The 72,089-nt window shown below is 36.4% G+C and overlaps 3 protein-coding genes across 3 annotated transcripts; all 3 read right to left on the bottom strand.

The window, feature by feature from the left end:
• Nucleotides 1-6,283: 6,283 nt before the first annotated feature.
• Nucleotides 6,284-8,501, bottom strand: LOC127839921 (uncharacterized). The gene has a single exon (XM_052368312.1). It carries the CDS (start codon nucleotides 8,499-8,501, stop codon nucleotides 6,531-6,533), a length of 1,971 nt encoding a protein of 656 aa, XP_052224272.1. The 3' UTR covers nucleotides 6,284-6,530.
• Nucleotides 8,502-28,213: 19,712 nt separating this feature from the next.
• On the bottom strand, nucleotides 28,214-52,346 carry LOC127839920 (eukaryotic translation initiation factor 2D-like). Its single transcript, XM_052368311.1, has 10 exons — nucleotides 51,911-52,346; nucleotides 50,968-51,085; nucleotides 47,835-47,880; nucleotides 41,804-41,907; nucleotides 38,237-38,377; nucleotides 37,776-37,865; nucleotides 37,111-37,203; nucleotides 33,943-34,063; nucleotides 32,822-32,996; nucleotides 28,214-28,339 (listed from the first exon to the last, which is right to left on the bottom strand). The coding sequence occupies exons 1-10, from the start codon at nucleotides 52,344-52,346 to the stop codon at nucleotides 28,278-28,280; spliced, it is 1,386 nt and encodes a 461-aa protein (XP_052224271.1). The 3' UTR covers nucleotides 28,214-28,277.
• A 3,641-nt stretch (nucleotides 52,347-55,987) lies between these two features.
• Nucleotides 55,988-60,902, bottom strand: LOC127839919 (eukaryotic translation initiation factor 2D-like). The gene is made up of 4 exons (XM_052368310.1): nucleotides 60,801-60,902; nucleotides 58,516-58,712; nucleotides 57,518-57,601; nucleotides 55,988-56,109 (listed from the first exon to the last, which is right to left on the bottom strand). Exons 1-4 carry the CDS (start codon nucleotides 60,854-60,856, stop codon nucleotides 55,988-55,990), a joined length of 459 nt encoding a protein of 152 aa, XP_052224270.1. The 5' UTR covers nucleotides 60,857-60,902.
• Between the last annotated feature and the right edge of the window lie 11,187 nt (nucleotides 60,903-72,089).

Here is a 72,089-nt window from a genome sequence, read left to right as displayed (position 1 = left end):
TGTGTCTGTGTACCGAGAATCACAATTAAGAAATAATTGAACACGAAAGACCAAAAGATCAGATAAATAGGGCAGTGTACCTTCTAATTATACTTAATTAATTGATACATGTTTCTGTATGATGCCAGATGTCCAGTACATGCAGCTCGGCCTATATAATACTTACCCCAAGACATGATACTGGACTAGTGTTAGGAAGTAGGATAAGTTTTTCTATGTTATATTATAAGTCTTTTGAAATTATTAATTATTATAATTTTGGATGGAAATTAGTAGAACTTATATTAAATAAAATTAGCATTGTGAATTGACATAGTTGTGTTTTAACGTACTTAAAAAGTTATGGTATAGAACTTTGTGACGTTACATGTGGAACACGGGAAGTCGGATGTTCCTTTGATCAGTATCTTGTATTCAAATTGGAGAAAACCGGGCCATCCACTAGTTTGACTACTAGTGTTCTAGCCCCGCAAGTGCAAGACGAGAAAATGGAAGGTTGCTACTGTGCAAAAATCCCGAAACTAGAAAGGACAATTACCGAAAATACAAATAGATTAGAAACAATTATTAATGAGAAAAATGATGAAGTTTTGGATGCCATGACCAAAACGCTACATTACCAAAAGAACTTTTTAGCACCTATCTAAACATGTAGAAAGCAGGTCAAACCTTGAAAAACTTTCTGATTAAGATCTCAGAAACCACCCTGGAAAAATTTCAAACAAGAGGGCATGATGGCCCTGTACCGCTCCACTGTTTTTTTATGCAAAAAAAGCGTGCAATGCGCATGGGTTGAAATGTACTCAAGCATGTGACTTTCTTTTCTATCCCTCGTCCCACTGGGCCCTTAAAATTGGAAGGGTGAGCATTTTTATCTATAAAATTGGCCCCAAGGGCATAATTTCCAAAAAATTGGTAGAAAACTATAAGATGTCACTACATTCCAAATTTGGGAGCCCTAGGCCCAATGGTTATGGACAGGAAGATTTTTAAAATTTGCACAAAAGAGGCTTTATATAAGCATATGTTCAGTTTTGTGACCCCTAAGGCAGGGTCAAATTTGAGCCCAGAGGAATAATTTGAACAAATTTGGTACAGGACTATTAGATGTCACTACATACCAAATTTAGTAGCCCAAGACTCTATAATTATGGACAAGAAGCTTTTTAAAGTTTGCAATAAATAGGCCTTGTTTAAGCATATGTTCATTTTTGTGACCCCTGGGACAGGGTCAAATTTGACCCCAGGGGCATAATTTGAAAAAAATTTGTAGAGAACTTTAAGATTTTAATTCATACCGAATTTGGTAGAAATGGGCCCAATGGTTATGGACAAGAGAATTTTTAAAGTTTGCGCAAAATAGGCCAATATTAGCATATGTTCAATTTTGTGACCCCTGGTGAACAGTCAAATTTGATCCCAGGGGCTTAATTTGAACAAACTTGGTAGAGGACCATTAGATGTCACTACATACCAAATTTGGTAGCCCTATGCCATACGGTTATGGACAAAAAGATTTTAAAGTTTGCACAAAATAGGCCTTATTTAAGCGTATGTTCATTTTTCTGACCCCCGCGGCAGGGTCAAATTTGACCCCAGGGGCATAATTTGAACAAACTAAGTAGAAAACTATTTGATGTCACTACATACTGAATTTGGTAGCCCTAGGCCCTACGGTTATGGACAAGTAGATTGTTAAAGTTTGCACAAAATAGGCCTTATTTAAGCTATGTTCATTTTTCTGACCCCCGCGGCAGGGTCAAATTTGACCCGAGGGGCATAATTTGAACAAACTAAGTAGAGAACTATTTGATGTCACTTATAACATACCGAATTTGGTAGCCCTAGGCCCTACATTTATGGACAAGTAGATTTTTAAAGTTTGCACAAAATAGGCTTTATATAAGCATATGTTCATTTTTGTGACCCCCAGGGTAGGGTCAAATTTGACCCCAGGGGCATAATTTGAACAAATTTGGTAATTTGTTATGGACAAGTAGATTTTTAAAGTTTGCACAAAATAGGCTTTATATAGGCATATGTTCAATTTATTGACACCCGGGGCGGGTCAAATTTGACCCCAGGGGCATAATTTGAACAAATTTGAAAGAGGTTCACCCCAGGATCATTTGTGAGAAGTTTTATCAGAATTGGACTTGTAATTTAGGAGAAGATGTTTTTAAAAAAAAGTTACCGCACGGACACACACACGACGGACACAGGACCGTGACATAAGCCCCTCTGGCCTCTGGCCAGTGGAGCTAAAAATGAAGCATTCAGAAATAATTTATAAATAATTTCGCCTGCGTATCAGGCACGCCTCTGCCGCCCCAGACGAGGCAGTCGCGGGTAAGAAGCCACATTGTTGACCATGAGTGAGTAGGCATGATGTATGGTATGATGTCTGTGTGGAGGGAAACGACTAGACCAATGATGAACAATTTAATTTCATTTAATAAAGATTTTTTTATAAACTAATGTACATAAATATTTTATTTGTGTGTGTGACTGTACATAATATTCCCTGCAAATTGGATTTGTGTTTGTGACGGAATTTAATTTTCTTAAAAAAAAAATAGCTCATTTGATTCATTCACAAGATATAACAAGAGCACCGCCTTGCGGGTGCAGACCGCTAATCTATTTTCTTTTTAAAGGTGAAGGGACTCTCATTTTCAATCACAAAGGAGGGAGGGGTGGAGTGAAGAGGGGTGTATAGTGTGGGGGTGTGGACATTTATTACATTATCTTCCAAAAAAAGCGAAAAAAATGCAAAAAAAATAAAAAATTGGGGGGGGGGGGGGGAGGGGGGGTGGATTCTTTGGTGCGATGGTTGGACGGTATTTCAAACATAAAATAACAAAAATAAATATTTGTTTTTTAAACCGTTTCAAAAAAAAATAAATTTTGGGGGGTGAGGTGGGGGGGGCTTTAGTGTGAGGGTGTGGTGGTAATTTGTGAGATGATCTTAAAAAAAAAAAAAAAAAAAAAAAAAAAAAAATGGTGGGGGGGGGGGGAGTTTAGTGTGAGGGTGTGGTGGTAATTTGTGAGATGATCTTAAAAAAAAATAAAAAATAAATTAGGGGGGGGGGGGATTCGGGGAGGGGGGGGTGGGGGGATTCTTGGGTGCGATGGTTGGAGGGTATTTCAAACATAAAATAATAAAAATAAATAGTTTTGTTTTTTAACCGTATAAAAGGGGGTGGGGGTGGGGGGGTATAGTGTGAGGGTGTGGTGGTCATTTGTGAGATGATCTTTAAAAAAAAAAAAAAAAAAAAAAAATAGGGGGGGATTCGGGGGGGGGGGGAGGGAGGCACGGGGGATGGTTTGGGTGGAGTCTATTGTGGTATGTCAGGTAAGAGTAGTTTTGTCAAAGTATCAATCAAATCTAATCATAAATAAAGAAGTTATGGCAATTTTAGCAAATTTAATAATTTGACCTTGAGAGTCAAGGTCATTCAAAGGTCAAGGTAAAATTCAACTTGCAAGGTACAGTAACCTTATGATAGCATGAAAGTATTTGAAGTTTGAAAGCAATAGCCTTGATACTTAAGAAGTAAAGTGGATCGAAACACAAAATTAAACCATATATTCAAAGTTACTAAGTCAAAAAAGGGCCATAATTCCATAAAAATGACATCCAGAGTTATGCAACTTGTCCTTTTACTGTACCCTTATGATAGTTTGCGAGTGTTCCAAGTATGAAAGCAATATCTATGATAATTTAGGGGTAAAGTGGACCAAAACACAAAACTTAACCAAATTTTCAATTTTCTAAGTATAAAGGGCCCATAATTCCGTCCAAATGCCAGTCAGAGTTACATAACTTTGCCTGCACAGTCCCCTTATGATAGTTAATAAGTGTTGCAAGTATGAAAGCAATAGCTTTGATTCTTAAGGAATAAAATGGACCTAAACACAAAACTTAACCAAATTTTCAATTTTCTAAGTATAAAAAGGGCACATAATTCAGTCAAAATGCACGCCAGAGTTATCTAACTTTGCCTGCCCAGTCCCCTCATGATAGTAAGTAAGTGTACCAAGTTTGAATGCAATAGCATTGATACTTTCTGAGAAAAGTGGACCTAAACGCAATATATATGAGAGAGAGTGAGAGTGAGAGTGAGAGAGAGAGAGAGAGAGAGAGAGAGAGAGAGAGAGAGAGAGAGAGAGAGAGAGTGAGAGACAGAGAGAGAGAGAGAGAGAGAGAGAGAGAGAGAGAGAGAGAGAGAGAGAGAGAGAGAGAGAGAGAGAGAGAGAGAGAGAGAGAGAGAGAGAGAGAGAGAGAGAGAGGCTTTTTTCATTATTATTAATGGGTTTTTTCTCTTTAAGTTCAAGGGGAATGTCATTTATTTGACACCACGGGTGTAAAGCTGAGGGGGAGTAAGTGTTACAGTTTTTAAAAATCATACATTTGCTATTTTATTAGTGATTCTATTACTATTTTGCATCTTAAATGATTTTATAGCAATAATGATTATCTTCACTTTTTGAGGTATTATTAATTAATTTGAGGTCTATACTGGTATCAATATTTTACTACATAAAACACGTGCAGGTATCTAAGGTAATAGTTCCTTCAGGTACATGTAGATTACAATCATGAATGTATTATGTAAATTGTGTTCAGGTTCACTATATTTTACAACTCTCATTATCAGGTCAGTTCATGATTTTGCTTATCAATGGGGATCTGAAACTTCTGTGTATTGAATGGTCAGGTCCATGATTTAGTAGAATTTCAGGTACTCTTTAAGTTTAAGAATTGTGACATAACTGTTCATCAGGTTAACCTTAAGGTTCAGGTTTAGTATATGAACCTGATGTTATATTGAAGAAGGAAGTTTTGGAATTATTTGAAATTAGAGAAATAAAACTAAGAAATAGGACATTTTACTCAACATATTTCTAATGTGATGTCTGAATTCTAAATGTCTAATGTTTGACATTTGTTGGAAATGCGGGAATAAAGAGTGTATATAATGTAAATAAACTGTAGTAGTAGAAACAAATGCCTTTATTTAAATCTTACTAGCTTTGCTAGTTAAATCAGTTACAAGAGACTTTGTCCAATTTATAGACTGGTGGCAGCATATAAACTTGACTGAATTATAAATTCTAGTTAAGATGTTTGTGCAAGACTAAGCTTTGAGTTACTACCATCAAAGTTCTAATTTTGTGACAAAATCCATCAGCACATGGCTAAAATAATTTTAATTTTTTGTAACAGTTGGCAAAATGCAAACGCTGAAAGATGAAGTCCGACATTCACCGTTGAAGCATTGAAATGTGTGTTTTACCCGACATTTTGTCTTAAAATGGTTTACATTTATGCTATGTTATTTTAAAATCCATTAATAAATTATTCTATCAAAGTCAATCTGAGAAAGAAAATGTCAAGCTATGTGACAGCAAAATGTGATTGTTCACATCTAAATGCGACTTTGACTTTTTACATAGAGAAGCAGTTTTAACATGACTTTATGATGATTTACAATGTACATTTGTGCCATTTATTTTAAAATCCATCAATAAAAGTTTAGGCTGAGACAGGTGAACTAACACTAAGACACTCAGTAGACATACAGACGGCCAGTGCACCTGCTAGCAGCCTTCTTCAAACTGGGAGTGGGAGGATAAAATGTTCCTTGTCAAGAATACTATTGAATTAGTTTTTTACCTTAAAATGGGATAAAATGTTCCTTGTCAAGAATACTATTGAATTAGTTTTTTACCTTAAAAAGGCAAAACATTACGAAAAATAGTAAATATCAGTGCTGTCCAAGTGTTGCCACACCTATTGGTTGAAAACGCATCATTTGTTTGCCCTACAGGTTTTAAGAAATGTTAAAAACACCAATGAATTAATGTACTGAAAAACACAACAGTCATATTATCAGTGCTCCAGCTAGGCCCCACCCTACCCTTCAAAGGCTCTGACCTGCCTTTTTATTTATATAAAAAATCATTTTTTAGACATATTATAATTTATTAATCTGTTATTACATTCATTATTGTAATTAATTTGTTCCTAGTTGAATACATTTTATTTGCATGGTTTAATAATAATGGTAATAATATATTCTAACAATTATTAATAACATAAAAATTAATATGCAACAGGGACACTTCCAGATAAGACAAAGCACTCGAAAGTGCCCTTTGACAAAATACTGCGTGTCGAAAGTGCCCTTTTGACAAAATACTGCGCATCGAAAGTGCACTTTTGAATTCATAGCCCCCCCCCCTCGCCCTTTTCAAATCCTAGCTAAAGCACTGTATTATAGTCAATATATATGGAATAATCCATATGGTGTATTACTACTCTTACAGGTATATTAACAATTAACACTAACCTTTTGCAGCCGAGTTAACAGTGTTCCCAAAATGATTGGTTGAGCATGTGATACCGTATGTATGATAAAATATAAGCCAGTGAAAGCCTAAATTTGCTTTAGTTTTTTATACGCCAGTTTGATGTGTTTATTTTAGTATGAGAAGGGTCCTGTTTAAAAAAACAATGTTAAAATTTACTTAATGGAATCCTTGCATTGGCAGTACTTCTTCAATTTGAAGACCTCAATACAGTCCGACTGATGGCCGTAGATGTTTATTCTACTAACATCGCCAACAACCTTAAAACTGTTGTACATCGTGCTGAATCGCACAGTTGCTTCAAACAGGGCATTTCCAGGAACAGTTTCTATCACAACCTGGATATCTTCCAGTGTTTTTGTTTTACTACCAAAAATGTGTCTCTGATCTGTTGTGCTGGTTTTTGTAGCTAAAAACCTCAAAACTTCATCTGATTCTACCAAACGAGTCGCTTCTATAACTTTGTACAATGTCAGCGTTTCACAAATATCAAAGTAGGGTTCGATTTCTTTCAAAATCTCTGACAGCAAAACAACACTTGCTTTCAGGACAACTTCGTCTGTTGTTTGAAGTTTCTCGTGATGCAGACATGTGCACCAATGGGGAAGAATCCCTGCCCCGTCACATGATCTTTGAATTGGAACTTCCCTAAACCAGCTAATGCCACGAGTTTCACTCTCTGAATTGGGTTTCTTGCCATTGAATTGCAAAATATCCAACAACGTCTCATACACGTCAAACGGTGTTGTCAATCTATGCTGATTTATCTGTAGATTACTTTTAATAAATGGATAACTTTCAGTTAACCACTTGGGCACTACAACGTACATGAAGGGAAGCCTTTCTTCCAGCTTACCTATGTAAGTTTCGCGAATTTTTCCAAACCGCATTCCATGGTCACTATAAAAGAAAATAACCGTGTTTCTTATAAGATCTCTCTCATGCAATATTTTGAAGAACTTGTAATAAGGTTCATCTGCTGCCCCAGCGCTGTTGACATCGTCATGTGAGAGTCTTGTAATGAACGTGAAAGCAAAATGAGGCTCGTGCTGGTAGGTTTCTACAAAGTCAAGGAGGTACTGCAGTACGATATCGGTCTCTAGCCTATCTTGAAAACAGTGATGGTTATTTGTCCAGAGATCTTGCTTCAGCTCCATGGCAATACTCATAGGTCTGTTAAAATGGTCCGATGGGGGAGTCTTGAAGCCGGCTTTTAGGAAATCAAAGATTGATATTTCAGGCGCATCTTCCGCATAAAATGTTCGATACCCACTTTCAGAGAAATTATTCCAAATAAACTTAAAATCGTCAAACGGAACTGCCGATTTGCTTTCATCCCATGGCATTTCACTGACAAACTTGCCCATCGTCATTGGAACTATGTTGATAAATGTGTTGTCAGCAACTTTATTGTAACCAGACATATCAAAAGCGCCCATGGTTTCATCTAAGAATTTCTTGGTTTCTACCATCTGTCTGATAAAGCTCAGTCTTGATACAGAGTCCATGCCTATCATCATTATGTTGAGCTTCTCTGTGATCTTGTCTCGTATCACATGCTTCAGAAACCGTTCCTTGTATACAGAATCCATTGACGCATTTCTCTGAATAAACGCATGGAAGTTGTTGTAAATATTTTTCTCATTTCCGTCGTAGCAAGTAGTCTTTACAAACTCCTCATTAACTGTAACTGAACTATGGAATGGAGCACTTTCTGCCAGGAACCTTAAGTAATTGTTATGGGTCGGTGTATAGTTTGGTCTATACAGTGGCGTAAAAGTACAATACTTCACACCACCTATTACATTCATAGATCTAGCTATGGTCCAGTTGATACTGATCTCTTTCCCCGTTTGATACGTCAAGCCTTTCTCCACAGGGCAGATCCATTTATCAGTCTTGCGAACAAGGTATTTCAATGTTATATCAAACGGATCAATGTAGGGTATTTTACACAGCGGCGTATCTACCAAGAAGCGAGGATTTGTTACCTTGTTGCTGCTATTGTTGAAAGAGGACTCGCTGAAGTAGGACGATGTTTCATGAAGAGCGTAGATTGCAATAAGGAGGGCCACAAGGAAAATAACTGTGCGACGGATCTTCTTTGGGAGGACTGGTAGAGCCATCTTATCTGAAAAATATATAACAAATCAGGGTAGTTTACAACTTTTAGTTTGTTTTTATGATAGCAATAAAATCCTAATCATAATTGAGGATTTGAGATACTCTCAATTCTGTTTCCTGCTTTGATAAATACAAGCATATATAAAACGTACCGGTAATTATTACCGCAATAGCAACAAAACCCTAGGGCGCATACCTGAGCAAATGAGGAAATGAGCTGTTCTAAGCATGCGCACTTCACTTAAAAGTTCTTAATAAGTTACAATAGTTTGGGGCATGTGTTCATATGGTTTTGCTTCAGACATTTATGTAAATCTGATCCACATATTGCCAATATGATTTTGACCAGACTTAAACCATTTGCCACCAAAAAAATTAGAAAGAATATTTGAATTTAGTTTGTGTTTTATGAGCAAAACAAATGTTTCTTCAAGAGTGTCAACAAGAATTGCTCTTCTATTACACCTACTAATTAATCTAGTTTTGGCACATGCTGATGTTTCAAACTTTGCTGAGGTTATAATAAAGACATGCTTCATAAATGAGGCCTCTATCTAGAGTTTTTAAATGTGAACGCTGAAAATGCAAAATGAAAGAAAAACATAAAAGTTTATCACCAATTATTCTTATGTGATCATCAGGTTTCTTAATGCCAAATAGTGGTGATATTTAATAGTGGTGATAGTTGTTGTAATGATATGTTACTGAAAATTATTACAATTTAATTTAGTATAAACCAATTTATGTCAGCTTGATTGCATCAAATCGAAGGCTTATTGAAACGCTCAAGAGAGTCTGTTTTCTGGGTATAACCAGTATTTGGAATCTTTGGAGAATCTTTGGAGAATCTCAAGAACGCTCCTACAGTGGGGTTTCAACAACTGACCTCCCAATTGCTGGGGGTACACAATATCCACTAGACCATGCAAAACTGAAAATCAAGATATTCTTTTAAATGTATAAGTGTGCTATGACAGCTATTAAAGGGCCAGTAATACTTCATCCATACAACACTAATATATGTTTAACTATATCAGTCAGGCATTTTAAGTGAATAACGAAAGACAAATTACCTTACATTTATTTCACTATTTTGTCTAAACTTTTCGAGTCGAATAAGATAATTACCGGTAATTACGATAATTAATTACGTAGGAGTGCTGTGACACACTCTGGGTACACTTATAATGCAGCTTCAGCCTCTGACATACCTCATAGGCTTCCAAATAAACACAGACTCAAAAGGATGGACATAGCAGGAAGGACCAGACACAGTTAAATTGACCAACACATGTATACCGGGTATATTATACCTATAACACTCTATCCACAAATTGACAAACTGAGTTTAATCAAACCAGCTTAGGAACTGTCTAAGTTGTTACAGGAACCATTCATTTACAATTGTAACCATAATTGTTGACTGACAACAAATCTGAAAATAAAGTGCATAATCCCCAAACCTCTATATACATGTGTATTTATATACCGAATTTTCCCTCGTATAGCGCGCCCCCATGTAAAGCGCGCAGGCTGTTTTATTAATGCAAAAATGGAGACAAAATGATTTAAAGATAATAAAACCACCAAATCGGACCGAAAATGGCGGCCATTTTACTATTGTGAAATCCAATAATCTGGAGCATTGGAAAGCTTAATTACCTGTAAGCATTCAAAATAGGAAGCGTCATTATGATTAGGAGCATGGGTTGTATAGCACTATACTTTTCTGACATTTTTTAATTTTCTAGCAACAGATCAACAGTCCACGTGCATTTCGTGTAAAACGTGAGAAAATAAGAATTCATGTACATCAAGTCATTCTTCCTCAGGGAAAGCATGGCTTTAAATTTGAATGCTGTATAACACTTTGTGGTGCATGGGAGCCAGTTGTTGAGATATGTCAGTATTGACGTAAAACTGTTCATCTATTATGTTGGACAAGTTGGGTTATTGTTTGTCACGCTACATAGCTGTGAATGTGAGGAACAATGAATGCGCCAAAAACCTGGACCAAACTGGAAAACACTTAAGAAGTCCCTGTTCACACCTACGGTTACCTGCAAAAAAACCCAAATATCTTTACCAGTCCAACGCAAGCTGCCAATAGAAGTGCACAAACACAGACAAATAAATATTCGCATACTTTATTCAAACATTTTATTTTATTGAAAATAACTTATGCTACCCCGATCATATCTGCCGTTACAGATTTTTTGTTGTTTCGACAACGGCCCCTTCAGTCTGTAAGATTATAGGGTGTAGTTTTCTGGAATACAAAAATGGCGGCTATTATGATTATTTACGATTATGAAATGAATTATTCGCAATTTAACAGCAAAGAAACCGTTGTATCAATGTATTACCCGCACCTACTTTTTAATTTGAAATTTGGAGGTAAAAAACTGCGCGTTATACAAAGGAATGTACGGTAATGAGTTTTATCAATGAAGCTTAAGTACTTTTTGAGTTATTTCAGGCTCCACACTTTTAGGACGCACAGCCGGACAGACAAACACAACAAACATAACATGCATATTTCCCATATGGCCCTCTAGACTTATACTTAGTTTCACAAACCTACATGTAACTTTAATACTTTTTGAGCTATTGCAGGATCCAGATTTTTTGGATGGACGGACAAACAAAAACTGAAATTACTTGCATATTGCCCATCTGGCCCTCTATTCATACCCCAAGTTTCATTAACTAGTTGTACATTGTATACACCTTTTGATCCACCGTACACATATTTAAACCTCCATTCATTTTTATTTTTCACAGGATCCAGTATAACGCTGTTTAATTATTTGTGTACCATAGCATCTGTAACCATAGCAATAATTTCTGTCCAACAAAATACTGAAATCAGCTGCTCATTTCCCATAGGACTCTCTATGCACATACCAATTGTCATCTATCTTCCTACTTTACAGTTATCAGAGAAGCCTACATGTAATTTCACTGAAACACTGACAAACCAGAGTGATAAACTTAAAGAACCCTCCCGCACTCCTGTAATAACATCCAGGGACTAAAATAGGAAAAGAAATAGCAATTTTGATCTACTACAAGATCTAAATGTAACACAAACCTTTTGATTTCAATCTCAAATTACGTCTTGTCCAGATGTCATCTTGTATAAGAATCATGCCAATGTCTTCTAAACATCATCAGAAGAGAGAAAAGATTACCTGAAAGAAAAAAATTAATTATAATTTAAAACAAGACAAACATGCAGACACCACATTCAAGCCAGATGTGTATGTTGCCAATAAGGGTGTACATGTCTAGGTAAGAGAAGAAGTATGGAAGTTTGATGTTCAGTCTGGACTTAAGGGATGAACATTTGAAGTTTTGAAACTAAATTTCTATTTGGTCAGAACTAAGGCAAGTAGTCTTGATTAAATACAAATACATGTACTGGCATAACTTTATTGCTTTGATGTAAACATTTTTGAAACTGTGCATCAATTAACAAGAAATATCTGTAAAAAAGATATACGGCGTTGATTGTGGTCGATGTTTATGAACGATCAAAAGTTATCTCTATGAGATAAAAAGTAGCGGATGCCTTTTTTCTGCGCAGTTCTTAGCTACATCACAAGCAAATCAATTACGGGGTGTTGCGCCAGATTTCGTGGCTTATTTTGCTTTATGTGATATTATTACTCAGATATCTATATTTACAGAAAAGAAAAACACAAAAAACATGAAAATAAACGAGTGCATATAGGTCAGCCGGCAATACTCGAATCTTATTTAATTGCATAATTATAGTATAGTGAATTATTGTGCTCATGCTTAATAAACTGGTCTAAATGGATAAATATTTCTAATTAATTTTATCAAAATTGGTCCTTATCATGCAAATGTTGAAAACATATTAAAAATCGATGATTGACATACCACAATAATATCGCCGAATATCTTTATTTAGTATCTTTCTGATCAAAACAGACTTCAAGTGCACAAAGTTTACGAGACGGCGTTTATATAAAGATTTCTGCAACTGACCGCAAACTGACCTTGATACCTTGCGGATTGGAATGCAATGCATTAAAGTTAGGTAACAATTCTGCTGCTGAAACGACGGCTTGTTTACGCCAAACTGTACACGACCAAGGCAACAGCTGTGCCTAAAATATTGATATATCGACAAAGCGACTAAACGAACTATTTACTCCATCAGACAAAAATAGCATAGATTCCAATTTTTTCCTTCAATGAAAAGATCGCAACCCCTTCTGCGAACTCCGGTGATGAACTGTATATAAACTCTGACTTTCACAAACTGGCCGCGAATTGACCCGAAACCTCGCGGGTTGAAATGCAATGCAAGTAAGTACTAAATATGAGAATATAGCCTTTAGTATAAACGCTTTTGTGCTGGTAATTCTCTGAAACTAAAAGGTGAACGCACAAACTGTATTTATGTCGAAAATTGATTGTAAAACTGTTCTATCTATTGAGCCTTTTCATTAGAGATAAAATTGTTTCATGCAGTAAAACAGTGTTACAAAGACGCGGATATGTTTCCAATGTTCTGGTGTTATACTCAAATCAGCCAATGGAATAAATGAAGTGTATTTATTCGTACCTAGCTGCGGGAAATTTACAAAGGTCAAGTCAGGGTGAAAAGCTGGCTTAATACAGCTTACGCCGAAAAAAAAATTTTCTTCCCCCAAAGTTGTCTTATCTAGACATGTTATAATTGAATGGCTTATACAAAAGTCTTCTGCAAGTCAAACACAAATGGCTGAACCCTATGAGGCCAGCATCTTTCAGTTATAAATACAATTTTATGAACAATATAAATAAACAGGTCAGAGTGCAAAACAGAAACCAATGAAGTGTGTGTGCTATTTATACTGCAATTGATTTCAAATTTTGTGTGGGTAATTATCAGTTGTAACAAGTACTGGGACAATTTGTTACAAAAAAGAGAGTAATATCACCCCCGGAAACCCGATATGCTGTGAAAATGTGGATGTGCTAGGAAAAGTTGCCGATAGATTTCGATGAATTTTGGTAGGGTAAGTAAATCCAGTTCTATAATTGTTTAAAGGAATTTTGAATTTAAATATATATTGGTGTATGCAAAGGAGGTATTACAATGTATGTTAGAAAAATCCTGGTTATTATTATTCAGGATTTAATGAAATATGGCTAGTAAAGTCGACGATGCAGGGATTTGTTCCATATTTAGCACTTTATTTACAAATTTCTTTAAAGGTATGCCAGTGAAAAAGATTTTGCACCGACAATTATATTAACCAATGTCCCCGAGTAACATATCCGCCAGTGTTTCTTAAAAAAGTTAAGACGGACTGACCGACATGTGCAAAACAATATACCCCCTCTTCTTCGAAGGGGGGCATAATAACAACAAAATTCAAACCTGTTCTTTTAAACAGATAGTTAAACTTTAAATTAAAAGCTACATCACAAAATAAAGGTGCAATGTATGACTGGTTCTAAGAATAGCACTTGAGTTTGTTACGTTACAAGCAAAGATGGCATGTTGGTTGAATCCGTTTTATTGCATAGTTATATCTAACTAAGTAATATAAACATAAACCAGTCCGTATTTTTTTTACATACACCTATTGTCGTGATCTATTTTTTTGTCGCACACGAAGACCAACAGTTTCTGAATAATATTGACCTCAGCAAACTTTTATAGAAAACTTCCAAGGTATTTCGCATGAGTTAACGTAATATAAATTTGACATTTACTAAGTACTCGTAGAGTCAATGAAACGTACATAATGCGGTAAATTAAAAGACTGTTATTCAAGTAAAAAAATGGGGCCCGGGGTTACTGATATATTACAACATTTTTTGCATTGCTAAAAAGTGGTGACGACTTTTTGGGAGAGAGTTTATAGTAATTCTTCTTTACAAGAAACTGTCTTCCCTAAGTAGTGAAAATCCATAGGTTTATCAGGGACGACACTTGACCCACATGCATTAACCCTTTCCCCAATAGAAAGCAAAGTGAAAATGGCTATGTGCAAACAGCATAAAACCAGAACAGCCTGCGAGTAACTCGCAGTCTGTTCAGGTTTTATGCTGTTTGCTGCTCATCAGTATCTAAAAGTTGGAAATGAAGCCTTTAACATTTGAATTTAGTAAGAAAGGTATTTAATTAAATTTTACTTTCTAAGGGACTACACATGCGTGAAAATACGAATATAAGTGGTGAAACCCCGTTTATATAAGTGGTGAAACCCCGTTTATATAAGTGGTGAAACCCCGTTTATATAAGTGGTGAAACCCCGTTTATATAAGTGGTGAAACCCCGTTTATATAAGTGGTGAAACCCCGTTTTTCCCAGAGCGAGGCCACTTTTTGTCTTACCATGCACAAGTGCAGGCGTCATAGCATCAGGGCTGAGTCTTACCATGCACAAGTGCAGGCGTCATAGCATCAGGGCTGAGTCTTACCATGCACAAGTGCAGGTGTCATAGCATCAGGGCTGAGTGGGATTTCAGATTTAAGAACCAATCAATGGAAAATGCCCTACAGGGTTCAACTAAAGTCTTCATTTCTATGCAGATCCAAGAAAGTTAATAACCATATGTAAAATTAGTTTGAAATTGAAAGGGGGGAATGAGCTGAAGGAGGAGAAATTACACCCCTGAGCATTCAACAAAGAACAGTGTATTGTTGTTGATGTTGCTAACTGTAAATGCTTCCTATGCTTAAATTAACATTTGCTAAGAGAGACAAGTGTCAACATAAAGAGTCTATCTTAAATGTATTGTACTGGTCTAAGGTCTGTATTTGCTAATTAATAAAACGTATTTTCTTTGAAGGCATCAGAAGGGTAATACAACATTTTGATTTTCTGTTCTTTCTTTCACAAATTCATACTGTCATTGTATTCCACATTCAAAATCAAAGTTCAAGAACATTTACTTAACATTTTCGGATTCTCATTTTTCAAGTTGCCAAGCAGATTAAGCTAATTGCATTTTAATGATATTATATATATTGTAGTCTGATTTAAGCCTTGTGATGCAAAGGAGTATGAAAATTGAGGCACATCATCAGTTTGTAGTGTAGTTGCAATAAAACAACTCCCAGCTACTGACGCTCTATTGGTTATTGTCGGTTCGGGTACCACAGGTACTCTAAAGTATACTTAAAAGTACTCCGTGTACAGAAAATACACTGAAACGTTAATTCTTACCCTAAATTAATAGTTGTCAGCTATATATTTTTTTCAAATTAATTAGTTATGTCAATATTCTGTAAAATAGCCTATATATTATCAAAACTCCTTCTCAAAAATCATGTCGAGAAAGTTTTTTGCAAAGAGAATTTTTTTTTGTATTTTGTAGCGTGTTTTACAACATTGGATTTTGAGCGGGAATACAGCTCTCACTCACAGGTACTCTAAATTGGCCAGGTACAAGTTAGTACATGTATCTTTTCTGTACCCAGGTTATAGTATAGTTAAGAGTACCCGGGGTACATTTAAGAAGTACCCGAGACGACATTGACCAATCAAGCGCTACTGATCCTCCAGGTTGCTTGGTTGTCCATATGTACTCATAAAAGCAAAAAGCATTCAAGAAGTTGCAATAATTCAACTCTCTGCTGTATACAGCGTCCAACAAATCCATTGCCCGGAGCTCGGGGGGCTACCGAATTTTTTCATCGGGCTACTGAAATTTTCCAGCTCACGCCCGCCGGGCTACTATAAATCTATAAGAGCATTTTGTATTTATTAGTATTTTGTAAGTAAAGTGCAACCGCGCATTTGAAAGGATAGAAAAATGTCAGATCAGTGTGGTTGCACTTTACAGAAAATCTACTTATTTGTTTTAAAAGATCATGATACCTATAGAAAACTCTCACGAATGAGCAGGCTCTCCACTTTATCCCATTAAAAATGGTAGAATATTTACAAAGACATCATTAAAAATGTTAACTTGGTCGCGGTTTATTCTCCCAACACAGATCTTAACAAGAGGGCCAAGATGGCCCTAGTTCGCTCACCTGAGAGGAGTCGGTTCATTCAATCTTTACAAAATGTCAAACTTGACCTAGATATTGCCCAGACAAACATCCTGGTCAAGTTACATCATTATTTCATCTGCAAGTCATGATCAATGTACCTATAAAGTTTCATGATCCTAGGCGTAAGCATTCTTGAGTTATCATCCGGAAACCATTTTTCTAAGTTGAGTCACCGTGACCTTGACAGCCATAGTGTGAATACGTTTTTTGGCACTGTGACCTTGACCTTTGACCTAGTGACCTGATAATCAATAGGGGTCATCTGCGAGTCATGATCAATATACCTATGAAGTTTCATGAACCTAGGCATAATCGTTCTTGAGTTATCATCCAGAATCAATTTTACTATTTCAGGTCACCGTGACCTTGACATTTGACCTAGTGACCTGAAAATCAATAGGGGTCATCTGCGAGTCATGATCATTGTACCAATAAAGTTTCATGATCCTAGGCATAAGCATTCTTGAGTTATCATCCAGAAACCATTTTACTATTTCAGGTGACCGTGACCTTTGACCTTGTGACCTGAAAATCAAAAAGGGTCATATTCGAGTCATGATCAATGTACCTATGAAGCTTCATGATCCTAGACATAAGCGTTCTTGAGTTATCACCTGGAAACCATTTTACTATTTCGGGTCACCGTGACCTTGACCTTTGACCTAGTGACCTGAAAATCAATAGGGTCATCTGTGAGTCATGATCAATGAACCTATGAAGTTTCATGATCCTAGGCCTAAGCATTCTTGAGTTATCATCCGGAAACCATTTTACTATTTCGGATCATTGTGACCTTGACCTTTGACTGAGTGACCTGAAAATCAATAGGGGTTATCTGCGAGTCATGATCAATGTATCTATGAAGTTTCATGACCCTAGGCATAAGTGTTCTTGAGTTATCATCCGGAAACCATTTTACTGCTTTGGGTGACCGTGACCTTGACCTTAGACCTAGTGACCTAGTGACCTGAAAATCAATAGGGGTCATCTGCGTGTCATGATCAATGTATCTATGAAGTTTCATGATCCTAGGCATAAGCGTTCTTGAGTTATCATCCGGAAACCATTTTACTATTTCGGGTCATCGTGACCTTGACCTTTGACCTAGTGACCTGAAAATCAATAGGGGTCATCTGCGAGTCATGATCAATGTACCTATTAAGTTTCATGATCCTTGGCATAAGCGCTCTTGAGTTATCATCCGGAAACCATCTGGTGGACGGACGAACCAACATGAGCAAAACAATATACACCCTCTTCTTCGAAAGGGGGGGGGGGGCATAATGTGAAAACTGCCCCCCTCCCAGCAGCCATGTTATTCAACTGACCGGAACCATTTTTGAACTCACCTCTTGTATCAAGGAAACAAATGTTCTGACCAAATTTCATGAAAATTGGGCCAAAAATGTGACTTCTACTATGTTCACATGTTTTCACTATATACATAAAGAGAAAAATGCCCCGCCCACTGGCGGCCATGTTTTTTTACCGATCCCGACCATTTTCATACTCATCCGAGATATCAATAAAACCAATGTTTTGACCAACTTTCATGATAATAGGGCAAAAATTGTGACTTCTAGAGTGCTTACAAGGTTTCTCTATAGCCAAATAGGGAAACTGCCACTATATACATATAGAGAAAAATGCTCCGCCCACTGGCGGCCATGTTTTTCACCGATCTCGACCATTTTCGAACTCGTCCGAGACATCAATTGAACCAATGTTTTGACCTACTTTCATGATGATTGGGCAAAAATTGTGACTTCTAGAGTGTTTACAAGGTTCCTCTATAGCCAAATAAGGAAAACTGCCCCGCCTACTGGCGGCCATGTTTTTCAACGGATCGGAACTTTTGAACTCAACCAAGATATCATTTAGACAAACATTTTGACAAAGTTACATGAAGATTGGGCATGAAATGTGACTTCTACAGTGTTTACAAGGTTTTTCTTTTATTTGACCTAGTGACCTATTTTTCGACCCGGCACAACCCAGTTTAAAACTCGGCCGAGATTTCATTGGGACAAAGCTTCTGATCAAATTTCATGAAGATGGGACAAGAAATGTGGCCTATAGAGTGTTTACGAGCAATTGTTAACGGACGGATGGACGGACATACGACGGACAAAGACTGGTCACAAAAGCTCACCTGAGCAATCAGGTGAGCTAAAAAGTCAAATGGTAAAGGCACCATTGGTATTGTAATGATTCAATCAGAATCAACATTTGTCGCTAATAATATAATGAGAGCCGTTTGGATAGTTTGCGCACGAGATGCAGCGTCATTTTGCAATTTGGAATTCTTTGTTAACCTCAACAATGAGTAATAGCGACAACGTTTTTGATGTCGTTAAATATCCAAGGACGCCGAACATTAAAGAAATTATAACAATGACGGATTCTTCAAAAGGGTAACGAAACCAAAAATGAAACCAATAATTAATACACTGGTTTGAATGCGGTTAACACCTGCTAATTAGTTTGAATTGTCAATTAATGATTGGATTAATTTTGTTTGATTTCAATTGAGACAAACAGTGTTTTAATTATTTGATCGAGTTGTATATAAGATGCACCGATTTTGTATCTTTATATAATGTATTAAATTAGTTTTGTAGGTGAAATGCGATATGTGACTGGATTAATATTAAGTGATTATTTGGATAAATTTGCACATGTGTTTAAACTATATACATGTATGCTCTGGGATACTTGTGTAAATAGATTGAATTACAAAATGGACCGTTTTGTGGCTCGTTCTTCAGGACCCCAGGAACCAAGTGCTAAGAAGAGATGTCTCCATGAGCCACTGTCTGGTACATCTAAGCTACTGACTAGAAATGATATTGACTGTGTACTATAATTATAACTATTTACTGAGTGCAGTTTAATAAGACTATTTGATATTGGAACTGAAAGAAATCATTGTGTCACTGTGTGATACTGTTGATTTGTTATGACTCTACTGCATGTCACATCAGACTACTTGTTGTATTATGTGTATGTAAATGAATAAATAAAATACAGATGAAAACTTGCCTCTTATCATTTTGTAGGTAAATTTTATGGGCTACCAAATATTTAAGCCCCCCCCCTAAAATCGCCAAAGTAAAGTCAATTCATTTGATGTTTCACACTCAACTAGATATAAATCACCTATTTAAACTTGTAAAAGCCTTCAAAATGACTAAAATCCTGGAGCTTAGCTCCCCTGGACCCCCAAAACTATAAACAATGCACTTTTTTGGCATTATAAGGAGGAACTTTGATGAAAGTATATAAGGCGTGACATGCTTGAGAAGTGGTTGTCAAACCCTTCAAAATCACTAAAATCGTGGAGCTTACCCCCCAGCAAATCTTTCAATATCCCGCCCCCACCTAACGGTACCAGAAATCCTGGATCCGCCCCTGGTATATACATGTAAACCAAAGGGTTTCTGACGGTCCCAGAGACATCACGGCAAACATTGTCAAAGGCTCTACGAGTCCTTAAATATAGACTAAACATCCTAGAACTACCGGTAGCTTGTAGTGCTTTATAACCTGTATCTAACTTCTACTGATAAGAGCAAAGGAAGGACGGCGTAAACAGTAGCAGGGCCCCGGGAGGGGGGGGGGTAACTTCCCAAATTTTAGGGTAGTTTAAACCTATTTATTTTAGCTCGATTGCATCGAAAGCCTAAGGCTTATATAAACACTCTCGAGTCCGAGATTTTAGGGTAGGGGTGTCCCGCTGAGCCTTCCGAAATGTAACCCATTTTTTTATACCGAAACTCTGATAAAGTAGACCCATTTTGATACAATATTTTTGAAAAAGTATACACATTTTTATCAGGGGTTTTTTGGCCCGATTTTATAGCAATCACCCCCCCCCCCCCAAAAAAAAAAAAAAAAAAAAAATTTAAGAAGTATCTAATGCATATTTTATCTCAATTTTAATTCAATTACATCTAACAAAGTATTATATGATTTTGTTCTTTTAATTTAAATGATTATAAGGAGTTATATCAAATTTAGTATTTCCCTTATCAGTTGACTTTTCGTGTGAAAAAAAGGCTAATGAATTTATTTTCCCAATTTCATGAAAATGCAGATAAATTTCCTAATTCCAAAGCCATGGGCTATCTTCCCAAAAAGAGGAAAAAACCTGTGTATACATACCATTGAGAAAGTGGACACATTTCAATACAAGAAGTTTTATAAACTGGACACATTTAAATACTAGAATTTGATTAAGTGGACACATTTCATACTAGAATTTTAATCTCTTTCATATAATTACAGTATCCTTTTTGAATTTGCTATTATATCTTTCCCACTACTGAAATTTACTTTTTGATACCCATTTATATACAAGAATGACATTTATTATAGTTATACCCATTTTGATACTGATACTTTCAAATCAATATGCATTTATATACAAGCAAATTTCTGATTTCAATACCCATATCTATACTAAGATGCTCAAAACCATACCCATATCTATAATTTTAACTCCAAAAACACGCCCCATAAAATCGGCACACCACTATAATATAGGCTATATACCCGTATATAGGAAGTTACCCCCCCCCCCCGAGCAGGGCACATCAAGATGTGCTGCTATTTATTGCTAAAACTTTAAAAGCACTGACTCAGCCGAATTGATTCTATAAAATAAAACGATTGTTTCAAAAGATATGCATCATCAAGACCTATCATTTAAATTATTAAAATATGGCTGCTTAATTAACATTATACTCCCGTAAGCATTTTTCTTTTCACAAATAAGTCAACTAGAACAAAACGACTAAGAAAAACAATTATCACTTACCTTTTACACAGGCCATGGCGACAGTCATTTATTTTTACAAATCGTGTATGCTTTTATGCAGTGTGCAATGATCACGAGGAAAGAGCTATTAAATCTAGCGAACGTTTTTTTCTACATAAACGATTAATCTACTGCCTACACTGTGTACAGTATTGATCAAAAGCTACACGGCTTGTGCGAAGTGTTGCTGCTCCGTTAATGAGAACAGGGTAAAAGCAACATTCCTGCTAGATATCAGCATCCGATCTTCGTAGTCAGAGAGAATAGACTGGTTGCTTGATCAAGTTGATAACACATCTGGCAATTGTATAACCGCTTGCAATCGTAAATAAGATCACTATGTAGTTTGTTTGGCAGTCGTGTAGTTGGTCACGATACAGGACAGGCGGGGTCTCCTCCTGGTTCTCAGGTTTCCCCCACAGCCGAATGCCAAATTAAAATAAAATATCATTTAATTGAAAAAAGCTTATTGCAGCTATACATCAAAATTCGTCAAAACTTTCGTGAGTCTAGAGTAAGTAAGGAAGGAAGGAAGGATTGCTGGAAAACACTCCGGGTCCTGATAATATATGAAGTTTTAGGGGTGACATTTTTGTTTATTTAGTGTGTAATTTCATGGCATTTGATCAACCATCTTGAAATAAAACTCACGACTACACTTGAAGAAATTACTTTATTATACTGTGGGCATGATGTTTATACAAAGTATATAATAAATTATAACTATATATTCATTCCGATGGTCGAAGATACTGTTTTCCAATTCAATTTTATACGGGTTAATATTATAACAAAATCGTTCGAGTACATGTATATATAATATAAAATAAATGCCATAAAAGTTTAAACTTACATATGTTGTTGTTGTTTTACAAATGTATACTATTATACAATTCATTTTTATAAAATGTTTTGTCCAAATACAAATACACATACATGTCACTTATATAGCGCAAAAATTAATATATATAATATAAAATAAATGCAATAAAAGTTTAAACTTACATATGTTGTTGTTGTTTTACAAATGTATACTATTATACATTTCATTTTTATAAAATGTTTTGTCCAAATACAAATACACATACATGTCACTTATATAGCGCAAAAATTATTATAAAAATATTATATTGCACTTCACAAACACTGAACATTGGTTATCCGTGAAAAAGATTGAACAAATAAGTTTTAAGTCTTGATCTAAAACAGCCCTCATTGTCAATGATTTTTAAGTGGCTTGGTAGATTGTTCCACAACTTTGGGCCAACAACAGCTAAAGATCTATCCGCCATCTTAGTACGCCTCCTGGGAATAACAAGATTACAGTCACTTTGTGATCGAAGTCTATACCGACTATTTGCTGGGACAAACATTTCTTGCAAGTTATATGGAGCATAACCATGGACAACACGAAAGACCATATCCAGGACATGATTCTAGCTTTTACTGGTAGCCAGTGGAGTTGTTTCAAGAGTTCAGTACTTGGTTGATCAAATGACGCATTCAGGACCACTCTTGCGGCATGATTTTGAGTCCGCTGAAGCTTTTGAATTTGGTAAGCTGGTAGATCGGTGAATAAACCATGACAAAAGTCAATATGGGAGTGTACACGACCATGTACTAACACCTCCGCTGACTTCTGTGTCAAATGCCTGCGTATAGCTTTTAAATAACGCAATTGCATTTGGGCAATTTGGAACTTCTTCGTGATGTGAAGGTCAAGGTTAAGAGTGTTGGTCATTGTAACACCAAGATCTTTCACACGGTCTACTAACTTAACCATGCATCCTCCAACACTCACACTTGATATGGACATTTTAGATAATTGTTGCTTTGTTCCGTATAAAATGATTTCTGTTTTTGATTGGTTCATTTTCAGCTTGAAAGTTGTCATCCAGTTTATAATATCATTGAGACACTTATCAAGTTGTTGTAGAACGTATGCTTCATTTTCATGATTCCCTGCCTGAATCTTGAAGGCAATCTTGTGGTCGTCTGCATAGCCATACAGATCAGCTGGATACTTCTGAACCACCTTGTTGAGGGCCGATATATACAGAGTGAAAATCACTGGTCCAGCACAGGAGCATTTGGGGACGCCGAATCTCAAAGGCTCAGTGTCAGATGACGATTGTTCTATCAAAACTTTAATTGTTCTGTTAGGCAGGTATGACTCAATCCATTTTAATGGGGTACTTTGGATTCCAAACTCATTTTAGAGAATTTGAATAAGAATAGGAATATCAATAGTGTCAAACGCAGCACTTAGGTCTATCATTATTACAATGGTTATTAGGTTTTTGTCTATGGTTTCCAAAAGGTCATTGTACATTTTTACCATGGCTGTTTCTACTTCATGATGTTTTCGATAGGCACTTTGATATGTTGGCAGCAGGTTATTTGACTCAATGTTGTTGTTTATCTGGTGTATTGCAGCATTCTCAAGAATTTTTGAGAGAAATGATAGATTTGACACAGGACGATAATTTTGCAGTTCAAGTGAAACTTAAGCAAAACTAGTAGAAGGGAAATCTATAATGGCACGAGATCAATATTTCAAATGTTTTTCTATAACAACAATGTTAAATAAATTAGTTGAGTTTCATCTCCCATGAATTACAACGTAAATACATGCTGGTTTCATATTTTTCTCCCTGCATTAAAAGCAAACATATGGCATTACATTCGCTATTCAACGAAACCCCCCCCCCCTTCCAAGGAAGCCTTCGCACTGCTTTATTGTGTTTGCTTCTTATTATGTTTTTTTTTCTCATAGTTTTCCGTAATTTACAGATCAACCTTAGAATTACCAGTACGATTAACATATACTCATAAGTTCCACCAATTATTCGTCTCCGGATATAGAATAAAAAATATTTTCTTACTTAAAAGTCTAAACAAGTACATGTTTTCAAATTTCATGTATCACTGTGTAAGTCGTAGTGTCAGTTTAGAATGTAATCGTTGACCAACAATAAACGGTCTACGGACATAACTGGCTTTTTTTCTTATTCATTTTAGATCGATTGCATCGAAAGCCTCAGGCTTATGATAAACGCTCTCGAATGATTTAGTGTTGTGTAGTTGTTTTTCTCTCTACCATACTGAAGTTAATGTTAATCAATACGCATAGCATTATATATATATTTTTTTTTATAAATTGCTTCAATTTACTGCGATGAAAAAACACCACGTGCTTTGCAAATTCACGGCGTAAAACAGCTGGAATAAGATAAGGTTCACCTTTGTAGGGCAACCGGTCTAAAAACACATTTTCTTGTTTCATTGCCTTTGTTGCTTTTGTACATGGCGCTGAGTCATTTGCAGATAGTTGCCCAAATTTACCCCGGGGAATGTGTGTTCGTGTGTTTGTGTTTGTGTGTGTGTGTGGGGGGGGGGGGGGGGGGGGGAGGGCGATCAGAGGTTGATTCACAGCAGATTTCTTTCACCTCTTGTATGATACTATAAGCTCGTTATCGCTACTGTAATCTGCTTACTTGTACACAAGAACAGAAATATATTGACAAGGTATCATTGGGGTGATAACTGACTAATACAGTTTATTTTGAATAAAGAAAATTTGAACCAGTACAAAATCGGCAATCATATGACATATTACGTAAATATTCCATCGTCTTTGATCGGCTTTCATCCTCAAACTGTACACATATTGAGTGTTTACATCGCGAAACGAATTGAATCCAGTTCCACACCGTAAACTTATTTTCAAAAGTGGACAACAGTGTTGGAAAAGTAAATCATTAGGATAACAGTAGGATCATAGGCAAAAATGCACGACAAATGAACGTTGACAGTGCTCGTAATATCAAAATTACGACAAATGAACGTTGACAGTGCTCGTAATATCAAAATTATGACAAATAAACGTTGACAGTGCTCGTAATATCAAAATTACGACAAATGAACGTTGACAGTGCTCGTAATAACAAAATTACGACAAATCAACGTTGGCAGTGCTCGTAATCTCAAAATTACGACAAATGAACGTTGACAGTGCTCGAAATATCAAAATTACGACAAATGAACGTTGACAGTGCTCGTAATATCAAAATTACGACAAATAAACGTTGACAGTGCTCGTAATATCAAAATTACGTTAGAACGTTTGGAGCTAGTTCAACGCGCATCGTATACAGCTTTTAAACAATAGACTGATTTCCTTTTGGCGAGTAAAGTAGTAATACAAGCATATAGTGCGTGTACTCATAGCGGCCATTTTCTACAGGGAGGGAGTGTTGGCAGTGCGGAATTTGAAGATATATTATAAAGGGGGGATTTTTGGTCAGATTTAGATATCGGTCATTAGTTATCCCACACATGGGTTGAAGGTCAAGTAAAAGTTCAGGTTCCGAGAGAAAAACTGGCGGTGAATGGAAGTACAAACTGTATGTCAATACCGAAGCTGCCTCAAAAGAGAGCACAAAATACGACAATATCAAAGTTGAGGACCTTATTTACGCAAAAACGCCAAACAAGGTTGACGGTGTTGATGAGGTTATCATATTTGTGACTGCATATAAACTACCATTGTGGTGGTGGCAACAAACTAAAGCGCTGTTTTATCATATGTTCCTTGTGTTTGAAACCAAAAATTGGTGGTGGTCAATAGAAAAAGATGCAGACGGTATCACTATTCAGCGCAGTAAAAAATTAAATGCTGTAAAATTTACTATAAGACAAAAACGCGAATTAGGACCAGCAGGTATGAGTGTGATAAATGAAGATGTCGGAAAATTAACCGTACGTGACGTTATAAATTTGCTGTCTTTAACGCATGCGTTGAAGAAGAAATACAGTTATCTGTTAAGCAAATGCAAACACTTTGCTACACATGTATTCAATGTAGTTTCTAACAATAAATGACTTTAATGAGGCAGAGCTCATCAAGCATTTTTGCAAATATAAATATCGGACAAAGCAAATATGTCCGGTTCCGAATAAGTTTTTTGTGGATTTCATGGATACGATTGTATTAATTAGACAAGTAAAGAAGAGTATTGTGTATTCTTAGAGTTGTATTTATAGAAATATTACAATGCTCAGCTGGGTAAGATTTGTGAGTCGGACAATCCCAAAGAGGCGCGTTGACTTCCTTGCAGCTTTGATATTACTTTGTGTTAATCGTAAATAAATTGATAGTGTCATTGTTAGTGATTGTGATTGAATTTTGTACCTTGATTGCTTTTGCAATTAAATTCATAATTGTTATGAAAAACAAGGGTCTCTTCATTAGTGTAAATCCACAAATCAATTATGTTATGCACAACTTCCCTTATTTTTATGTAATTTTATTATGATATTTGCAGACAGGTTGCACGCATTTAGGGCAAAGTGGGGAGATATCGTGCTTACCTTCACTTGCAAGGACTGCGGCAACCGCCCTAAAATTAAACTTACTACAAACGCCATGTCAACTTTCGCATCTGGGTATTTTGGATTTTTTTTACAAGTGATGTTTTGACATAGAAGCGGAAGGAGAAGGTATCTTTGTCTTACCAACATTTTTTTAGTTAAAAGTGTATCCAGAAATGTATTGTATTCATGGACGAAAATTGTAAAAACAAAGTCTCAATTGTTGTTGATTAAGGGTACAGGTACTCATGAAAGTTAATCAGTATATGCGTTCATACTATCGATTAAGAGAACAAGAATACATAGTATTGATGCTTGAAAACTCAATGTAAAAACAATAATTTGGTTTCATTATTTTTCCGATTTTTTATATCAAGAAATGATTTGAGGATATCAATAATGTGTTTGTTTAATATCAAAACATTTTTTCTCAATCGCACAAAACCAAAAATTCAAATCAGAAAACAGGACTGATTTACTGATATCAAGAAATAATTTTCTGACAACAGGAACTACAAAACCATTTATTTTATTTTACATCAATAACTACGTTTTTTTATAGCAAAATTGTATTTCCTGATATCCAGAAATGTATAAAACATAGTAAAACAGCGGCAAAAACATTTGAAGGTTTTGAGTTCATTCTATGCCTGAAGCTGCATTAATTGGTAAGCCACACACACCCAACGTGTGGCTCAGCACTCATACTCACTATTTTTTTGGGTAGTCATAGCAACATGCATTTGGTTCTTTGTATATTTATATATGATTCTTTTTTTCTTTTTTTTAATTCAATATAAGACATACAATTTATACATGTATATGATTATAAAACAAAGTGATACCATGTAGCAGCAATAATGTTCTAACATGTTATACAAGATAAGCTAATATATATTTTTTGACCTTATAGTTTCTTTTTGATTAAAAAAAATAAATAAATAAAGTTAATATGTATTGTTTTCTTTGGTCGTTTAAGATTTTTAAGAAAGAAAACAAAAAAAATAGTTATGAATAAGGATGAGTTGAATAAAGTGAATAGAAAGCATACTGGACTTGTTTATGAGAGTTTAATGATTTTCCATTTTTGTTAAAATATATGAAGTGTATCATTGTTTAGGGCTATCTCTTTTTAAATTTGTATCTTCAGTTTTAAATAATTGATAAAACAGTTCATTGTAGGTTTTTGTTTTCTGTATTTCATTCTGAATATAAAATATTTCATCAATATAATTATGTTATTCACAGCGTTATTAACCTATTATATATGATTCTTAGTAAAATAAAATCATGTGTTGCAAAAATAAAAAAAATGCCTAAGATTGTGGATATAGAACAAACTCATTCATAAAGCTAATACATTTGTATAGTACAATGAAACATGCATCCTCTAATGCAAGACACATTATCATTTGACAAACATCAGATTCAACAGGTCACCACCACTACTGATGACAGTATACTGCATAGTTTGAATTAAAGAAACATGAATCAGTTTGGAGTATTTTATTAATTATTATGAAACAGATGATCATCCAGATCAATATAATCCACATCATCTTCTTTTAGGAGCCTTCTCGGTGCCTTTGAGGTACTTCTTGGGAATCTTGTACACATCTAAAATAGAGTAAACATTAAATGTTAAAGTTTTAATGTGTCTACAGGTGTAACTTATATAATAATTTGAGTGATTCCTGGCAGAACATGATAGGTAGGAACCACTTTCAAGCTGGAGGCAAACCGCTGGAAAGCGTGAATTTGTTACCCATTTACATTTTGATTTTATTGATTTAACATGCTTTAATAAATAACAGACTAATATGTTGAATTGATATCCCACCTCAAAAATAAATTTTGTGACAGATGGAAGACTGACGGACAACGCCAACTCTATATCGCTCGGCCTTTGGTGGAGAATAATAATTGTAATAGTTGTAAACAAATATATTGACTATTTGAACATTATATACTTGCTACACAAACTATTCCTTGGTGTTTGAATATTTGCCCCAAAATGGCTTCAAGCATTCCCGTGCTGCTTTAAATTGAAGCAAACATGTCACACCTCTATTTATAGAATGGGAAAGTTGCACAGTTTCTGTTTTGGATTGTGCAATCAATATATTATTACAATACATTTTAACACATTAGCTTTCTAAGAAAAAAACAACATGAAGGCAAATAATACTAGGATAAGTTTATAAGTATTATAAAGCCCTTTTGTTAAAAAATAAAACAAATTAAGTAGCAATAGTTAAATGGATATGGAGTCTGCCTTGCAAGCATGAGTGACCAGTGTTCAATGCCCACTTCTGGAAGATTCTCACAACCATTGCAAACACTTCAAGTACTAGTTCTTCCCATGAAACAGACTTACATTGTCTGTATAAGCCTAATACTTTTGGTATTTGCTTGTTTGGATTGTTTGCCAGTTCCAACAGTATTTCAGTCATATCACACTTTTCCTGGGTAGACTGGTTTACCAGTACTGCACACAGTTATGCCAGTAACTGAATACCGCCCTTCTTGAATGAGAGGTAGAGGGAAAATTGCTGGAGAAACAATTGAATGACCAATGCCTATGTAAGCCATGTGGCTGGGACAGAAATTGAACCCACAATCCTCGTAAGTTATGTGGCTGGGAATTGAACACACAATCCTTGGAAGTTATGCGACTAGGAATTTAATACACAATCTTTGTGAGTAATGTGGCCCAGAATTAAACACACAATCCTTGTAAGTTATGTGGCTAGGAATTGAACACACAATCCTTGTAAGTTATGCGGCTAGGAATTGAACACACAATCCTTGTCAGTTATGCAGCTAGGAATTGAACACACAATCCTTGTAAGTTATGCGGATAGGAATTGAACATACAATCCTTGTAAGTTATGCGGCTAGGAATTTAACACACAATCTTTGTGAGTAATGTGGCACAGAATTTAACACACAATCCTTGTAAAATATGTGTCTAGGACTAGAACACACAATCATTGTAAGTTATGCGGCTAGGAATTGAACACACAATCCTTGTTAGTTATGCGGCTAGGAATTGAAAACACAATCCTCGTCAGTTATGCGGCTAGGAATTGAACACACAATCCTTGAAAGTTATGAGGCTAGGAATAGAACACACAATCCTTGTAAGTTATGAGGCTAGGAATTGAACACACAATCCTTGTAAGTTATGAGGCTAGGAATAGAACACACAATCCTTGTAAGTTATGAGGCTAGGAATAGAACACACAATCCTTGTAAGTTATGCAACTAGGAATAGAACACACAATCCTTGTAAGTTATGAGGCTAGGAATTGAACACACAATCCTTGTAAGTTATGCAACTAGGAATTGAACACACAATCCTTGTAAGTTATGAGGCTATGAATTGAACACACAATCCTTGTAAGTTATGCAACTAGGAATTGAACACACAATCCTTGTTAGTTATGGGACAAGGAATTGAACACACAATCCTTGAAAGTTATGATGCTAGGAATTGAACACACAATCCTTGTAAGTTATGCAACTAGGAATTGAACACACAATCCTTGTCAGTAATGGGACAAGGAAATGTACACACAATCCTTGTAAGTTATGAGGCTAGGAATTGAGCACACAATCTTTGTAAGTTATGACGCTAGGAATTGAACACACAATCCTTGTAAGTTATGTAACTAGGAATTGAACACACAATCCTTGTTAGTTATGGGACAAGGAATTGAACACACAATCCTTGAAAGTTATGAGGCTAGGAATTGGACACACAATCCTTGTAAGTTATGCAACTAGGAATTGAACACACAATCCTTGTTAGTTATGGGACAAGGAAATGTACACACAATCCTGGTAAGTTATGTGGCTAGGAATTGAACACACAATCCTTGTAAGTTATGAGGCTAGGAATTGAACACACAATCCTTGTAAGTTATGCAACTAGGAATTGAACACACAATCCTTGTTAGTTATGGGACAAGGAAATGTACACACAATCCTGGTAAGTTATGTGGCTAGGAATTTAACACACAATCCTTGTAAGTTATGAGGCTAGGAATTGAACACACAATCCTTGTAAGTTATGCGGCTAGGAATTGAGTTTTCGTTCCATTGACCAATCGCATTTTGTTGAAATTACATTGCAATGTCAAATGACGTCACGATATGTAAACAACATTTGGGATTTATCATTATGTTAGCGTAAATATTTATTTAATTTGCTCATTTAAAAGCATGTGATAAAAAGATCTTACACTCGTCATTTCATACCATATTTTATTAAACTCATCCAGGAAATTTATTAGTAAGCTCGCCAAAGGCTCGCTTACTAACAAAATTCCTGAACTCGTTTAATAAACAAGGGCTGTTTGTAAAACATGCATGCCTCCCAAATGGGCTGTCAGTTGTAGTGGCAGCCATTCTGTGAATTTTTTTTTTTGGCACTATGACCTTGACCTTTCACTTAGTGACCTGAACGTCAATAGGGGTCATCTGCGAGTCATGATCAATGTACCTATGAAGTTTCATGATCCTAGGCGTAAGCTTTCTTGAGTTATCATCCGGAAACCATTTTACTCTTTCAAGTCACCATGACCTTGACCTTTGACCTAGTGACCTCAACGTCAATAGGGGTCATCTGCGAGTCATGATCAATGTACCTGTGAAGTTTCATGATCCTAGGCGTAAGGTTCTTGAGTTATCATCCGGAAACCATTTTTCTAAGTTGAGTCACCGTGACCTTGACCTTTGACCTAGTGACCTGAAAATCGATAGGGGTCATCTGCAAGTCATGATCAATGTACCTATGTAGTTTCATGATCCTAGGCGTAAGCTACTTGAGTTATCATCCAGAAACCATTTTTCTAAGTTGAGTCACCGTGACCTTGACCTTTGACCTATTGACATGAAAATCGATAGGGGTCATCTGCAAGTCATGATCAATGTACCTATGAAGTTTCATGATCCTAGGCATAAGCGTTCTTGAATTATCATCCAGAAACCATTTTACTATTTCAGGTCACCATGACCTTGACCTTTGACCTAGTGACCTGAAAATCAATAGGGGTCATCTGCGAGTCATGATCAATGTACCTATGAAGTTTCATGATCCTAGGCATAAGCTTTCTTGAGTTATCATCCGGAAACCGTCTGATGGACGGACATACGGACATATGGACCGACATGTGCAAACAATATTCCCCGTCTTCTTCGAAGGGGGGCATAAATATGGTATATGATAACTCGTGCCAGATCCTATATTTATTAAGCAAAGAATTCCTATAAACAACAAGATGTGTTTGTGAAACACAATGTCCCCCTATATGATGTTTGACCTTGTAGGATGACCTTGACCTTGATCCTTCACCACTCGAAATGTGCAGCTCCTTGAAAAACACACGCATTTCAAATATAAAATTGCTAGCTTCAATATTGCAGAAGTGACATTACATGCGCAATTTTGACCCATATATATGACCTTGAAGGATGACCTTGACCTTGACCTTTCACCACTCAAAATGTGCAGCTCCATGAGATACACATGCATGCCAAATATCAAGTTGCTATCTTCAATATTGCAAAAGTATTCATAAAATGAGCGATTTTTGCCACATATATTTGACCACTGACCTTGAAGGATGGCCTTGACCTTGACCTTTCACCACTCAAAATGTGCAGCTTCATGAGAAACACATGCATGCCAAATATGAAGTTGCTATCTTCAATATAGCAAAAGTTATTGCAAAATGTTAAAGTTGGCGCAAACAGACAGACAGACAGACAGACAGACCAACCAACCAACCAACCAACAGACAGGGCAAAAACAATATGTCCCCCACTACTATAGTGGGGGACATAAAAAAATCCATAAAAGGGGGCTTCAAATATATGTTGAACCAGATAAGCATTGCAGTTTGCACAGGCTAATCAGGGACAACACTTTAGGCCTAAATTGAATTTTCGTTGAGAAGACTTCCTATAAACAAAATAATCCATAAAAGTGGACAACACTTTACACATATACATTAAGCCCAGTTTTCCCAGATGGAGGCTCAAATGTTTTTACCATAATTTCAAGTCATTTTTTCCCACTCTGACCCCCACTACCTGATAAAAGTTCTGCCACATGATGCACCTGATTGCCCTGCACGACAACCTGTGGCCCCTTGTTCTTCTGCTGTGAGGGGTTCACCGTGGCGCTACACGCGACCTTGACCTGAACCCGGTGACCAAACTCCTTTGCATCTATCCCATAGATGTCCAGGTTCTCAATTATTGTGGCCTGAAAGAAAGTAGCTTTAAACTTATTTATTATTCGAAGGTCATTATTTACAAAAGCTTCATGCTATATTACGCACAAATATTGCTAAGAGATTGTGCCTTCAAACACTAGGTGACCTAGTTTTTTGAATGCACATTACCCAGACAGGAACTCAGAATAGATATTGTCAAGATCAACATTGTAATAAAGTTTAATTAAGATTGAGTTTTAATCAGGCCTCTAGAGTGGTTCCAAGGATGTTTCTAGAAATGGACACAGTGACCAATTTTTTTGGACCCAAGTGATCCATATTTAAACTTGGCCTAGATATTGTCAATATAGAAATTCGGATAAGGTTCCATCATAATTGAGGTGATCAAGTGGCCTTAAGAGTGGTAGCAATTTTTTTCTAACATTTGACCTAGTGACCTAGCTTTTGATTGCATGTCACTGAGATTCAAATTAAGCCTAGATATTGTCAAGATAATCTTGAGTGGTAACAATGCATTTATCAAGATTGGATAAAGAATGATTGTGGCCTCTAGAGTGATAAAAAGCTCTAGCTTACAACACTTGATACACTTTACAACGCTGGGTAAGAGATGCCCACAATATCTAACAACACTTTGTGCTAAGCTGAGCTAAATGTGCAATTGTGAGTTATCCTAAATGAGCAATACATTTATCCCCTAGAAGACTTTCACCATGAGTGTTCGCATAATACACCCGTTTTTTTAAAAGGGCTCATTACGATATGGTCTTGAAATTATCAAATTGGGATCGTAATTTTGATCCTTACTGAGTGAGCGTTCAAATGATTTTGATCAAGAAATAACAAGCACTGGTTCTACCAAGGAATATATGTAAACGAGCTTCAAGATTGCACGACTATCAAACTAAAAATGTAGCGTTACAAATAAAAATAAAGCAGATTTGACATTGCCATTTCTACATTTTTACCTTTTACCTTTTTGTTTGCTGCCCTCTGTACCACATCAATGGTAATTGGCTCCACTTTCCCCTTTCTGACCAGGGGCGGGCGGTCTGGAAACTCTATCTGGAACACTGGGCTCATCTTGTTCAACACCCTGAAATGTGGGGTCAGCTTTCAAGGACTGTTCAATGATAAGACGATGGCATAAAACTGCACAGAAATCCTAATGTGCTTTATACCCCACCACTCACAATGCTGATGAGGACTGTGCAATGATAAGGGGGTAAAAAGTGGCAGATTCAAAACCTACATGCTTGACCCCCCCCCCCAATCCAGTCGGCCAATTTGCATTACTGATGATTATGTAAGATGATGTTAATATGACTTGTTATTTCAGTTTCATGTGACATAAACTTAAATGGCTGTGGAGAGCCTGTTGACATTTTTACTGATGATTTCCAACAGCTTCTTTGCGCTTTTAAGCTACACATTCTTGTCCAAATATATTAATTATTTTCTTAATCATAGTCTAAACAGAACGCTGTATATCTTCAACAAGTTCAAAGTTTGATCAATAAAAACCAAAGCTCAACTGTTACACACATTTTCTTTTCTCATTATTTAAAGATATGACTAACATAGTGATAAGTCATTGTTCAAGTTTTATAAACATATTTATTTGTCAAATTTTTGGGTCACCAATACGTTTTCAATTACCTGGTAGAGCAAGTCTGAGCAGAAACAAGCATTTTTATTGAACAAAATTTAAAAATAAGACTAGTTTGCGATTATTAACAACACTATTTTTATAAGCATTTCAGTTGGATCATTGGTCAATACTTTTAAATTAAGACTAAAGGGTAATTTTGGAAACTGTCCAGTCATAGACCCAGGGGCTTTACTGATTCTTTTCTAAAACGTTGTCCTCAACTATAAGTTACAGTTTTTTTCAAACCTTTTTAACTCTTAGAATCAAGTTTGATATTGTCTCAAATATTATCAACAATTTCTTTAAATATAGTAAGAAATACATATAAAGAGGTTTTAAAACAAAATGGACAAAGGACCTATGAAGCTCACATAAGACCCAAGGTAACTAGAATTAACAAGGTAGTAACTAACAAGGTAATTATTCTCACTTTTCGAACACCATCATTTGTATACAAAATAATAATATTTTGCAACTTTTATTTGTTTAACTTCCAGATTTTTCTCAATTATTAATACCTCTAAATGTCCAACATCTACATAATATAAGAATACTACACTTGTGTATTCATCCTGTAACACCAGATCTAGGCAACAGTTTTACTCGATAGATTAAAGATTATGCATTTGAAATGATTGTAGTAAGTAAATAATAAATTTTATATTGTATATTTTTTGGAATTATGTCAATTAGACTCAGTCAAGAGAATCGATTGCTTTTGAAAACAAGTGTTTTGTTATTTAGTGCCACTTTACAGATCAGTTATCTGAGGTAACATGCCCTATTCAAAACGTGTGTGTGTGTGTGTGTGTGTGTGTGTGTGTGTGTGTGCAAAAAATAGGCTGCAAATGTTTAGAGCCATACTTGAAGATGTTAAAAATCACAATTCAATAACAATCAGTAACATTGAACAAAATCTTACTTTCCAAAGTTTGTTTTAGTTCAAAGATTTCAAGTCCTCACTTCATAATATTAAATATTAACCATGAGGCAGATGAAGTAGAACACAATAATGACCGCTTGAAATTTAGTAGGTATAATGTCATATTGTCTCTAAATTTTCGGACATTTTATACTGGGCTTACATTTTTTGTATCTAACTTCTCAGAAACAAGAATGTATTATTATGTTTAAGTGTCCAAAAACTTAAAAGTAATTATGGTTAACGGTTTTAAGCAGGAAGTGTTTACAGGTTAAGAATATAAATAGACTTATAAAGAAAACTGCCCATACACCTGGCAGACATCTTGTTGAACAAGAGCACCGCATAACGGGTGCCACGCTTGGCTGCGAAAGCTTGTCAGAATTTATTAATTTTTTTTAGGTCACAGTGACCTTGACCTTTGACCTAGTGACCCAAAATGGGTGTGGCGTGTAGAACTCATCAGGGTCATCTACATATGAAGTTTGAAAGTTGTAGGTGTAGGCACTTAGATTTTAGAGCCAATGTAAAGGTTTTAGCATGACGCCGGCGGACGGCTGACAGTGGACGGCGAGCAGGCTATGACAATACCTCGGGTTTTCTCTGAAAACAGCCTCGCTAACAAACAAAAATCATGTTCCAAACAAGACCTGACATCAATAAAACATAAATCTTTTATGTTCCGAGAAAGTTTCACAATGAGTGGTTAAAAATGTGACTTCTAGAGTGTTCAGATAATTGCACTTTAGCTCCAAGAAAACTGCCCAACCTCATAGCAGCCATGTTTTTAAATAAGTCAGAAATATCTTTAGATACTCGCCTAAATAAACATAAGAAAATTGTTGTGAGCAAGTGTCATGAAAATTGTAAAACAATTGTGACTTCTTGTGTGTTCACTAGCTTTGGCTTCACTTTGACCTTCAAAACTAGTTGTTGTCTTCACCTGATCCGGTTTCCAACCTACATAAATATAGTTGTGACAGATGTTCTGACCCAGTATCATGAAGATTGGAAATAAATGTGATATCTAGAGTGTTCACAAATTGTTTAAATTGACAGAAGACCAACATTTTGACACCTATGACCCAGTTTAAAATTCATTGAAGACATGATTGGGAAAAGTTTGTGACCTGGTTTCATGAAGATTGGGCAATTAATGTGGTCTCTAGAGTGTTCATTGGCTTTTCTGTAATTTGACCTAGTGAACTAGATTTGGTCTCCATATGACCATTTTCTAACTCACCTGTGACAAAGGTGGGGCAAATTTTATTACCAAGTTTCAATAGAGAATTCACAAGCAGTTTCTTTTATTTTACTAAGAGACTTAGTTTTGGATCCAACATCATCCAGTTACAAACTTGACCGAGATATCAATGGGACAAATTTAATGACCAAGTTTTACAAAGATTTGGCTTAAACTGATGCCTGTAGGCTTTTTTCCAAAGGTGCAAGATGACAACAGACTACAAAAGCACACCAAAGGAAAACAATTTGGAAAAGTAATTTTTAAGATCTTAATAAATGTTACTGTATATATGTATATGTGCCTGGAACATAGGCCTTGATCTACCTTGATGTGACCTCCTCCCATCTCAAGGTCGACTTGTCCCCTTCTGCCCTGGTCAGACAGATTTCCGCAAGCAATGGGTCAAGCACTACCTCTCTTTAATGATAAACCAAACAATTATTTCATTTGCGCTCTTTGTAAACAGGGCTTAATGCAAAGTGTCATCTCAGATTAGCCTGTGTGGACTGTGCGGACGACACTCTCCCCCTTTACTGAATTTGGCTAAATAGAGACTTTCTTTCAATAAAATCAGACAGTGCCGTCCCTGATAAGCCTGTGCAGACTGTCCGGGCTTATCTGGCACAACATTTTACTCACATGCATTAAACCCCCTCTTCCCAGAGCAAGACTTTTTTATATCATTCATGATACGTATTGTTTTGGATTGTTAATTTCTTTCAACCTTACTTTAATCAAGTCACAACAGAAAGTTCATCTACTAACACATTTACTGAAAAACCTAATTACATTTATGTACTTATTGAACATGCCTAAGCAAGTTACTGACAACTATTCTACTTAAAAAACAGATTGGGGATGGGGGAAAATAAGTGTGCACACCTGAGTAAAATAAAAATTTATAATTTCTAAACAAAAAGCTGACTATTTTATGATTGTGTATGTTTTGAACACAGCAAACGTTGCATAATTATATTAAAACACCATACCCTTTATTAGTTTCACTCTGCAAGTTGTTTTGTTTCACATATTCCACTAAGGCTGTTCTTAGGTCAGCACTTTTGAGGGTACTGCCTTTGCTACAAAACAGTTCATCAGATGTTTAATCTAGTAAAACAAGGGCTTTATTGTAAACATGGGTTTTAGAGTTATGCAATCCAGTAGCTACTAACACACAGATAACCTCCTGGGAGTATTTAAAACAGTTCACCACATTAACCTTCGAATGTGTAACTCACAAAAAAGTATCATACTCAGAGAATGAATCATTCCAAATATAAAAGGAAACCTAATTTTTGTACAAAATATGTGGTTCAAGTCAATAGAAAAACTTTTGACATCCTACTCAGAAGCAAAGTGTAAATGGCTATTTGCAAACATACTACATAGAGGTAAAATTAAGTATCTAAGGAGTAAAGGGTTAAACAATCTAAATAAGAAACCCTCATACTTGTATCCAAAGCCTTTGACAAGGGGGAGTATGTTGGCTGTGACTGCAAACATCTCAGATATCTGAGGCGGCTTGAATGAGTCCTTCGACGAAGCACCAGTTTCCTGAACAACCATCTCTGGGACCTCTAGACCACATAAACTATTGGAGAAAATACCAGTGAGCCTCGCTCTGGCAATACCAGGCTTTTAGCATGTCATAAAAAGGTGTCCCAGATTAGCCTGTGCAGTCTGCACAGGCTAATCAGGCACGACAGTTTTTCTCCTTAATTGGCTTTTTGTTTAGACTTTCTTTAAGTGAAAAAATGCATAAAAAGTATTGTCCTTGATTATCCAGTGCAGACTAAAAACATTTATTAAGACCTGTTTTCCGAGAGCGCAGAACAAGTAGTTAATTAAAACAGTTAAAACCTCTCTTGGTTAAACACAGTAACAAGTTTAACAAGAGGGGTTAATAGAACATGTAGCCCTGCTGACTTTCTCATTAAAAACTTGAGCAACACTTTGAACAGACTTTGCCATCCTTGCTATGATAATAACATGACGTTGATACAGTCTGTGTATCCCTTGCACCAGATGCATTCTTGTCAAAAGGGTACAGTAAGAATTTGCATTTTAAAGAACAAATAATAAGAGAAATGTCAAACACAAAACAGCAGTCATCTTCCATGTTTATGTGGTTATCTTAAGAATTGACCTGACAAATAAATGAAGTAGCAAGCATGCCCCCTGTATGGATGTTTATTCATCTAACTAGATTCAGTACTTTTTGAGTAATCATAGGTTCCTGGTACTACTTTTGTAACAATAGCAACCACAATTTTTCTATTACGAAAACACTTCAATAACTTACATACATGTATTTCCCATATGGCCCTCTATCCACACAACAGATTTAATCAGAGCTTTATTATATTAAAGTAATGGTAGGATCAAGATAGTGTTCCTGTCACCATAGAAACCACAATTTTGATCATGACGGAAAACTGAATAAATGTTCGCATAACCCATGTGTTCTCTTGGCAAACACAGAGTTTCATCAATCATGTTTAACCCTTTCCCACTAAGAGGCAAAGCAAAAATGAAAATATATGCAAACAGCATTAAACCAGAACAGCCTGCAAGTAACTCGCAGTCTGTTAAGATTTTATGCTGTTTGCTGCTCATCAGTATCTACGGGTAAGAAATGAAGCGTTTAAAATTTGAATCTAAAAAGAAGTCTTTAATTAAATTTAACTTTCTAATGGACTACAAATGCATCCAGATATGTATCCATGAAGAAATGGGTTAAGCGTTCTTGAGGTATCATCTGGAAACCATTTTACTACTTCGGGTCCTTGACCTTTTACCTAGTGACCTCAAAATCAAAAGGGGTCATCTGCGAGTCATGATCAATGTACCTATGAAGTTTAATGATCCAAGGCCTAAGCGTTCTTGACTTATCATTTGGAAACCATCTGGTGGACAGACATACGGACCAACATGAGCAAAACAATATACTAGTACACCCTCTCCTTCGAAGGGGGCCATAAAAATGTGACTTTTATAGTGTTCAATCACAAGGTTTGACCAAAACCATTTTTGAACTCAAATCTGGTATCAAAGAAACAAATGTTCTGATCAAATTTCATGAAAATTGGGCTAAAAATGTGACTTCTAGAGTGTTAACATGTTTTCACTATATACATATAGAGAAAAATGCCCCGCCCTCTGGCGACCATGTTTTTTCACTGATCCGAACCATTGTTGAACTCGTCCAAGATATCAATAAAACCAATGTTTTGACCAACTTTCATGATGATTGGGCAAAAATTGTGACTTCTTGAGTGTTTACAAGGTTTCTCTATAGCCAAATAGGGAAAACTGCCACTATATTCATATAAAGAAAAATGCCCCGCCCACTGGCGGCCATGTTTCTTCACCGATCTGGACCATTTTCGAACTCTTACGAGATATCAATTAAATCAATGTTTTGACCACCTTTCATGATGATTGGGCAAAAAATGTGACTTTTACAGTGTTTACAAGGTTTCTCTATAGTCAAATAAGGAAAACTGCCCCGCCCACTGGCGGCCATGTTTTTCAACAGACCGGAACCACTTTTGAAGTCAATCAAGATATCATTAAGACAATTATTTTGACAAAGTTACATGAAGATTGAAATAAAATGTGACTTCTACAGTGTTTACAAGTTTTTCGTTTTTTTTGACCTAGTAACCTAGTTTTTGACCTGGCACAACCGAGTTTCGAACTCGTCCAAGATTTTATTGGGGCAAAGCTTCTGACCAAGTTTCATGAAGATGGGACAACAAATGTGGCCTCTAGAGTGTCTACGAGCAAATGTTAACGGACGCTGGACAAAGACTGGTCAGAAAAGCTCACCTGAGCAATCAGGTGAGCTAAAAAACTAATAAGATTATATTTCAAGTTTGATAGCAATAGCTTAGGTGGGATGGTTGGACGGTCTTTCAAATTTAAAATAATAAAAATAAATATTTCAAATTCTTTTTGGGTGGTGATGGAGAGGGGGAATAATGTGGGGGTGTGGTCATTTATTATATTATCTTTCAAAAATAAGGGGTGAAAAAAGGAAAAAACAATTGACGGGGAGGGATTATGGGGTGGGGTGTGGGAGATGGTTTGGGTTGAGTATATTGTGGTATGTCAGGTAAGTGTCAAACTATTAATCACATTTGATCATAAATAAAGAAGTTAACAAGACAACTTGTCCTGTACAGTCCCCTTATGATAGTAAGCGAGTGTTCCAAGTTTGAAAGCATAAGCTATGATACTTTAGGAGTAAAGTGGACCAAAACACAAAACTTAACCAAATTTTTAATTTTTTAAATACAAAAAGGGGCCATAATTCTGTCAAAATGCCCGTCAGAGTTACATAACTTTGCCTGCAAAAATCCCCTTATGATAGTAAGCAAGTGTTCCAAGTCTGAAAGCAATATTATAGCTATGATACTTTATGAGTAAAGTGGACCAAAACACAAAACTTAACCAAATTTCAATTTACTAAGTTAGAAAGGGGCATAACTCTAAAAATAATGCTGACAGAGTTATGCACCTTGACCTACATAATTGTCTTATCGCCATGAAGAAGCATTCCAAGTTTGAGTTAATTATCTTTGATAGTAACAAAGTTATTTGACTTTATAAAATACATTAACCAACGCTGACGCTGGGGCGAGTAGAAAAGCTCTCATTTTTCTTCGAAAAGTCAAGCTAAAAAAAGTATATATTTTTCCCAAATGGGAGCTAAAAATTCCAAATTGAAGGTTTCCAAAAAAAAAAAAAAAAATGTTTTTGTTTTTTTAGATCTCAATATTTTGTTGAACTCCCATCCATGTAAGTTCAACCATAGTAAATATAATACTGAAAACACATGTACTCTAAATTTTGAAGAATTTTTTAGCAAAACAACTACAACACTAATTTCCCAATTTTAGTCAAAACACTGCAAATTTTCCCAATCCAAAGGGACCCGGCCCCATTCCCAAAATGGTGAGAGAAAAAACACTGCTCACAGACATATTCTTGTTCATGATTGGTACATACTTACAGCTCGTGTGATTTGTCAATCTCCACTACTGCATCAACGCCCTTGGTCACCTCCTTGACCAATATTATACCCGACTTCTGTTGCTTTTGAAGAAACTTCGACAGCTATGAACACGGAATAGACAATACCTTACTTCAAAATGTGTTTGTGCAGGTATAATGATAAACTCAAACTAAAAATTGAGGATTCATCATGTATTATCATCCGTATGTTTTTCACACCAAAACACTCAACAAAAAGTATAAGCTGTTTGTTACAGAATTTGGGAAGAGTATCATTAGCTCAGCAGATTAAGTCTATATATCTTTGAAATCGTTCAGTTTGTGATGCAAGCACCAAATTTGGCACATATACTCTTCAGTAACTATAGATTTGATACAGCACGTTAGCCAATACAAACTTTCAAAATGGCGTTCGTTCTCAAGATGGCCGTCGTTAGGATTGAAAAATGAAAAAAAAAAGAAACAAATTCTCTGAAAGATTTTACTGCTGTGAATAGTCCTTTATTTTGATTTCGTACACAACAATTTGACTAGTTTGAATTTAAATTCAGACATTGTTTAAGTTTAATATAGTTCACACAAATCCAACATGGCTTCAACAATGGCAGACAATTTAAGATGGCCACAAAAACCTATTTATGATCATAGCTATGTAACTATCCACTCAAATGTGATGAATTTGGTGTCTATACCCAGGTTTCAGGGGGCAAAGAACACATTTATTTCGTCAGACAAAGTGTAAGTTAATAATGTCACACAGAAATCCAACATGGTGTCCAAAATGGCTGCCAAAACAAATTAATGATCATAACTATGTTACTTTCCACTCAATTTTAGATCTAGATTTTGGTGTCTATAGATAAGTTTCAGGGGGCAAAAAACACATTAACGTCATCAGACATTTTTTAAGTTTATTATATATCAAACAAATCCAAAATGGCCGACAAGATGGCCTTCAAAAACTATTTATGATCATAAAATATGACTATGTAACTGTCCACTCAAATTTGATTAATTTGGTGTCTATACCCAGGTTTCAGATAGAAAAGAACACATACATATCACATTAATATCATCAGACAAAATGTAAGCTAAGTATGCTACACAAACATCCAACACGGCGACCAAAATGGCCATTAACAAAATACGAAGGACAACAAGTCCATAACTTGTTACTCAAAAGTTATGGTTGTTATGTAAAACGCCACAGTTTAAGAGACAAGGAACACTTTAATCGAGTTTAGGTTATCATTAAGCAGTTGAATAATCATAAACTCTAATTTATGACATTTGGAAGAGAGAATGAACTAGCACATGACTTCAAAATAGGATCAGGCTTTACTAACTTCTGTAGACTTCATTTTTTACCGTTGCTGAAAATCATTGAATATTAATTACAGCCTGAATAAGCATGAGTTCTTCCAAAAGGTTATTATTATACACTTTGTGTTCCTTTTTTGACTATTTATTTACATCAAAGCAGAAGTAGGTGGTCTTATTGTCCCTTTCGGAGTAATCCAGGATCTAGATGAGCAAATCTGTATCCTCGTCAAACAACTGTGTGGTGCTACGACGGGATCGTTATACTGTTTCTTAAAAAATTTCACGTCTGCATCCACTGAAGACAGAACAACATAGCATCCCATTTAACCCATTTATGCCTAATGGACTCTCCCATCCTTCTAAATTGGATCAATTTATTTCCAAAATTAGAGATGTCTAGTATATTTATTTCTATATTTAGAATATTTCTTACAGAAATTCCTTTAACAAAAAAGGACTTGGCAAACATCACAGACCCTGATGAGACGCTGCATCATGCGGTGTCTCATCTTGGTCTCCGCTGTTTGCCAAGTCCTTTTTTCTAGATGCTAGGCATACATGGGTTAAGGCAGAGTTGTGGTGATCAGAGCAATCATGCCGGCCTTGTTTCTGTCATGAGACAAAAAGTCTTCCTTTTTTACATGAGCATTCTGTTTCTTTGCTGAAACTCACAATATGATTCAAGTTTGTTTCATCGTCTCCGGTGCGTGTTGTCTTTGTTATAATGACCGTCTTCGTAGCCATCGAACCCCACTGTCGCTTGTCCGTAATGCATTTTCTATGAATCTACATAAGACTCGGCTATTGCGTTATATAAGTTGCCCTTCTCCATGGTCAAGGATGCAGCAAAGTGCCACCATCATGCATCTTTTTCATGAATACAGTTCATCTCAGCCTCACATGATGTATCTATAACATACTCTCAAATTGTCTGAGTGATCTGAGGCTTATCTGATGTACACAGTATGTTCTTGGTTTCAAAGAAGGCAGCAAGATGGGAGCTCAGTTCAAAAGACAATACGACTGCAAGGGAAGGATCTGCAGATTTTGACACCACCAGGAAACGCTGGAACAGAAGAGCAGGATAAAAAGCACGGTCAGAAGCGATCTTAACAGCCAAGCTATTCTCAAGAGCTTTGGCTCTGTATTTTCTCATGAATTTATAAGCAAAGACCGACTTGCCTATGATATCTCTTTTGATCGTTTTCCCAATCGCCTAAACTGCATGAACATTCACATCTGACCCAGCCCTTATCTTATTGACCATGTTTCTCAGAGTAGGTTTAGCTGTGTATGGAGAGCAGGTTGTAATCTGTGTCTGCATTTTCTATAGATCAAAAGAATCCCCTTTGATGCACGCCTCAGTTGAATCTTTGTGTTGTGGAGTTGAAGTATAGGTCGGATCTGTGAAATCCTGCATCCCACTGTTGTGCTCGAATGATACAGATAGGGTCCAAGGGGTCTGCATTTCCTCAGCCATTTCACTGCCGCGAGTTAGACCACATGTGCTCTATAAACACATCATAAATGTGTGCTCAATGGCAAGATCACGGCCTAGCCCAGCATAGCACTGATGGCTCCTACGAACAACCTGAAAACCAATACCGAACTTTCTATAAGCGTCTGGTTGCGTTTCCTCTAGGTCGCTTATTTGCAGCAAAGATGGATAGCAAATTGTGCACTGCCTGCTGATGCATCAGCCAACACCCAGTACGATATGCTTTAATCAACACCCTTGAATTGTTAATCATAAGCTGATAATTCAGCCATACTATGCTTGTCTTTGAGGTCTGGGCAAGTTCATGTTTCTTCTTCTCTGTAGCCCTCTCAGATTTGATATAAAACATATCATCTGCTAGCGTCATTTTGCTCCTAAGAAGGGAAGAGTACAAATCCTTTGCATGATCCAGCAGTATCTGAATGTCTGGATCTTCCTGGATCAGTTCGGCTGTAAGCTGGCTGTGTATGCACTTTTCAACAAAAAACAATTTTGCGCATTTTCTCTATAGACTGCCTCAAGTATGTTTTTGAGAGCGGTTTCTGCCATGAGGGATCCTTTGCCCCCCTCCCAAGTTCATACGTCTATGAAACATCCCAAATTCTAATAAACACTTTTAACTACTTTGTGGCCCATCGGTAATGATTTTGACAGCCTTCCAATACAAGGGTTGGTCAAACGTTACAATGGTGTGAAGGTTGTGGCAAGGTTGCAAACTAAAGCTTATGTTGACATAGGCAAGAATTTGAATAACAATTGCAGGCCAGGGTACTGTATTTTCTGGTGCAAGATACGCATCATTCCCTGCAAATTCAGTGTTGCCTGATTCTGAAAAATATCGATCCTCTTGTCAAAATCCAAAAATCACGGCAGGTCCAAACTATGGCGTTCCACATAACAAACATCACATCAAAAGTAATGGACTTGTGGTCCTTCGTATTGTGCCGTTTGACGCCATGTGAGATTTCTGTGTAACATAATACACTTTAACTATGTCTGACAATCTTTTCCCCTCGAAACCTCTGTATAGACACCAAAATCATCAAATTTGAGTAGATATTTACATAGTTATGATCATAAATAGGGTTTGGCGGCCATCTTGGTGGCCATTTTAGATGCCATGTTGGATTTGTGTGTACTATTGTAAACTTTAACAATGTCTGATGATCTTTATGTGTTCTTTGCCAATTGAAACCTAGGAATAGACACCAAATTCATCACAAGAGCACCGCATAACGGTTGCCACACTCGGCTGCAAAAGCTTGTCAGATTTTTTTTTTTTTTTAAAGGTCACAGTGACCTTGACCTTTGATCTAGTGACCCAACAAGAGATGTGTTTGTCCGAAACATATGCCCCCTTACTGATCCGCATTGAGATAATATTTCTATTTATCATTTGGCAGGTATAGAAATCATCTCCCTTTAAAGGTTATTACTTCCCTTCAATTTTGTCCAATCCAACTGGGGGGTGGGTGGGGGGGAGGGTCTCACAGTCAATTATGACCATGTCAAACATCACTGACAACCAAGGCCTGTGGTTTATCAAAGAGATCATAGCCAGAGTTGATCATGTATCTATGCACATAGGTCCACAGGTATGTAATGAACATCAAAAAAATTATAAATTTATTATATCATTTAAAAACACACTTTGACAAATCAATCATTTGGGTCATAAATAATCTAAATAATAAATCTGTACAGTAACTGTGAAAAGATCTTCAATTCTTGGTAAGGAAATATATAATATGAGATTTATAATTATATAAATTACTTCCCTTAAAAATAATTGTCTGTAACAAATCTCTATTTATAGAAGCAAATAATTAAAAGCCACTACCGTGACTGTAGATTCACCACTCAAAATGTGCAGCTCCATGAGATACACATGCATGCCAAATATATAAAGTGGCTCAATAAAAAATACTTTTCACCCTCTTTAAAGCTTATTACTTCCCTTAAATCTGTATTTTTTACTATAGACCGTAAAGGATGACCTTGACCTTTTACCACAATGTGTTTGTCAGAAACACAATGCCGCCTACTGCGCCGCTTTGATTTATTTAACAAAAATATATGTGGGCAGGTCAGATAACTATGTCCATTTAAAGCTTATTACTTTCCTTGACTTTGTTTTTTCGACCCTAGACCTTGAAGGATGATGTTCACCTTGAAATTTTACCACTCAAAATGTGCAGCTCCATGAGATACACATGCATGCCAAATATCAAGGTGCTATCTTCAATATTCAAAAAGTTATGACCAATGTTAAGGTTATAGCAGGACGCCTACGGCGAACGACGAGCTGGCTATGACAAAAGCTCAGGTTTTCTCCAAAAACAGCCTTGCTAAAAAAGGAGTGGATAATTACATATTTATGATCATTAATATGCTTTGTTGGCCATCTTGGCGGCCATTTTGGACGCCATGTTGGATTAGTGTGTAATATAATAAACTTAAACAATGTATGATGATCTTAATGTGTTTTTTGCCCCTTGAAACTTATGTATAGCCACCAAAATAATCAAATTTGAGTGGATATTTACATAGTCATGATCATTTATATGTTTTGGTGGCCATCTTGGCGGCCATTTTGGACGCCATGTTGGATTTGTATGCTTTATTGTAAACTTAAACAATGTCTGATGATCTTAATGTGTTCTTTGCCCCTTGAAACTTAGGTATAGAAAACACATTCATCAAGTTTGATTGTATAGTTACATAGTTATGATCATTAATAGGTTATTTGCAGCCAACTTGGCGGCCATCTTGAAAAAACAAACTTTCCGGAGGTCTGATTGTGATAAACTTTTGATATGTTTTAAAGGACCTACTACCCTACCAGGGTCAGTTAAAATACCTTGTGTAGCAATTTTTTGGTGGTTGAAGTTTTTTTTTCTTCATATATTGACCCTTCTAGTACTTCTTGCTAAAAACAGAGTATAAGGGGCCATCTTGAAAAAAATGCCGCCATTTTGAATTTTCAAGTGGCTAACATGCTTTTTGAAGAAAGGGGTACCTAAAGGTAATTTATGCCAAATTATATGCTTGCATAACTAAGTGAAAGATTTTTTCAATAATCAGTGCAGCTACATACACTGCATAAATTATTCAAAAGAGTGGTAGTTACATCACAAAAATAGTTCACTCACTGATTCTGTCAAAAGGCTTAACGGTGAAATTCTTTCCAAACACTTTTACAACATACCTTTTTATATGAAGATTTCTTGATATCCAGGTATTTTCCTTTTGGACTACAAAAATATAATGAAAATAATTGTGAACTAGGGTAATAACTTAAAACAAGAGATTTGGTTGTCAGAGACACAATATACCCCCTACTGCGCCGCTTTGAAGCTATATATTTCACCTTTGACCTGATAGGATGACCTTGACCTTTCACCACTCAAAATGTGCAGCTCCATGAGATACACATGCATGTCAAATATCAAGATGCGATCTTGAATATTGAAAAAGTAATGGGCAATGTTAAAGTTTTCAGACAGACGGACAGACTAACGGACAGTTCAACTGCTATATGCCACCCTACCTGGGGCATAAAAATCCCTCTGCTGTGCTTTTACAGTTAAAGGGAAAACAACTCAAGAATGTGTCTATCACCGTTTAATGGCAAATTACTCAGGAATGTATCACATTTCAAGGACGAATAGGGAAAGTGAGCATCACCTTTTTAGGGCAAATAACTCATGAATGTATCACATTTCAAGGACGAATAGGGAAAGTGAGCATCACCTTTTTAGGTCAAATAACTCAGGAATGTATGCAGAATATTTCAAGGACGAAAATTCAGGAATTAATGCATAACCTAAGGGTCTTCCACATCTTCATTTATAAGTGAAGACCCTTTTTGACCTTACATTTCAATTCTTTGATTAATATTGCATGGCTATAAACAAATGATCATACATTCTCTTACTAATTATTATTGATATTGAACATATCCTGTGAAATGTGAACAGTTTGAAGTTAAGTTTGGTGTTAACATTTTCAATACAACAAAACTAGCTTAAATTCTTGATGTCTAATGTAGAACATTGTCAACCTTACCAAATCAATCAATAAATGTATTCATGACTAATAAATAATCATAATCAATAAATGATTTAAAATGCATCACCATGATTAACAGAAATTGTTAAAAAATCCCAATCCACACCCATAAAATATACTTTTTTCAGAAAGAAAAGTAAAATGTTTATTATACAGTAGACTCTCTGTAAACCGGACGGTCTGGGGACCGGCCTGATCGTCCGGTTTTTAGAGAGTTCCGGTTTGCCAAGAGAAGGCATATTGCTGAAATATACATTTCATGCATTGTGTACATAATCATATAAGAACAAAACAAACCCTATACATTTACATGTACCATGTGATAAATGTACTCATGTAATGTTTATGTTTAAAGTAATTTTTAAATAATAAGTTTGTATTCGATTAAAAGCAAACAACATTCCATACCGACTTTTTAGATTATTAATACTGAAGATGCGTTTGAAATTACGAAAAGGCAATGAATAAATTTGCAGACAGATGGATGGATAATTAACGGTCATATTTCTCACAGTTTTTTCTGACAAACCATTCAAGCGTTTGAAAACATGTCTATACGATCTTTTAAATTACCCATGAAGATCACAAGAAAGCGATCGTCGCAACGGCATGCATTAATTTTAAAATTAAATTGTTTATCATAAGCTTAATAAAACGGTCGCGTCAATCACTTTTTTGGTATTACCGCACGTCTCTAATAGACATTCACAGTTTGTTTTACTTTATTTAATCGGACTCAATAGCGCCGTAACGACTTGACACCTTTATTGTATGTTAAATTCTTTTATCGATAATTGCGCAATGCGTGACACCGCACGCGCCACGCTGACTTGGTATTGTAATTTACACGCCTCGGGCTTCTTGATAATTTGGACCGTCCGGTGTACTCAATGTATTTTGCGTTGAAATCACGAAATTCAAGGAGATATCCGTTTGGTATCCGGTTTTGAGAGAGTTCAGTTTATTCAATGTTTTTAATCAAAGAAATAGAAGGGGAAATACGGGACTTGCCCGACCGTTTGGAATCGGGAGATTTCCGGCATTCGCACAGTCCGATTTTGGCAGAGTCTACTGTATCTCAATTACAATTTATAAACATCTAACAAAATGTATAACTATAATTTATATTATTTTTTCCCGAGATGGCCATGGAAAGGCCTGACTTGTCAATATTTGTTGATAAAAAATCCCAATTATGTCGATAAAAAATTCCAAAAATTGCCATTTTATTCATTTATAAAATACCAATCTGACCAGAATCCTGTTCCCAGAATAGCTAGAAAAAAAACATGAATTGGGAAAAAATCAAAATTATTTATCATATATGATTATAAATAATAGTATACCAATTGTTTACAAGTGCATGTTTACCAGTAACTGCTTTCTAAATTGTATATTATAAAATGCTAGGGAATTAACTTGCTGTATGATGAACTCAATTAACCAATTATTGAGTTTATTGCAAACCTTAAGAATATTTTTATGGAAATTTTGGTCAGATTTTTTGGAGAAAATGGTCCTTTTTGCCATTTGGAAACAGCTTTTTTAATTTAGTTTAATTTAAATTCTTGTAGGCCTTAAATATTTCCATTACCTGAAGACCTGTGTTTTAGCAATAAGCAGTTCATAAAAGCATTTAAAGCACACACTGTTGCTAGTTTTATAGTCACAAATAACGATTAAAGGCATAAAATAGAATACAAATTAGATTAAATATCCTGCATATGGTCACTTTGACATTTTGTGAAGCTTTATTTACGTTTTTATCATGTTATGTTTCAAGAGCTTTATCATATAACGGTATTTAAACAGAATGGATTATATGGGGATGTCATGGGGGTGGCATAATGGGTATGGTGTCCACATTTCAACATCGAGTGTGCTTTCTCAAGATTTCTCCAAAGATACAAAGCACTTGTTCAAAATGTTCTTCCATGGAATCCTACACAATAGTGTCTTGATAAGCAAAAGGCTTAACATGCAATCATCCAATCACATAGACACGTTTAAACAAATGAGCCCGGAAAAACTGGGCATCATGCACGTGAATAAAAGTTTGGTCCAAACAAGCTAATCAGGGAAAACACTGAACTGAATTTTTGTTTTTTAAGAGACTCCTTTAAAACAAAAAATTCCATAAAAGTGGAAAGTATCTTCCCTGATTAGCCTGTGGGTACTTGCATTTTGCCCAGTTTTCCAGGCGCAAATGAGCTTGACCTGGTGCAAACCAGACAACTTGAAAAAAAAAAGATGAAAAGAGAAACCCTCACCAGTATTTGAGCATGTGGTTCTTGTAGAACGTTCCAGTCGCCAGGGGCAGATCAGTCTTCTTCAATGAGGCCTTGATTGAACACAGGAAACAAAACTCCAGGAGCTCATCTGTCTCCTCTTGAAAAGGGAGCAAAACACAGGAAACAAAACTCCAGGAGCTCATCTGTCTCCTCTTGAAAAGGGAGCAAATTGAAATAAGCTTAGGGGCAGCACTTTCCCCTTTTATGGAATTATCTTTTAAATGAAGTCTTTTCTAAACCGAAAACAAGTCTAAGCAGAAAGTGTGGTCCCTGATTAGCCTGGACGGACTGCAAAGGCTAATATGGGACGACAATTTACGCACATGGACAATGCCTTGATAGCGCACAGAAAATAGAACTTCAGTCGCTCATCTGTGTCGAAATATAGAAATGGGACTGGAAGGTGAAATTATTCACATGTACATATCTGACCTTCATTTAAATAACTAAGAAATAAGAAAGCAGGATCTTATGAGCCTTTTTCTGAAAAACTGGCCTTAATGCATATATGTAGTGTCGCCAGAGATTAGCCTGTGCAGTCCTCACATGCTATTTTGGGATTACACTTTCAGCTTTTATGAAATTTTTCGTTTTAATGAAGTCTCTTCTTTACGAAAAGCCAGTCTAGGGGGAAAGCACCATACCTAATTAGCCTGTGAATATAGGGCAGCACAGGCTTGTCAGAGACAACACCTTATGCAACTGCATTTAGCCACATTTTACTGAGGTGAGGCTCAAATATATCACTCACACTAGGGATCTGACCTCAATTCAAGGTGCTTAAAAATAAGACGTCTGGATACTATTAAGATTAAGAAGCTGAATGAATACTTTTTTACCGGTACTTTACAAAATGTCATTATTTTCAAGTGCCCTTATATATATTGTAGGGTAATTAGTTAAATATAAACACTGAACTCACCTGTACTCATTGGTTGTGGAGTTTCCACTTCTGAACACAAAGTCAACTGTTCAGTACCTTCAACAATTTCCTCATCACCACATCCACTCTCTGAATTATTACTATCCCCAAGACTGCTTTTCTTATCACCATTGTGTTCTTCCACCCAATTTTCTGCAATATTTTCATCATGAATGCCTTGTACACTCTCCGTCATTTCAGCCTCAGTCCCATTAACTTCACCTTCTACAGATTCCTCACCAACAATTTCAGCATTTACTTCATGAACACTGTTATCAGTTGCCAGTTCTCTGTCCAGATTACCAGTTTTATGTGATGGTTCAATAACATTATCAGCCTTAGCTTCATGAACATTGTTATCAGCTGCCTCAACTCTTTTCACTTCCCCAGTTCCATCTGATGGTTCAGTTGGTTCATGTCCTTCCTCATGGTTCATATACAACTCCTCTGGTAAAGGGTCATCTTCTGCTTCTGGGGGTTTCGATCTATCTCCAAAGGCCCTAGAATAGGAAAATCCCCTAGTTAAAAGCGATAGGTCAGTAATGCCTTAAAAAATGGCACATTGTGAAATTGAAAATTGCTTTGTTACAGCCCGGTTTTGTCAATGAAATATGAGTAACTCAAAATACCCTAGAATAGGAAATTTAAACTGTGCATATTGAGGACTCTCAAACTTACAAAAAGCAGTTAAAAATAATTTTGCCAGTGAATCTTTATGTTGCTCACCAAAAAGTGTACATTACATCAAAACTTTTAAGGGGTCTTTTTTATTTTTCTGTTCTAAGCCATGCACATCTGATCAAGAGGGTAAAAGGTACGAAAGTATTTTGTTCACTTTCAACAAAGTTTACCATTCAAAATGAGGCAAACATTGCCATCTCCTGAAGATAAAGATACATTCATACATTAGAGGATTGTTCTGGGAAATTTCGGTGTAAAGTGCATGTGCCTAAAGTGTAATCCAAGACTAGCCTGTGCAATATGACTCTTTCAAACAAAAAATTCCCCAAAAGCGGTAAGTGTTGCCCCTGATTATCTTGTGCGGACTTCACAGGCTTGTCTGGGATGAAACTTTAGCCCACTTTCCGAAGAACGAGACTCAAATAATGGCTAACAGATGACATTATACAAATATCAAGCACCAAAGGAAGCACTCTTTCAAATCCCCTTACCATCGCTCGTCCCCAAGCACCAAAGGAAGCACTCTTTCAAATCCCCTTACCATCGCTCGTCCCCAAGCACCAACGGAAGCAATCTTTCAAATTCCCTTACCATAGCTCGTCCCCAAGCACCACAAGAAGCACTCTTTCAAACCCCTTACCATAGCTCGTCCCAAAGAACCAAAGGAAGCAATCTTTCAAATCCCCTTACCATAGCTCGTCCCCAAGCACCAAAGGAAGCACTCTTTCAAATCCCCTTACCATAGCTTGTCCCCAAGCACCAAAGGAAGCAATCTTTCAAATCCCCTTACCATAGCTCGTCCCCAAGCACCAAAGGAAGCACTATTTCAAATCCCCATACCATCCCTCGTCCCCAAGCACCAAAGGAAGCACTCTTTCAGATCCCCTTACCATAACTCATCCCCAAGCACCAAAGGAAGCCCTCTTTAAGATCCCCTTACCATAGCGTGTCCCCAAGCACCACAGGAAGCACTCTTTCAAATCCCCTTACCATAGCTCGTCCCAAAGGAAGCAATCTTTCAAATCCCCTTACCATAGCTCGTCCCCATGCACCAAATGAAGCACTCTTTCAAATCCCCTTACCATAGCTTGTCCCCAAGCACCAAAGGAAGCACTCTTTCAAATCCCCTTACCATAGCTTGTCCCCAAGCACCAAAGGAAGCAATCTTTCAAATCCCCTTACCATAGCTCGTCCCCAAGCACCAAAGGAAGCACTCTTTCAAATCCCCTTACCATCCCTCGTCCCCAAGCACCAAAGGAAGCACTCTTTCAGATCCCCTTACCATAGCTCGTCCCCAAGCACCAAAGGAAGCCCTCTTTAAGATCCCCTTACCATAGCGTGTCCCCAAGCACCAAAGGAAGAAATCTTTCAAATCCCCTTACCATAGATCGTCCCCAAGCACCAAAGGAATCATTCTTTCAAATCCGCTTACCATAGCTCGTCCCCATGCACCAAATGAAGCACTCTTTCAAATCACCATAGCTTGTCCCCAAGCACCAAAGGAAGCACTCTTTCAAATACCCTTACCATAGCTTGTCCCCAAGCACCAAAGGAAGCACTCTTTCAAATACCCTGTCCATAGCTTGTCCCCAAGCTCCAAAGGAAGCAATCTTTCAAATCCTCTTACCATAGCTCGTCCCCATACAGGTGTACAGGGTGAATCCCCTTTCCTCTCATCCCCGAGTCGAAGAAATCACTCCCAGACAGGAGAGTGGTTCCAACAACTATGGGGCACCTGGAAAACATACCAGCATCCTGTGTTACTTGACATCGTATGACAAGTTTAAATAAATATGCACCGTGCTGTTAAAAGGGGGTTTAATGATAATCTGTAAAGTGTCGTCACAGATTAGCCTGTGCAGTCTGCACATGTATTAAACTTCCTTTTCACATAGCACGGCTCATGTACCATTTAAAAAAAAATCATAATCGCTAAGAGCCAGTGTCTATAATAATAAGTAACTTAAAGAAATTCTACCATACTTCACAGTGTATAAAGCATAACCATGTATTTAAATTGAATCTTGCAGGAAAGGAAATTGTGGGTGCTACACTGTAAATTATGGTATACATTACTTTAGTATCAGTCACAGTTCCTGTATCTTTGGTACATTTGTGTTATTTGTTTGGAACAAAGAATGAAGTCATAGCTTTAATTTGTTGCAAGACTAGACCCAGAGTAACATGTTTATTATTACAGCAATGATATGGGTCGTGCTCTGTGAAAAGGGGGTTTCATCAATGTGCCTAAAGTGTCGTCCCACAGGCTAATAAGGGACGACACTTTCCACAGAAACCAGATTTTTGCTAAGAAAAGACTTTCTTTAAACAAAAAATATCATTAAAGCGGAAAGTGTCGTCCCTGATTAACCTGTGTGGACTACACAGGCTAATCTGGGACGACACTTTACGCACATGCATTAAACCCCCTTTTACAGAGTACAGCTCATATTTATTCAAAGAAATACTTGGCTATGATATCAACATAATGAACAATAATTATCTCCATCACAATCACTATTGAGTTAAAACTGATAAGTTTCTTATTTCAGTACAGATTGTCAGTATGCTACCCATTACCACTGTTAAATAAGATATTACATACATATACATTGCAAACTGTTAATAGAAATGAACCCATAAAGTATAACAAATATCAATTCTGTGTAAATCAACAGCAGTTTTATACAAGAGATGTGTTTGTCAGAAACACAATGCCCCCTATTGCGCCACTTTGAAGCCATATATTTGACCTTTGACCTTGAAGGATGATCTTGACATTAAACCACTCAAAATGTGCAGCTCCATGAGATACACATGCATGCCACATATCAAGTTTCTATCTTCAATAATGCAAAAGTTATTGCAAAACTTTAACCATTTAAAGTTTTGGGATACACACAATGAATGAATGACAGACAGACAGGCCAAAAACAATATGCCCCGATCTTTCAATCCGGGGGCATAAAAAATAACTTATAATTGAAAATCAATACATCAATCATTTTATAATTGCAGCTGTTTACTTAAAGACCCCAACCTTATTATAGCCCAACTAACAATAATTATTTTTATATTTTTATATGCAACTTCACTTAATAAATTAAATCCCAACCTGTTTTCTAGCAACAATAATAATTTATTTTTTAACCCTTTACAACTAAGAGGCAAAGTGAAATAGCTATATGCAACCAGCATAAAACCAGAACAGCCATGAAGTTACTCAGTCTGTTCAGGTTTTATGCTGTTTGCTGCTCATCAGTATCTAAAAGTTGGAAATGAAGCCTTAAAACCTTGAATCTATTGAGAAAATTTAATTGGATTTTCTAATGGACTACAAACAGATCAAAATGTGTATCTTAGAGGTAAAGGGTTAAATCTCTCGTCATACCTTTCCTATAACATGATGGAATACCTGTTTCCAACAACGTTCACAGAGCACACCTGTCCCTTCTCCACGTGTTTGAAGGACCCTGGTGTCAGTGGAAGGCGCAACACCAGCCCAGGCAGCATCAGATCTAGAAAGCAAATATCATGTGAACCTTGCAACACCAGCCCAGGCAGAATCAGATCTAGAAAGCAAACATGATGTGAACCTTGCAACGCCAGCCCAGGCAGAATCAGATCTAGAAAGCAAACATGATGTGAACCTTGCTACACCAGCCCAGGCAGCATCAGATCTAGAAAGCAAACATGATGTGAACCTTGCAACACCAGCCCAGGCAGCATCAGATCTAGAAAGCAAATATGATGTGAACCTTGCAACACCAGCCCAGGCAGCATCAGATCTAGAAAGCAAATATCATGTGAACCTTGCAACACCAGCCCAGGCAGCATCAGATCTAGAAAGCAATATCATGTGAACCTTGCAACACCAGCCCAGGCAGAATCAGATCTAGAAAGCAAATATGATGTGAACCTTGCTACACCAGCCCAGGCAGCATCAGATCTAGAAAGCAAACATGATGTGAACCTTGCAACACCAGCCCAGGCAGCATCAGATCTAGAAAGCAAATATGATGTGAACCTTGCAACACCAGCCCAGGCAGCATCAGATCTAGAAAGCAAATATGATGTGAACCTTGCAACACCAGCCCAGGCAGCATCAGATCTAGAAAGCAAATATGATGTGAACCTTGCAACACCAGCCCAGGCAGCATCAGATCTAGAAAGCAAATATCATGTGATCCTTGCAACACCAGCCAGCCCAGGCAGCATCAGATCTAGAAAGCAAATATCATGTGAACCTTGCAACACCAGCCCAGGCAGCATCAGATCTAGAAAGCAAATATGATGTGAACCTTGCAACACCAGCCCAGACAGAATCAGATCTAGAAAGCAAATATGATGTGAACATTGCTCTGGGAATACAGGGCTTAATGCATGTTAGTAAAGTGCACACATTTTTATTGTATTTATTTTAAACGGAAGTCTGTTCTCAGCTAAAATTAGATTAGGTTGAAAGTGTCGTCCCTGATTAGCCTATGGAGACTGCACCGTCTTATCAGGGGCGAAACGTAACACAAGGCTCTTGTCAAAGTCTCTCTTGTTATCAGACACACATTTTCAAAATTAATCGCCTTTGGTTTAAACTCACCTTTGTTTCAAAATTGTACCACGCAGAAAAATGACATAACTTTGTTTATTTTCAGGATGTCATTTGATGTTGAAATGATTTTAGTGTTGTTTTTTCCAGATATTTTGTGATGTTTATTCTTTTTTAAATGGGAAATGTATGGGATTAATTGAATGCCAGGTAAGCATCATATATAAATGAGCCTCTCTCTTGGAAAACCCAGCTTAATGCACATGCGTCATGTGTCTTTCAAGATTACCCCCTGTGCAGTTTGTATGATTCTTTGTATGTTTTATCAAGGTCATGTAGGTGGTTCTACACGTATGTTTGTGAATGAAAATACTGACTACCTGCTCCATCCACAAGTTTCTTGAAGACTGGCGGCCAAGTGGTAAATCTTTCCATAAGATCTGGGTAGCGCCACAGCAGATAAACTGAAACAGAGTTGTTTCCACATAAGGATGATTGGCAGATAAAATGCTGGTAAACAAGTGCCGTCACCTAATGTGCCTAATGTCCCCAAAGAATTGCTTTTATCCAAAAGAATGATCCTAACCTTCAAAGTAGGGGAAAACAGAAATGTTTTATTAATTCATTGCAAAACAGAAATCACGATGTCCTCTATACAATTATGAATTTTCCATACAATCTTGCTAATGCTTTAATTTATGCTTTGCAGAAAATTAAACAAAGGGCAAAAATAAATAAATTTGTAAGAGTTTTAACTGGGTTTAAGTTAAATTAAATTAAAATTAAATTTAAATAATTAAATAAATGGGACTGCTTTGTCACGGTCAATTAACGATCCGTGCGAGTGGTAAATTGTGTAACCGTTAAATAAACAACAAACAATAAACTTGCCAATCGCCTGCGGGCAGTAGCTCGCCTTAGCAAAAATAATCAGGCGGCTTGATTTTCGCTTTTCCGGTCTTGTTTACTAAAAAAATCGGGCAACTTGATCTTCGCTTTTCTGTGCTTGTTGGGCGATATCACGGGCGTTAGAGCGAAATTATCGCGACTAGAGTCGCCCGTAGGGATATTCCCTGAATTTATTTTGTAGATAATTCAGATTGGAAATGTTGTTTTTTGTTCTGAGCCCCACATCAACATGGTAAAAAAACAGTAGTTGATACTGTAATAAATATTGTAACATCATTATTATTTGTGGGACATATTCTTTGCTTGTTTTGTGGGTTGATCGATCCTCATATTTAACAAAAACACATCAAAAAAAAAGGAAAATCCCCATTTTTGTTCAAAATCCGAAATCATCCAATTTTTATGCCAATGAAAAAGCCTTTTCATTCCTATAAATAATAATAAGTTTACGGTAATATTTTCTTCTTACCGGTGGGGTAAAGCACTTTCTGCTTGTCCAGTTCAAACAGCAGCGGCTGTTTATTCACGCAGTATATGAAAGCATTCTCTCCAGTATTGGTGTGTATCTTCACAGAGCTCACGTCCTCTTTGTTAGGGATAATTGTATTAACGTCTTCGACACTCAGGTTTGAAAATGATTTCTGTATTTCAACTCGCACTTTCTTTCTAAAAATGTGTAATGTAAATACTGTAGTTAAATAAACGTTTTAAATAGTTATTGCAAAACTGGTTTGAAAATATATGGTACCAGGTATTGTGTTTTATAAGATGTATTTCGCACAGGTGGAAGTAACATACCCTGGATAGTATATGGGCCCAGGAGCCCAATATGGTGGCAATTTTTTTCATGGCTCCTTGTCATTTTCTCTCATTAATCATGATTTTATATATTTATTTAAATATATTGGGCTCCTGGGCCCATATACTATCCAGGGTATGTTACTTCCACCTGTGGTTAGTCTTATTTATAAGACGCGCAAAGACTTTAGAGATACTTTTTAAATGGGCTAAATTCTTTGAAACGTCTTATTGGCAAAGGACCAATTACGTGGAGGAAACCAGAAAGTTTAAATTTGCATCAATTTGTGTAAAATTGCAAAATAACATTACCAACTCATAAAGTGTTAGTTCAAAAGTCCATTTGTATGCCCCAGGATTGAACGATCAGGGGTATATTGATTTTGGCCAGTCTGTCTGTGTGTCTGTCAGTCTGTGTGTCTGTCACTAAACTTTAACCTTGGTCATAACTTTTGCAATATTGAAGATAGCAACTAGATATTTGGCAAGCTTGTGCATCTCATGGAGCTGCACATTTTGAGTGGTGAAAGGTCAAGTTCACCCTTCAAGTTCAAAGGTCAATTATATCGCTTCAAAGCGGTGCAGTAGGGGCATTGTGTTTCTGATGAATACATCTCTTGTTACCTCAAATATCGTCGAATTAAAGTTAGAAAGGCATACATTCTTGAGTTAAACTTTTGCTTAAATTGCAATACAATCACTGACCTCTCGGCATGTTATGAAACTGATTTAAATATCAACCAATCAGAAGAAGGCATTACGGTGTAACGTGTACGCGTAATTTTATTTAACATGAGCTTTTAACACCGAATTTCACCTAAGAAGATCTAGTATGCTCATCTTTGTCGATTTAATAAGTATATGTTCAAAACAGATATGGCACAGTTTTTATTCACTCTTCTAAGTTTCAGCAAGTTTTTATGCATGTTTTTTTCACATCTCTGTCTGTGTTGTTGTATACTGTACGATCTATATCATTATTATTTATGTACCATATAAAAATAAAAGACTTTATTTATTTCAGAACTTGCAAATTTTTAATTGTCACTTAAGAAAAAAAAAACATGCTCAATTAATCCAGAAAAGTCTAATAACATCGCTTTACTATATAACGCTCTGCGCCACAACAGACGAACGCAAACTGTGTTTTCCTCAGTTTATTCATCACATTTAAACCACTTGATTTACATCGAGGTTGTTTTATCGATAAATATCTACACAGCGAGCAAATTGACAGATATTTAAAATTTGAATATTGGTTGGGTTTAAATTGCTCAGGCGTGCAAAATTCAAAGTGTCATTACATAATTGTTGATGAACATTATTAAGAAATAAATTATCTACACAGGTATGTAAATATTATTGCAATCTGTTGATATTAACTGTCTGATATCGGGGCTTGAATGTTGCGCACAAAATACTTGCTCAACAATATAGACAAAGAAGGAAAACCTTCCACCATTGTTTTAGGCTTTCCCCCGTTGTACGCTCCAAATATTACCAATATAAAAAGTAGCTTAATATTTGAGAGCGTCAACAAGTTGGACTAACCTGTGGTATACACATGCTACTTTATGCCAGTAACAGACAACAACCCTACTAGTTGCAATAATCCAACTCCCAGCTATGGACTCTCCGGGTCTCGCTGTACGTATGCACTCATAAAAGCTCAGAGCATTCAAGAAGAACTAACTTCCCTACTTGAAGTTGAATCAGAACTTCAGGAATAATTTTCGTAATAGCATTTCATGTCCGATCCAGGCACAAATTATTCAGCCGGGATTAAAAACCGCGATACTCGGATTTGTATTTCAACGCTCTTCCAATCGAGTTAGCTGGCGCACATTTGAGAATGTCCGAAATATTTATCCGAATATTTTTACACTATCTAATGAACAAGTGTGACGAAGACATATTGTCACAGTGAACAATTTTAGCTCTTTACTCATAAATTACCTATCTGATCCTTTCATGGAAGTCTGCGACTTTACTCGGAATGGCTTCTTAAACATCGTAGACGATTTTCTTTGTAAACGTATTTTTATAAATGTTGTCCGAATTATCCGAAAATTAGGTTACAAATCATTCGATAATAATCGCAATACAAAGGCTACATTCAACCTAGTATGTAAATAGCTTTTCCATTTAACTGTCCCAAGCGTATTGATTAACGATAGCCACTATTATGGATTTTTTACATTGCGTCATATGATATTTCCAAGTTTTATTGACCTAAAATAAGATTCCCGTGGCGTAGCAGATATGGTTTCTGCCTAAGGATGAGCCAGGCACTGGTTCGATCCTCACTATGGGAGCATACTTTAGATCTCCCCCAAAGACACAGTCTACAGGTTCTAAGTCCAGGAAACGGACTCCATAGCGTAAGGCTTTGGATACAATCGATCTTAAATAAATAGTACTGGTTCTTCCCATGTCTCTAGACTCCTATCATAGTATTGCGCATAAACTTCTATCTCTCTATCTCTATCTCTCGGTTAATGTGCTGGACCCCTCTGGGACATTGTCACACAATTGTGAACTATGTACACGTGTGAAGGGAAGAACAATGGTTAAAAGCCGGATAAAAACATTTTGCTCCAGAGTTATATGCACAGCTCCCCCATCCTAGTCTTGAAGACATCTATGGATGGGGAAATGACCACCTGTTCTGGGAGACCATTCCAGAGGCGTATTCTAGTTGGGAAGAAGGAAAACTGGTAGACATTGACGGTGGTAAATGGCACTATGAAGCGGTTTGCATGGCCTCTGGTGTTCACTCCTGCTGGTATGAGTACACTTCTGGAATCGATGTCCACCAGGTTGTTTACGATCCTGTACATCATGACCACTTTTGCCGTTTGGCGTCTGTATTCAAGCGTTGGCCAACCGAGCTTGTTCATCATTGCAGTGACACTGCTGGTGTATCCGTAGTCGCCTGTGCAGAAGCGGGCATTTCTTCGTTGGACAGACTCCAATTTGTTGATGTTGGATAGGGTTTTGGGATCCCAAACAGATGCCGCATACTCAAGCTGGGGCCTTACAAGAGATGTGTATGCCTTTGCCTTGATGTCTGTAGGGCAGGTTGCCAGATTTCTACGAAGGATGGCTAATGTTGAGTTTGCCTTTTTAGCGGTGATGTCTATATGGCTGTTCAACGTGAGTTTACTGTCTTTGGTCACACCAAGGTATTTGGCTTTATCTGTCTGTTTAAGTGTTTGGCCATGGATGTTGTATGAGCCAGGTGTGATGTTCCGCTTGTTGGTAATACAGATCATTTCGCACTTGTCCGGATGAAAGTCCATTAACCACTCCCGCTCCCATACTTGTAACTGGTCCAGGTCATCTTGAAGTGCCTTGGTGTCATCTGCCAGTCTTATGGTCCTGTATAGTAGACAGTCATCGGCGAAGAGGCTACATAAATGACCTCCCAGGTAGAGTGTCATCAACTGTACAGCAAACAGTTTGGATCCTGATGAGACACCACGTTCTGCGGCGTCTCATCTGGATCCAAACTGTTTGCTGTACAGTTGATGACACTCTACCTGGGAGGTCATTTATGTAGACCAAGAACAGGAGAGGCCCTAGGACGGTACCCTGAGGGACTCCTGATGTAACAGGGGCTGGTGCAGATACCTTTCCGTCAAGTACAACTTGCTGCTGTCTATCCGATAGGAAGCTGTTAATCCACCCCAGAGTCTTGCCGCGTACACTATAGTGGTGCAACTTTGTTGAAAGACGTCGGTGGGGCACCTTGTCGAATGCTTTAGAAAAATCAAGTAGTATCCCCTCAATCTGTTGCTTGTTACTCAACCTTGCTGCGAGATCCTGTACTGTGTTGATGAGTTGTGACTCGCATGATCTTCTCTTCCGGAATCCGTGCTGTGCATCGGAGAGAAGCTTGCTTTCATCCAAGAACTTCATCAAGAGGCTGTGAACAATGTGTCCCATGGTCTTACAGCAGATAGAGGTAAGTGACACAGGATGATAGTTGGAAGCTTGGGTCTTGTCTCCTTTCTTGAAAAGTGGAGTGACATTGGCATGTTTCCAATCAGTAGGGACTTGGCACTGATAATGAGACGCTTGAAAGATGAGGGTTAGTGCTGGGGCTATGACCGATGACATCTCCTTCAGGAATCTGGATGATATCTGGTCTGGTCCTGATGCTTTGTGTGGGTTGAGGGCTTCAAGTAGCTTCCTTACACCATTGACATGGATCATCAGTGGGGGGCCTCCACTGGGATATCCTGTCCGAGGTCTGGAAGGTTCTCGCAGTTTTCCTTTGTGAACACTGAGGAGAACTGGTCGTTCAGGATTTTTGCTTTGGCACTAGCATCAGAATAGGTGGACCCATCTTTTTTCAGGGGAGCAACGCCTGAACTGTCGCTTTTCATGCTTTTTACATATGAGAATAGCATCTTGTTGTTGCCTCCAGGTTCACTTATCATGTCTCTAACATACTCATTTCTGGCATTTCTACAGGCTTTCTGGTTTTCTTTCTGGATCTGTCTGTAAATATTCCATTCTGTCTGATCTTTAGATTTTCTGGCTCTACGATATGCCCGTTTCTTTCTTCAAGCTAGTTTTCTAATATTTCTATTGCACCATGGTTGGTTGAATCTTGAAGATGTTAGCTTAGATGGTACATGCGATTCGATGACTTTGTTACATTGTTGTTTGAAGTCTGCCCAGTGTGTTGATTGGTGAAGCGGTGCTGTGGTTTCCAACAAAGGTTTTGCTAAAGCTGTCAAGGTCTTCTTTCATGGCAGGTGTATTCGCCTTCTTCCAAAAAAAAAGATGAGTTGTTGAACTGGTTTTTGACGTTTCGGGATCACATTTGTGTCTATGAGGACCGTATCATGGTCACTTAGGCCAGGCATGGGTAGGCATCTTTTGACAAGAGTTGGGCGGTTTGTGCAGAAAATGTCAAGTGTTTTTTCGTTTCTTGTTGGGAAAGTCACTAGTTGTTCACTGGCGGTTTATATGTGTTAATTAATGTCTCATTGATCTGGATGGAGTACTGATGACCAATTAAGGTGTCTGTGGTCCAGTCTATGTCTGGGAGGTTGGCGTCTCCTCCAATCCAGATGATATTATTGCGATATTGAGAGTGGAGGTTCCTTATCTCTTGGCAAAGGTTTGATGTGTAGTCAAGATTATTGTCAGTAGGCCTATACAGGCATCCTATAATGATGGGTTTCTTTGTACTAGATGTGTTAAATGAGGCTGCAATAAATTCTGAAGTAGTACTGTTTAGGATCTCTGTGCCTTCCATGTCGTGTTTGGCAATTATAGCAACTCCACCATAGGTGCTGTTCATTCTATCTCTGCGGGAAACAAACACGTAGTTGTCTGGCAGGATCTCTCTTTCAAAAATACTTGAATTTAGCCATGTTTCGCTTGCGAGGATTATGTCTGGGTCAACCTGCTCAAGTAGTGCCCAAAATGTTTCACGTTTGGCCCTTATGCTTTGAAAATAAATGACAAGAATTCGCAGCTTCTTCTTAGGTGTTGGTTGTCTATGGCGACTTATAGTAGGCGATGATGTGAAAAGTGGCGACCCGAAATTGATACTACTGTGCGAAGAAAAGGAGGAGGATGTAGGTGTTCAGCAGTTGGACACTTCATAATCCATAAATAGGCTGGAGTTAAATTTTGGCATGCCGCATTGACAGCAATGCCAGGTGTCGTCGTTTCCCTGAAGGGCATTGTAAACTCCTGATGACATTTGTAGACAATCCTTGTGGTACCAGATCAAGAAGGAGTGCTGAATTGGAAAGAAGAAGTGAAATGGGCTTCAGTGAATCATATCTTAGCACAAGCTGTAGTCCAGGTAGGTTGCAGGCTTGCAGATCTTGAGGTTCCTTGTTCAAACTAGACCCAGACCACTGGAATATTCTTAAGCAAGCAATTAATCTCTTCTCCAACCATGTGCATACATTTTTACAATGGCTCCATACTGCAGTGTGTCGATGGGCACCTTATGGCCAAGCGTTAGGAATTTATGTTAAGTCGGATAACAATATACTTGTTTGTCGATATCAGGTTATAAAACTGGGTTTCAAATTAAAAGCTAAGTGAAAACCATTATGATTATCATCATCAATAACAACTAAAAGAAAGATATATTTTTTATATCTGTATTCTTTATTTCTTCAAAATTTCAGCATATCAACTCCACCAAAAAGACATGCTGCTTGAACATTACTTCACAGCATATCATCAATTGTTTTTTTAATAAATTAAAATCAACTACCCCACAACATTGGTTTTGTTCCAAAATAAAAGTACAACATTTAAAAAGATACATGTTATGCTTAATACTTCAACACTGTTGTCATATAATTTATTGCAAAAATTAAAAAACTATTAAAGATACTTGTGCACTGATTTTTGCATTTATTTCAATGTTATTAAATTATTAACAAAAATGTAGTATTTTAAATGTCTTCAAAAAAATACAATAACAAAAAAAAGGTGCCTGTCCTTGGGCTCGAACTCATACATATAGTAACAAACCCTTGCGCCCTTCCACTAAAACATGCAGGCCTTTGAGTTTGGTCAGTAGTCTGGAAATACATGATTTTAATTAATTGTCAATTAAAAGCTTTTCAAAGGCTGTATTATTTTCCAATTATGATTGATGGTTATCAATAGAAAACATAATTATATTTTCAATATTTTTCTTTTTTGAATCTATAAAAATTTGTTTTTAAATTGTTGTAGTGCAAAATTGTGAACAAATCTCTTACAGAACATAACATATTTGAATTGAATACCAAAAGTGGTATGATTTTTAAAAACTAACATAATTGCATTAAAAAGAAAAAGCCATTACAAAACAGCATTACTATTAATGCTAAAAGCACACAACAGAAACTATGGCTGATGAATTTGAATAACCATCAATTATCAGACACAAATTTCACTTACTAAAGTAAATATTCATATTATGTTTTCAATACATATTTCAATGCATTTCTGGTTTTGATGACACAACATATTGTTAACATTACTTCACAGCATATCACAAATAGTTTGGGATAACTTTCAACCAACGACCCAATGAAATTGATTTTGTTCCAAAAATAACAGTACAACATACTAAAAAAAAAATTACTGGCTAATTCAACACTGTTTCAAAATAATTTATTGCAACAAATGGAAAATTACACTGTTGCCCAATAATTTATTGCAACAAATAAAGAATCATATTGCTTGTGTTTTCAATATCTGCACATTCAACCGCAGAACCTTGTCAGTGAAGCGTTCAACCACTAGGCAGAACATCATGCAGCATGCAAAGGGGGTCACATGCCAAACATCAAGAGGCCTTTCTGGTATTTCTTCCTGTAACACCTCATGGTTGAGCAATTTACATACATAATTGTATCCAAGGGTTTTGTTTACTGCTACATTATGATAAAAACAGATTGGCTTTTTAAATTAATTATTGCAGAACTGTCAACATGATTTTACAATACAATAAAATAACACACATACATGTAACACGTTGTGTGTAACAAAGATTCTATGATTTTTTTTTCATATTTCTTAATTAAGTATACTTCACAACACTAATTATGCAATGCAATATAATTATCATGACCAATACAAAGATGTAGAAAAACTCAAGTAACATAATTGTTAAGAAAAAAACCCAGATTAAAGACACCTGAACACAGCTGAAAAAGTTCATAACACATGAAATATTGGTAATAAACATTAAAGTATGAATCACATTCAGTATAAGATAATTCATTTTATTACATCAAACTGGTTAATTCAATCAAGTAAATACTGATTACAGGAAAATGAAACTCCAATGACACACTTCCGAATTAATTATTGACCTAATGATAAAGTTTTGAAATCAAATTCCTAACCTAGTCCAGAAGCTCAGACTTGCATGAAGATAGTCTTGTAAAAGATTGTGTCACTTTTTCACTGAGAAGCAAAGTGAAAATGGCTATATGCAACCAGCTTCAAACCCGAACAGCCTGTGAGAACTACTCAGGTGTCTTAGGTTTTATTCTGTTTGCTGCTCATCAGTATCTTTCAGTTGGAAATGAAGGCTTTAAATCTGGAATCTAATAAGATAGATGTTTAATTACTTTTGAATTTCTAAGGTATTTCTAACCTCTCAAAGTTTGTATCTGAGTTGTAAGGGGTTGAGCCACATTATATACTATTGTATATACACATCATTGATTGCAGTTTTACCACACATGGCAAATTGTCGTTCAGTCTCATTCTGAATCTGAATTCATGAAGAATCAATATCTCTGAATGTTTCGCTGTACAAGGTATCAACTGGCCAAAAGATTTCTCTGTTCCACCCGTTAGAAACTTCACCAGACAAGGGCAAAGCATGTTGAAGCAATTTAAGTATGAATACAAAGGTAATGAAATCAAATTTCTTTTCAATGTTAATGCAAAAAATAAATGCAAAACATATTACATAAAGTTCAGTATGAATACAAACCAAAAGTAATGAAACAAAATTATATTTCAATGTACATGAAAAACATACAGGCACAACCGATGAGAATTTTCAAAATACCAATTTTTCCATAAATGATGGAATAGTTAACATAATGTTAATTGAAATGTTTTATTTTTGAGTGTTTGCATTAAATTAGACATTAATTTAAATGGCAGCAGCAATCTATTATTTGCGTTTAAAGGTTATATAAAATTGAACACAGGTACATTAAAATATGAAAATCATACAGGTATACATCTTACATGCACATGTATAAAATTATATAAACTAATATTTAAATACATAGTAAATAAGACTTCAACCAACTATTAAAACACTGTAAAACATAATAGGAATAGAATAATATATGAATAACTATTAATAAATTACACTTGCAACCATACACAATAAGATACTATTTACTAGTTTAGGTCTTGTATAAATAAACTGTGGTCTTGAAAACAGCAGCCACAGAAAACACTACAATAATTGTACACACAGCATAACCAGTAGATTTGACAAAGGACTTTGTATTCAGTTTATACATGAGGGTTGCTCTGTGAAAAGGGGGTTAAATGCATGTACGTAAAGTGTTGTCACAGATTAGCCTGTGCAGTCCGCAATGGTACAAAACTTTTCGCATTAACTGGATTTTCATCAAGAATGGTCTTCCTGTAAACGAAAAAGCTAATAAAAGCAGAAAGTTTCTTCCCTGATTAGCCTGTGTGAACTGCAGAGGCTACTCAGGGTAGACACTTTACACACATGCATTAAACCCCCTTTTCACAGAGCAATATTGACCACTAACGTTTGGTAAAATCATTGTTATCATACTCCGTAAGAAATACAAAATAATTATCAAAAATTCTGTAAAACTTAAATTGATCAACTTAAAATGGAGTTCTGCTTTACAACATAAAAGAGGCAACACTTAAAGAAAAACTATGTAAAAATGTGAACAACATAAAACTTAACTTAAAACAATTAAATTTAAGCACCATTGTAAAAATCAGTTTAAAATATAACACATATACCGTTACGTGGTAACAAGATACATCGCAACACTTGTTAAATAATATTCAAAACACTGAAAGTAAACCTAAAATAAACTTTCTCAGTTTTTCATACATTTTGAAACTCAATGGCAAGTTCACAATTGACTATGACTATTTGCGTTTGTTATTAATTGCACTCTAAAAAATAAATATAAGTAAATAAAATTTTCAATCTCTAACACAATTTATGACACACATTTTTCATTCAAATAAGCATATATCATACATGTACTACACACACATTTTTTATACGAGTTGAAACACTATACATGCATTTATGTATAAATTATGCATCCTTAAATATTAATTCATACGTGACAATGTGAAATGTCAACCTAACGTTGCATTGAATTGGTTCTTATACAAATGTTGGTGTACAAAACAAAACATCAACCACCAAAGCCAGTCTTCTGTTGTAGTCATTGCGATAGCAAATATTTTTCAACCTTCTTTTTGAAAATATTCTTTTTGAAAATATCATGGAATATTATATACTAACAACAATTTAAGGGCAAGTTTACTTTTTGTATAAAATGTATAATAGTTGTTATTTATGCTTAAATATTATTATAACAATTGATGTAAATTTTATCATAAATTACTTCCAAGTGTGTTCTGTTACTCATTATTTATGTCATATAATACAAACCTTGTTCAAACTTCAGTATTTCGTAACACATATTTCTTGCCACACCTTTTTATTTGTCACCATTTTTTGGAAATTTTGTGAAACTCTCAGCTACGAACATGTAAATGAATGGTTACCATAGTTACTGCAAGTCATGCACAACAGTAGGTACAGAATAGCTAGTGGTGGGACAGTTTTGTTTGTTACCATGGTTACAAAAATACAAAAGTGAAAAATATCACCTGATGATTGATAAAACATGATAAAAACATAATGAACAAGAGCTGTGATTGTGAAAAACAATTCCCCCTACTGCGCTTTGAACCCACACGGCAGCTTTTTTAGAAACAAAGTTATATTTTGAATGTAAAGGTCACAGTAACCTTGACCTTTGACCTAGTGACCTCAAACCATGTTTGTTTGTAGATCTCAAAGAGATGCATGCACATGTAAAGTTTAAAGAACATAAACCCAAGAGTTTTAATTTTATGCGCAAGGTTAAATTTTTGGGACAGACACACACATACAATGACAGGCAGACAGACAGGCCAAAAACAATATACCCCCGATCATTCGATCCGGGGGCATAAAAAATATAAACCCAGGACAAATGCATATATTAATAAGAGTTCAAAGTTCAAAACATGTTAAGCAATATAAAGCCTCATTTGGAATAGACAATTGTTCCCATGCAGTGGAAAACAAATAGGCCAACTTATATTGAAACATACACCAAAGAGATAATGGTCTTAAATATTATTTAAAAACAAATAATTCAATGAAACAGAAAAACAAAGTATGTTAAATGAGTCTTCAATGGAAGGTAGCATTTATTCCAATGCTAAAAAAATGCAATGTTTGACCAGATTATGCATGGAGACATTTTCTAAGGAAATATATCATAAATACTACTGAATTACAATAGTATTGCATGCCTGACTGATCCTCTTATAAACGCAACAACATCAAAACACAAAATGAGCTGCATCATGCGAAAATCGGTCTTATTCCATAGGCAGCCATATCTCTGTAAATTCATTTTGTCCGCAAGGTTTCATGGTCTCATTAGAAGACAAGGGTAGCTCCAGACATGATTTTCCAATTCTCCAGTGCCATTGTCATATGATGGAGCTCAAATATGCATGAAAGTAGATCTTGGTGAATTAATGAACATAATAAAACATAATGTGGAAATTTTAAAAATCTGGAATATAAGTCAATAAACAATGCAATTAACATGAACCACAATCATTTGCAGCAAAGTTTCCGTATTTATGTGGCATGTTCCATCTATCTTATTTTAAAAATATGCGCATACAAAGTGAGATTCGATTTTACCCATAAGCATGTGTGCTACATGATACAAGATCAGTATCATAGGAACACATATGCTATATGTTGTAGACTGGCTAAATGATCAGTAACATAGGAACACATATGCTATATGCTGTAGCCTGGCTACAATTTAAAGTATTTCTTACACAAATAGCTGCTAAAGGGATGATTGCTGTTTAATGTTTAACACTAAACTTAACTCATATGCATTCAGCCCTGTTTTCCCACAGCGAGGCTCATTAAAAAAAATCACCAGCAATAGAAATAAGTGTAAGACAACTGGGAATGAGCGAGGACGCTGATGATGAAAACATTTTACAGATGAATATGAAGTAATAGAAAAAAAGAAACTTAGACTAGTTATCACACAGTTTGTTTTGTATACAACTCCTCCACCACTCCGCCCCATTTCAGTTTGAAGTTTCGCCCACGCCAATGGATTTTTGGGTCCCAGTGCGACTGGAGTATTAGAAACGGGTAACTGAACTCGTTCAGGCACCAACACACGAGAAAATCGATCTTTGAGAAAGGCACTGCTCCATTCTGCAAAACAAACACAAAAGAACTCCTATTTCACTGGTATAATTGTATTATATATCATACAGACATGTTTTTACTTTTGTTAATTCTAATTTCTTGAATACTGTTCATGTTTCCGCTTCAACCTTCATCATAAGTAGCCTTGTTCTGAACACTTATTGGTATCATATGTGTCTTGTTCTGATAAAACTGGGCTTAATTCATGTGCGTAAAGTGTCGTCCGAGATTAGCCTGTGCAGTCCGCACAGGCTAATCAGGGACGACACTTTCCGCTTTAACTTGATTTTCGGTAAGAAGGGACTTCCTTCAAACTAAAAATACCATAAAAACGGAAAGTGTCGTCCCTGATTAGCCTGTGCGGACTGCACAGGCTAATCTGGGACGACACATTACGCACATGAATTATGCCCAGTTTTCTCAGAACAAGACACATATTGTGTCACTTAAAAGCCAGAAGTGACTTATCAGACTTCTTTGCTACAAAGCGTATAAGCCTTCCGTCTTTTACTGAACTGCTTATACTTAATTTTCGCAAGTGAAATTAAAATATTTGTACCTCAACACAGATTTGGGGTTAAATAAATATGGGAAAAAATTGTTGAGATACCAGCAATATAATCAGGAAATCATTGAGTAAATGTAAACTGTCAATTATGTATTCATCTTAAACTTGAGCCTTGCTCTCTGAAAAACTTTCTAAATAAGCTAATATGGGATAACAATTCTGTTTTGATTATTTTTTTTGTTAAAAGATAGTCTCTTTTTTTTAACGCTGAAGGTATCATCCATGATAAGCTTTTCTTAACAAACTGGTTACATTTTCTGCAGACAGACTGCGACACCGACAGAGTTACTCCAATATACCCCTTTCAAACTTTGTGTTCCGGGAGGGTATTGAAACTTTTAAGACTCACCTCAAGCACTTTAATCAAGGTATAATCCAAAAGGAACCACAGAAGAGTATGGACCAGCAGGTAAGACATCGGACTAAGGTCCAACATGTAGCTCACTGCCCAGGCGTTCATGAGTCCCAGCGTGAAACACAGGGAGATGGGCTCCCAAAAAATGGTGGCCGGAACCATCGCATTGCGCAACTTCATCCACCTGAAACCGTGAGGTTTAGCAAGGTTATTTTATTGAAGGTCAGTTACATGTGTAACTTATGCATTTCAATGACTACCGTTATAAGTTGTGTATAAGGCGCA

The sequence above is a fragment of the Dreissena polymorpha genome, chromosome 7, assembly GCF_020536995.1.
Source record: "Dreissena polymorpha isolate Duluth1 chromosome 7, UMN_Dpol_1.0, whole genome shotgun sequence".
Lineage (NCBI taxonomy): Eukaryota > Metazoa > Mollusca > Bivalvia > Myida > Dreissenidae > Dreissena > Dreissena polymorpha.
Note: the sequence above shows the minus strand (reverse complement) of the source record. Positions and strands in the feature narration are given on the sequence as shown.

Bases quoted from the DNA above. Each gene is read 5' to 3' on its own strand.
- LOC127839921 (XM_052368312.1), bottom strand. From the start codon at position 8,501: ATGGCTCTACCAGTCCTCCCAAAGAAGATCCGTCGCACAGTTATTTTC.
- LOC127839920 (XM_052368311.1), bottom strand. From the start codon at position 52,346: ATGAACCATGAGGAAGGACATGAACCAACTGAACCATCAGATGGAACT. The intron at 37,866-38,236 runs GTATGAGGGTTT...ACTGTTTTGTAG, and splicing joins GTCAAAGGCTTTGGATACAA to CAAAGGCAGTACCCTCAAAA. The intron at 37,204-37,775 runs GTATGGTGTTTT...TTATCATTAAAG, and splicing joins CAGAGTGAAACTAATAAAGG to AGAGGTAGTGCTTGACCCAT.
- LOC127839919 (XM_052368310.1), bottom strand. From the start codon at position 60,856: ATGTTTAAGAAGCCATTCCGAGTAAAGTCGCAGACTTCCATGAAAGGA. The intron at 58,713-60,800 runs GTAATTTATGAG...ACACATTTTTAG, and splicing joins TCCATGAAAGGATCAGATAG to AAAGAAAGTGCGAGTTGAAA. The intron at 57,602-58,515 runs GTAAGAAGAAAA...ACTCTGTTTCAG, and splicing joins GAAAGTGCTTTACCCCACCG to TTTATCTGCTGTGGCGCTAC.